This window comes from Pan paniscus, chromosome 5, assembly GCF_029289425.2.
Source record: "Pan paniscus chromosome 5, NHGRI_mPanPan1-v2.0_pri, whole genome shotgun sequence".
In the NCBI taxonomy this organism is placed as follows: domain Eukaryota; kingdom Metazoa; phylum Chordata; class Mammalia; order Primates; family Hominidae; genus Pan; species Pan paniscus.
In genome coordinates this window covers 184,512,402-184,584,490 of record NC_073254.2, presented here as the reverse complement: position 1 = coordinate 184,584,490, position 72,089 = coordinate 184,512,402, and the positions used below count along the sequence as shown (strand labels likewise).

At 37.8% G+C, this 72,089-nt stretch overlaps 1 protein-coding gene across 1 annotated transcript; it reads right to left on the bottom strand.

Annotated features, from left to right (window-relative positions):
• Positions 1-25,165: 25,165 nt before the first annotated feature.
• On the bottom strand, positions 25,166-65,489 carry LOC129398073 (uncharacterized). The gene is made up of 3 exons (XM_055114306.1): positions 65,000-65,489; positions 64,633-64,870; positions 25,166-25,247 (listed from the first exon to the last, which is right to left on the bottom strand). The coding sequence occupies exons 1-2, from the start codon at positions 65,433-65,435 to the stop codon at positions 64,665-64,667; spliced, it is 642 nt and encodes a 213-aa protein (XP_054970281.1). The 5' UTR covers positions 65,436-65,489; the 3' UTR covers positions 25,166-25,247; positions 64,633-64,664.
• Between the last annotated feature and the right edge of the window lie 6,600 nt (positions 65,490-72,089).

The following is a 72,089-nucleotide window of genomic DNA, read 5'->3' as shown; positions in this document are numbered from 1 at the left end:
GACAAAAAGAAAGAAGACCAGTAGAGAAGTTAAGAGAACAGATTTAAAAATCAAAAATTCCAGGTATGTAATAAATCAAACTAAACGAAGTTTTAAAAAGTTGGTCATATTCAACTCAAAAGAAATTTAACTTGAGGTGCGTCGCAGAGAACAATTCTTTTGCCTGATTTATTCTGAAGAGACAAAAAATGTGGAACTGTGTCAAAGCCGTCACTTTTAATGTAAATCAGTTTCCTTAGAATAGTGCTATTTAGGCATTCTTGTGCTTATACATTCTAAAAGTGAGATTGCATGGTTTCAGTTTCACTTTGGATGTAGAAAACTGCAGTAGAACTTTGCTCCCACTCTAACAATGAGTAGCAGCCAGAAAAACTATAAAATTATAACTATTTCAGCCCATCAGAGAGCCAAAGCAATCAAGTGAACTGGATTCCAATATGTGACAAGCCCCTCAGAGGGCAGAGGGGCACATACATTGTTTCCTCTTTTGGAGCAGCAGAGGAAGTGGTAGCAGCAAGCATGATACCAGGCAAGAAAAATGTCTTCAGCAAATGGTTAAAGGAAGAGTGTGCTCCTAAAGGAGTCAGCAACCATTCGCCAGCTCCTTTGTGCCTGCAGCTACCACTGGATGCTTATGGGGAAGACTGAAGCCCAGAGCCATCCCAGACACACAGATGGTGAGCAGCTACTGCAGGAGACAGACACCGAACTGTCAACACCGTGGACTCTTATAGGAAGCAAATGCCATGTGCTGCTTGGGGACAGCCAGGAAATGCTGCTGCCATCTAGTCTTAGGCCAAGGCCAGGAGCTTCAGGGGAGGGTGGAAAACCTGCACGTCTCCATCTGTCATCCACAATGTAATGCTGATCTGCTAATAGGAGAGGTGTGGGGAAAACACGCTCATGGACACAGCCCTGCTCTGAAACAAAGGAGAGCTCAGCTGACACTAGACAAGAACAAAAAGACACTTGTGCTCAAGCACCCCCACTGACATGCCGCAGAGACTGGCACCTTGTCGGGGAGGCAGGATGGCGAGAAAGCCCCACCTCTGAAGTTCAGATGCACAAGGCCTGACGATGACTAAGGATGGACCGGACAATGGCACCTTCCCCCTCCCCCAAAAGACTTCCCCCCAGAAGCCTCTCATTGAGTAACAAACAACAGCAGTCTACTGTGGAGAAATAATTAGGAACAAATAGGCACTCTGAGCATTGAGAGAAGGGCGATTAAAATGTGTCCATTGAATATGCTAAGAAAGAAAAGACAATGTCAGAGATAAAGAATTCCTTTGACAGGCACGCCAGAAAGCTAGACACAAAATTGATGTGCCTAGAGGAAGAAAATGGAGGAAGCTGAAGACAGGTCAATAGAAATTTTTCAAATTGAAACTCAGAGAGAAAGAAGGAATAAAATGGAACAAAAATCCAAGAGCCCTGTCAAAAGGTCTTATATACATGTAACTGGAATTCAAAAGGAGAAGAGAAAGTGGGACAAAAGAAACATTGAAGATATAGTGACCAAGAAATAGACAAATGTAATGAAAGGAAACCAACCACAGATCCAAAAATCTCAAGTAACCACTAGCAGGATTAAAGAAAAACTCTAAATTTATCATTATCAGACTATTAGAAATCAAAGAGAAGAAACATTTTGAAGGCATCCAGGGATCAAAGAAGAACAAAAAAGTACCAACAGAAAGAGACAAAGATGAGAAGACATCAGGCTGTCATCAGAACCGATGCAAATCACAAGAGAATAGAGTCACGTGTTTAAAGTACCAAATGAGAAACCCGAAAATCTACAAATTTATACAACATGTGAAAATATCCTCTAAAAGTTAAAGCAAAGAGTTTTGTTTTTTTTTTCTTTTTCCAGAAAATCAAATCATGAGTGATACTGTGGCCAGCATATCTAAATTAAAAAATATTTTAATGAAGTCCATAAGAGGATAATATAAGATGGAAATTTGGAAATACAGAAAGAAATAAAGAGAAACAGAAATACGAAAAATGTGAGCAAATATGAATGACCTTTTTTTTATTTATAATACCTTTTAAAGAAAAATGTCTAAAGATTAATAATAATGTTTTGCAGGATTTACAATATGTAGAGTTCAAATGTATGACAAAAACAAGGAAGTGGGGAGGAAATGAAACCATATATTGGGAAGTTTCTTAGAAATTATGTGAAGAGGTTTTTTTTATATGTGACTGTGATCATTTAAAAATGTATATAAGCCCCACCGGGCGCGGTGGCTCACGCCTGTAATCCCAGCACTTTGGGAGGCCGAGGCGGGCGAATCACGAGGTCAGGAGATCGACACCATCCTGGCTAACATGGTGAAACCCCGTCTCTACGAAAAACACAAAAAATTAGCCAGCCGTGGTGGCGGGCATCTGTAGTCCCAGCTACTTGGGAGGCTGAGGCAGGAGAATGGCGTGAACCCGGGAGGCGGCGCTTGCAGTGAGTCGAGATCGCGTGACTGCACTCCAGCCTGGGCGACAGAGTGAGACTCCGTCTCAAAAAAAAAAAAAAGTATATAAGCCCTAGAGATAAACAATTGAAAAATAATACAACAAAAAGTTCTATCAATAAGCCAATAAAATAAATAAAAATGAATCATAAAATATATTTAATTATTTCAAAATGAGGCAGGATAAAGGGCAAAAGGAATAAATTACATTTAGAGAAAATAGAAAATGAATAGCAAGATGGAGGGTCAATTCTCAACCATCATGAAGAATTAGATTAATACAAAAGGTCTAAATGCCCCATCTAGAAGACAAGATAGTTATATTGGATATAGAAGCAATATCCAACTATATTTTTCTATAAGAAATATACTTTAAATAGAAAGGTATACATGAGTTACAAGTTAAAGGATAGAAAAAGTTACATTGTGCAAATCCTAAGCAAAAGAAATTCGCAGAGGCTCTATTAGTATCAGACAAGCTAAATATCAGAATGAGAAATATTACCAGGGATGAAGAGGGAAATTCTACATGTCCAGACATCAATTTCCCAACCAGACGTAACAATTCTAAATATGAATGCAGCAAAAATTCAAAATTCGAAATATACAATGTAAAAGCTGGTAGAACTAAAAAGAGAAACAGAAAAATCTACAATTACAGATGAGAACATCAATCTCCCCTCTCAGTAATTGTGAGAGGAATGAAGGAGGTGGCTAACTGCATGTGCTACAGACATTACAAGGATAAGAGAATGTTATGATGAACTCTTTGACAGTAAACTTGATAATTTTGATGAAGTGAACAAATACTTGAAAAACACAAATCATCAAACCTTACTCAAAAAAGAATATAAAACTTTATATCCTGTACAGAAATTAATTTCTTAGTTAAAATCCTCTGACAAGTATCTTGGCCAAGGTTACTTCACTGATTAGTTCTACCAAATATTTAAGGAAGGAATAATACCAACCCTATACAAACTCTTCCAAAAAATAAAAAAGGAGGAAAAAATCTTCCTTATAAATTTTAGGCGTCCTTCAATTATCCTAATACCGAAGCAAAACAAAATGTTTGCAAAAAAAAGTATTGACTAATATGTCTCATGCACATAAAAATTACCATATTAGGAAATAAAAAGCCATATGTAAACAGGATAATTTACCATGACCATACTGGATATATGCCATGAATGAAAGTTAATTTCAATATCCAAATGTCAATTAGTATAATAAACCATAACATACAACAAGTTAATCAAGAATTTTTAAAAATCTTCTTAATGGGGGCAGAAAAAGCATTTTGCAAAATTCAACACCAATTCATGATAATCAGTTTTTGCAAACTAGGAATGGAGACAACCTCTCCATCCTGATGAAAGTCTTCTATAAGGAACCAATATCTAACATTATACTTCATGATAAAAGACTGAATATTTTCTACCTAAGAGTGTGAACAAGGCAAGAATGCTGTCCTCATTACACCAATTTAACCTTGTACTAGACTTAGCCAGTTGCTGTAAGGTAAGAAATATTAAATTATAAGAAATAATGGGTATGCAATTTGGAAATAAAATAAAAATCTATATATTCTCAGGAAACATGATAATTTATGAAGAACTCCCAAAGGAATTTCTAGAAATAACCTGCTAAAACTTTTAAGTATGTTTAGCAAGGTCACAAAAAACAAATTTAATAAACAAAGTTTCACTATATTCCTATATATTAGTAAAGCGATTCTGAAAATAGAAATGTAAAACATACCAATTATAATAGCATCAAACCCAGAAAATATTTAAGAATATATTTAACAAAATATGCACAAGACTTCTAAACATTATAAAATATTGCTGAGAGAAATTAAAGTACTAGATAAATTATGAACTATCCTGTGTTCCAGGGATCAGAAGAATCAAATTTGTTAAGATGTCAACTTACCTCAAATATACCAATAGATTTAACATAATACTGATCAAAATCACAGCATGCTTTCTTAAAATAGCAAGTAAATGAGGTGACTTCAAAATTTTATATGAAAGATTAAGGAATATATAGCCAAAAGCATTTTGAAAAAGAAGAATGAAGGCTGGGCACGATGGCTGACGCCTGCAATCCTGACGCTTTGGAAAGTGAGTCTGGTGGATCACTTAAGGTCAGGAGTTTGAGACCAGCCTGGCCAACATGGTGAAACCCCGTCTCTAATCAAAATACAAAAATTAGACAGGCGTGGTGGCGCATGCCTGTAATCCCAGGTACTAGGGAGGCTGAGGCACAAGAATCACTTGAACCCAGGAGGCAGAGGTTGCAGTGAGCCGAGATTGTGCCATTGCACTCCAGCCTGAGCAACAGAGCAAGACTCTGTCTCAAAAAAAGAGAAGAATGAGGTTTGAGGACTTACATTACATGATTTTGAGAATTACTAGAAAGCTACAGTATTAAAAAGAATGTTGACTAAGAATAGACATATGGAAAAATGGAATAGAACAGAAGTACCGGGAACAGGCACATCTATACACGGCCAATTGATTTTTTATAACCATGCCAACTGAATTCAAAGGGAAAATGATAACCTTTTCCACAAATGTTGCAATATGCAAACATTTGCATTTAGTTGGAAAATTAGAAGGCTATATGCAAAAACAAAACACTCTGACCTTTATCTCATACCATACTAAAATTATCTTAAAATGGGTTAGATATTTGAAGTTACCAGATAAAACTACAAATTGTCTAAAAGTAAACATGGGAGGAAATATCTGTGACAATATGGTAAGCAAAGGTTTGTCATGTCATTCATAAGTTGGCTGGCTTCAGAATTAAAAAGTAGTACTTATCTAAAAACAGTTAAGAAAATGAAACAAACCAGAGACTGGGAGTAAATATTTTCAAAACACATACCTGGCACAGAAGTTTTATCTATTATACATTTAAAAACTCTTATAAGTCAACAATAAGACACATAATCTGATAAAGAGATGGCAAAATATTTGAATTGCTACTTCACCAAAGAAGATATATGAATGGGAATTTGCACATGAAAATAGCTCAACATCTTCAGTTACAAGTGAAATGCCATTAGGATCAAAGGAAGATACCACTACACAGACACTAGAAAGGCTAAAATTAAAATTCTGAGAGTACCACATGCTGGCAGGGATGTGTAGGAATTGGGGATGCAAAATGGTGCAGCTGTTTTTTTAAAAAACAGATTGGCAGATTTTTGTGAAAATCAACATACACTTACCATATGACCCACCAATTTTATTCCTTGATATAGGATTTCCCAGGGGAAATAAAAACATATTTTCCTACAAAATAATCTGTGCACAAATATTTGTAGTAGCTTTGTTAACACTGTCCCAAATCTAGAAACAACACAAATGTTCAATAGGTGAACAGATAAGCAAATTGAGTAAATCCGTACAATGAAATACTATCCAGACACTTAAAGTGCTGAACCATTGATACAGTCAACAATATTAATGAGTCTCAAGATCACATGAAAGATGCTGGACACAGAAGACAACATGATAAATATAAATATGATCTCTATGTATATGATATTGGAAAAGGCAAAATTATAAGGGCAGAAAACATCCATGTTGGAAGTGACTACTAGTGGTAAGAAGGGATTGACTTCATTAAGGCACAAGATAACTTTTTATAGTGATGGAAATGTTCTATTTCTTGATTGTGGGGATGGTCCCATGACTGCATATGTTTGTCAGAGTGATTCCATGACACACTCAAAATTGCTGACCTTTATTGAGTTTAAAGTATATCCCAATAAACATGACTTTAAAATGATGGGACTATGAAAATGTATAAATGTTTGAGTATATTTGGAAATTGTTATTTAATGTCCTAAACATATTGTAAAGCTTGATTTTTAAGTTTACCATTAGTCCCCATTAATATATCCACTCAACTTAGTAATGGAATGAAAAACAAATGATTTTCCATTTAAAGTGATTATCTTTAACAATTTCTAAAAGTCTTCTTAGGCACTTTTGAAAATAATTATTTAAATTGAGACTAAAACAACTGCATGAAATCAGACATTGAAGAAAAATTAAAATATTGTTAGAATAATATTTTGCCGTGTACACTTAAAAACTAATATAGGAACACTGATAACCCAGCATTAGAATAATGCCTAATCCATTTTCTATTTATGTCGGTCATGTTTTCTATTTATGCAGAAATGAATATAGATATTAGCCTGACACTTTAACAAATTGTTTTAAATCTGAAAACTCTATTGTAAAAAGTTTACTTAACAAAAGTCACAAATATGAAATAACCATAAGTAGCAATATTGTGCAATGAGTATTCTTAGTATGGTGACTTAGCTAGAAATGAACAGTGGTAGAATTTGAAGTCCAGTCTGATTCCAGTCCTTTTCAATAAGTGACATTGCCTGATACAACCAGCTGTTGTTAGAAGATCTGGGCTTGAACTCATGAACTGTTTCATTCAGCCAGTTCCTTAATTTCTTTTGACTCACGTTTACAAAACTTCTAACTGGAGATGTTAAGAACCTACCATGTGGCCAGGCGCGGTGGCTCACACCTGTAATCCCAGCACTTTGGGAGGAGGAGGCGGGCGGATCACGAGGTCAGGAGATCCAGACCATCCTGGCTAACACGGTGAAACCCCGTCTCTACTAAAAATACAAAAAAATTAGCCGGGCGTGGTGGCAGGTGCCTGTAGTCCCAGCTACTCAGGAGGCTGAGACAGGAGAATGGCATGAACCCAGGAGGCGGAGCTTGCAGTGAGCCAAGATCGCGCCACTGCACTCCAGCCTGGGCGACAGAGTGAGACTCCGTCTCAAAAAAAAAAAAAAAAAGAACCTACCATGTGCAAGGTTCTTGTGAGTGTTACAGAAATCAACTGTGTAGCATAAGTACTGGCACAAAATAAAACTCCATAAATGGTTCCTGTTATGAATTAGGACATGCCCCGTGAGTATAGAATCAAATTGTTCAACAAATTATATGGATTAAAAACAGCATTTAGAAATAGTTGACAACCAATCTTTGTTTTCAGTGAATATAAATAATTTTAATCTTTATAAAGAAGTGAATGTTTAATTTGCAGCTGAATATTTAATTTATAACAGTTTTAAAGACTGAAAACATTAGTATCATTTTGATGAAGATGATGTAAGGTGACTACCTCTATCACTCACTTATTCTTATAAAAAGGACTTAAAGGGCAAGTGGGAGGATATTTACCTGGTATTAAACTGTATGGCTTAAAGTTGTTTAAGGCCTGCTTCTATTCTGATTGGTCTGTGCTGGTTTTTAAATGTTATCAGTTTTATTCCTGAAATAATGTTGATAATTCTAAAGTTTCACAATGGCCTTCCACTCACAACAATATAACAAACCTCAGATTCACGCATTTTTCCTCTCCAACCTACTGAAAATTTTGTATATAATTCAATAAAACTCATGTATATCAGTGCTCACAAGAAAGAAAATGAATTCCAGGGGCTACAAACAAAAGCACTGGAAACTGGAATCCACAGTGACAAGCTGGCAATGACACCCTCGTTTGTTATCTGAAGACCTTTGGCTAAAGAGAGGACCATGATCAGAATACTTGACGCCAATGAGACAAGATGCTGGGCTCACTCCAAACAGTGAAATAAAAGAGGTTCTGCTGACCAAAGCCAGGAGCCTTCAATGAAAAAGTGAGCTAGCAAATGTCTTCCCACCGGAAAAGGACTCTACAGTGTAACTTAAAAGCCACAGGCATTACAGTCAAGTAAGAAGAAAAGAAATAGGATGTTTTCTTGAGAAATTGTAGCCCTAAACCTGACATCATTGGGTCATAGGGTTCAAATTTACACAAAAATTCAATAAAATCATTTAAAGTGATCACATATTCCTGGCATCTTAAGCACATGGTAGAAGCAAAAGCAAATCTTTTCTAGAGAAAGGTTTCCTCAAGAAAGTCAAAGTACACATTCTTCAAGTGTACCACAAACCTGGGTAATCTGGAAGATGTATTCAAAATTTTTTAAAATTATAAATACATAACAAACAATTCGCCACGAATAAGGGTCAGATGAAACAATGAATAGCCACAGATCTGGATATAAACTAAATTGGGTTTTAAAATATGAAGAAATACATGAGAACATTAACAAGATAAACAAGTAATAAGGTTCAATAAAAATTAAAAAGCAGACTGATTTGAAAAATGACTGCTTAGAAAATCTTGTAATACCTAATTCTATTGAAATAAAATGTCTTTAAGTTGAACATAAAATTAGAATTGAAAGAATATTAGAGAAACAGAAACAAGACTTGAAAAAGAGACATAAAAAATCCTAGCAATATAAATTAAAAAAAATTCTATACTAAACCACAGTGTAATGAAACTGCAAGACATCAAAGTCAAAAATCTTGAGAGTAGAAGAAAAATTGAGCCACAGAGAGAAGGAGAGTGATAAGCCACAAAGAGAATAGTTGGCCTAACAGCAGATTTACCAGCAGAAGAGAAGAAGTCAGAAGATAAGAAATAACACACCCCAATTACTTAAAGAAAATAACTATAAACATAAAATTGTACACAATGCCAAGTAATCATTTAAAACCAAGTAAAAATAAATAAATTTTTGAATAAAAACTTCGGGCTTACCCCTAACAGATGGACATTAAGGAAACTTAAAAGATATGCTTCAAAACGAAGGAAAATGATACTAGAATGATGATCTGAAATGGGAGAAATAATGAACAGAAACAAATTGGCAAATAGATTTTGAATAAAAAATAATTGACTCTTTATAGCAATCATAATATCTGAATTCTGGAATTAAAAGATATATTGGCCTGAACTGTCAGAAAACTTGTAAGATAGACGAGCGTAGAGTTCCAGTGGTCTAAGGTATTTAGATTGCTTGGGAGGAGAAAGAAACAATGATTAATGTTTGATTTTATGCACACATAACAAAAACTTAAGAACAAACACTGACGAAATTGAATTAGCAATGTAGTTCTCAAAGATTAGGAGAGAAAACGAAATAAATGAAGAATAAAATAAAATTCAGGCCAAAAAAACACAAAAAGAAACACAGGAAAAGTAAGAAAAACACCATGCATAAAATAAAATAATAGAAGTTATTTTAAAAATCTTATTAATGACAATAAATGTAAAAGGAGCAAACCACATTTTCTCAACATAGTAAATTTAATATTGAATTTAGGAAAACCTCCATATATGGGAAATACTTTTTAGAAAGCTAAATAGCTCATAGATTGAGATGTAACATTAATAGAAATTTTGAAAATAGAGAGAGAAAGTAATAATGAGAAAAATGACACTAAAGTCAAGGTTGGTAAAAGAAAATTTTAGCAGTACCTAAAAAATCCTTAAAATTATAGATATATATGTAATATAGACAGATAGCTGTTTTCCTAAATGTTTATATTAGAACATAAAGAAATAATATATGAGCTAAACATCCAACAAAAATATTTTTAAAAGAACAACATAACAAAATTTAGTAAATACGCAATATCCGGCATGATTAATTTTTTAAAAAAGACAAAAGTAATGTCTTTAAAATTTAAGGTGACAGAAGTAACCAATAACATGAGTTATTTTTTAAGAGCAAGTAAATATTAAAATATTTGTGATAAATTTGAAATTTGATCAATACAGACATATTTCTGAAAAAGATAACAAAGAAACTGATATATAAGAAAAATACCGCTGACTGTTCCCGTAATCATTAAAGAAATTTATTATCCAAAAGCTCAATCATTGAAAGTGCAAATCAACACTAAATTTAGATGGTTTTACAGGTTCTACTCAACTCCCATGAGAAATAAAATATCAATAGTTCTACTCAACTCCCATGAGAAATAAAATATCAATAGTTCTACTCAAGTCCCATGAGAAATAAAATATCAATATTACAAAAATTCCCCTGGAAAACAGGGGAAAAAGAATACTTTCTAAATAACTTAAAAAATCAAAACTAGTTTTAGTACCATAATTGGACAATGGCAGTTAAAAATAATATTCCACAAAATTTTATTTTCACATAGATATAAATATTTAAAACAATAATTTCTGGAAAAAATCCAGTAAAGTGTTAAAAAATATTACTACCAAATTGAATTCCTGCTCATGTTTAACAAAATGTTGGCAGTGTTAGCAACTACAGAGAAACAAAAGAATGAAACGAAAAGTATTGGTATTGCAGAGGTCAAAAGAAAATGCCATTAGGAGTAGACAATATGATTGCCTATTGTTCACATACCAAATCCAAACACTTTTGAATTGATTATTTTAGGTTTAAGATTTAAACGCCCAGGAACAGGCTCATGCATGGATGGAAACTCTATATACGACAAAATAGTACTGCAGATCAGTGGGGAGAGGATGGACTATCCAACAAATTGAATTGGGATGACTTGTATCAATATTGAAAGAAAGAAAATATATTGACATATTCAAGATATAAAAATCAATTCAAGATATAAAAATCCTTACCAACATAAGCACAAAATTAACTTTTAAGCAAAAATATAGAATTACATCTATACGTCTTCAGAATAGGGAAAATTCTCTTCAACAAGATAAAAAAAGTGCAAAACATAACCAATAAGAATGATTATTTTGACCACACAAAAACTAATAGTATACATTCACCAAGAAATGCACTCCTCAAGAAAATATAAAACTAAGAAAGAAACCAGAAAATGTTTGCCACACATAAAATAGACAATAGCTACTATCTAAAATAGGTAAAGAATTTTTTTAAAAAGAACATTCATAATAGTATTGACTGTAATAATGACTGTAAACTACACAAATATTGATCATGAATTGAGCGTAGGACTATATTGTGTTGTATTCATACCTTAAAATAGTATGTTGCATTAAAAAGTAATGAACTAGTGCAACACTACATTTTTTTCAACAAAGATGGATCTCATAATCCTAGTATAATAAAAAAATCTAGATTCCAAAGAATGCACACAGTTTATTTGCATATAATTGAAACATTAAAAATAATACTATATATTCATCAAAGAAACCCACATACGTAGTAAGTACAGACAGAACTATGTGGAAATAATAAAGTCTAAATTTAAGTTACTGTTTAACCCAGAACAAACAGAAAGATTTTTGGTAAAGTGCTTCAGTGTTTTCAATTGTATTGGTAATGTTTCATTACTTAGTATGGATAGGGACTATATAATACTTACTATATTGTTTGTACGTTAGTATTTTCATACATTAAGATTTTAATTATGTTATAATAAATTATAAACACAAAACTCATTTATTTACTCACAGCTACTACTTATTTTGGAGAAATTCTGTCAAAGGGAAAACAAACTACCAGGTTCCAAAAGGCTGGACATTTCTGGTGATATGGAAATCTACATGATGAGCTTGGTCAATGTGGTAACTGCTTTTCTTGTCAGAAGCTTCTTATTTAAACAGTAAAATATTTAAATATTTATATTTGTCATTTTAATTTCCTAATTGTAATATCACCATGTAGAAATTTATGCAGTTATATTTTATTATGCAAACTGGATTTAAAAAAAAAACTACAAAGCAATTAAAGTTCAAAAAACCAGAAAATTTAAATGTTATTTCTCCATGGTTCCCAGCATAGATTCTGATTCCTTCAGAATTTATCCATGTTGATTATAATTGGTGTTTTAAAATTTTTTTTGTTATTTTAAAAAAACCAAGAGGAGAATGCAAATTTATCAACATTAAGGTTGCATACACTAATTAAAATTCTTTATTTCTTTGTTTTGTCTATTACTATATCAATTCAATGAGAGTAACTCATGATGTTCATGCTAATTAGGAACTTTAATTGAAAATTTATAAATGTCTCTTTGACAATGAATGATTATTTCATAAATGTAGTCTGTTTAGTAATCAGCATATTTTATATCAAAAGGTCCAGAAAAGAATATTAACTAAAATTTTGCTTGCTAATATCAGTTTTGAGAATCACCGAACCATCAATCATCATATGCAACTCCATTCTGAATTTTGTAATGATCAAAACAATTTAAAAAATATTACCAACTTCCAGCAAGATCAACTTATAAGTTATTTAAGAATTTTTCTGCCTTTTCACAGGGAAACCATGTATGATAATGAGGGAAAACCACACAGTGAATAGTAAACCACAAACTGCTTGATTGGCCAAATTACAGAACAGAAAAAAACAAAAAATACAAACTATATGAAAATGCTGTATAAAGCTATTAAGACCATCAGGGCTGGGTAAGAACTCATAAAGCAATAAACCAAAGCAGTGATATTGAGTCAGAAAAGAATTTGAAGAAGAGAAAGGGTCTAGTAGAGGAAGATGTCGTAAGTTTCCAGAAAACGTACACTCTAAAATAAGAGCGCTCCACTTTATTTAGAACTGCTATGAGTTGGGCTGAGATTGAAAAAAGGGAAAATACTTAGAGACATGAGAGGAAAAGTAATACAACGTTCAGCATCTCACAGGTGACAGATCTCAAAAAGCGAACAAAAACAGTTTCTGAAGCAAATGGATCACTTTGGAAGACAGGAACCACTCTGCTTGGTAACAGTGGCCAGTGAAAGAATGAGCACACAGGGCTGATTGAGAAGGCTCTGAAATGTGTAAAGGTCTGAAATATGAAATACACAATTATGCACAGAGGTTTCACATTTTTAAAAACAATAGTTTATCTTCATAGCAACTGAGAAGAGAGCACTTGAACTAAAAAATCAACAAAGCTAACCTGCCTCTTCCAACATTGGAATTGCCTACTAATTTCTATAGATCATTTATTCTAAAATAAATAAAAAGGGTTGTGTGGCATCCATTCACGGAAAATATATGAGAAAAGAGCAATGAAATTTTCCTACAGGTGAGGGTCAGCAAATTTCTCTGTAAAAGACCTAAATAAAGTAAAAACTAAACAGAAATAAAAAGAGATAAAAAGGATCAGTGAGCAAAGCTGAGGAACACATGCAAGCCATAGAAAAAAAAAACCTCAATAGTTGGACAATAAAGAAATACACATGTTAAACGAGCACATCAACATACCACAAAAAATACAACAAATGCACCAGCAGAATAGACTGCAGTATAGTATAGTATATTGTATATTATTTACATATATTATTGTGTATTATATGCTACATGTATATATGTTTTATATAGTACACTATATTATATAATAGTATACTAGCATATACTCCCACACAAACCAAAATAAAAAGCTGTATAATCTACAGAATGATAACTTTTCTTCAACGTATCAGAAAGCTGATGTAATAGGGTAGCCACCCACATCTAAGGAAAGATATGCACCTCCAGGGAGAAACAGAACTTCAGTAATCACCTATGGAAGAAGGTGGAACACCAGGTCTCAATACATGTGGGTAGGAATAATTCAGCTAAAAATTGTATTCGATTGCTTAAGGAGTGAGAGTCAGATAAAGCGATTGTATGGAACACCAATGAGCTATAGACCCAAGGAAAGTTGATATTCCACTGTAGGTTTTCCTCCAACAACCTACTGTGTGCCCATGAGAAGGAGCAGCATCAAAGAGAGGAGAATACTTGTTGTTGCAGTCCTGGAGGATGGTGAAGCTGCTGCTGGAGAGAATGAAACAGCACCCAGTTACTTCTCCCATAAGTAACAAAAGCTTCTGCCTCTGAAGAAAGGCAACAAGCACCATCAACCAGAGAGTAGATGAAGACTCACAATGATTGGTGGGAGGGTAAAAGTAAATGTTCTCTACTCCTCAGAGAGTTGCAGAAAACCATCCTGGACCCAGGAAATTAAAGCTCCCCTACTGCTGGGATGAGCAGGGTCACTTGGAAACTCTACCTCTGAAACCATGACACAGAGCCTAAGAAAGTGACTAAACAAGGAAAACAGAATCCCCCCACCTTTGTCGCCCAGGCTACCAAACACCAAGTAACAAGGAATTTCTACTTTGGTGGAAAGAAAAGGAACCTGAAACTAGATCCTCTCTTAGGTCTAAATATGAAGGCCAACTTGGAGCTGTGGTTGGGGAGGAACATTGAGAAAAATGCTCAGGAAAGTTATCCAGAATCCAAGCACAAGTTAACGCTGGAGGAATTTGAAGACAGCAGTACACTGAAGGCAGACATGGAAACAGCTAATTGCAAACCCAGACTGACTTTAACTAGATTGACTTAATCCTCCCTACCTCATCACTAATAGCATAACAGAGAATAAGCATGCCCATTTCCAGGCATAAATGCTACTTACTACAATGTCTAATATATTGTCATGTACACTATGAACATCAATCAAAAATTATAAAATTTAAAAAGACAGAAAGTACTTCCAATAGAAAAAGCAATCAACAGAATTAGACACAGAGATGATACAGATATTGAAACTATCCCTAAGAGAATACAAAATAACTATGAACAACATGTAACTGTAATAAATTACCACCAAATTGGTAAAAACACAAATGTGTTCTCTTATAGTTCTGCATGTCAGACCCAAAGTGTGTCTTTCTGGGCTAAAATCAAGGTATTGGCAGGATAATAGTACTTTCTAGGGGCTCTCGGCGAAGAATAACTGTTCCTGCCTTTTCCGACTTCTAGAAGTTGACTTCATTCTTTTGCTCCATGCCTTCTTTTATCATGGAAGCCAGGAATGATTTGGCTTATAGTGCTCCGACTCTTCTACCTCCCTCTTTTGCACTGAAGAACCCTTATATTGGGCCCACCCAGATAATCCAGGATAATCTTCCTATTTTTAATTCATTGGTTTAGCTGCCTTAATTCCATCTGCAAACTTAATTCCTATTAACTGTATAACACATTTGAAGGCTCCAGAGATTAGGATATGGATTTCTTCAGGGGTCATTGTTTTGCTTACCGCATAGGTAATAAAAAATACGCTAAGAGAGATGAAGAATGCCTCTAACAACTTCATCAGTCAACATGACACAACTGAGGAATGAATCAGTGAACTTTAAAACTGTTTAATAGAAATTACCCAAACTGAGTGATATAATAGACTTTGGAGACTCAGAAGCACGGGTGTAGGAGGGAGGTAAAGAATAAAAAACTACATATTGGGTACAATGTATAATAGTCAGGTGATGAGTGCACTAAAATCTCAGAATTCAGCACTGTAGAATTCATGCATATAACCAAAAACCACTTGTACCCCCAAAGCTACTGAAATAAAAACAAGAAATTACCCAAATTGAAATACAATGGAAAAAATAAAAAGAGTGGTTGGGGGTGGGGACACAGAGTGTCCACAAGCTGTGAAACATCACCCAAAGGTGTAACTTACATGTAATAACAATTCTAGAAGGCAAAGAGAGAGAACATGGGCCAAAACAAATATGTGAAGAGATAGTAGCTGAGAATTTTTCAAATAAAATGAAAATATCAAAGCATGAATTCAAGAAGTTTAGCAAACATCAAGCCAGACAAATACAAAAAAAAGGAAAGAACAACACTGGGATAATTGATATTCAAATTGCTACGTTTGCCAAAGCAGAAAGCATTACAAAAGAATAAAGGTAAGAATTAGAGGAAACTCCTCATAAGAAATTATGCAACCTAGAAGACAATGGTGTGGCATCTTTAAATTGTGAAAAGAAAAAATAATTGTTATTCCAAAATTCTACAGTCACAAATTGTATTTTAAAAATTAAGAATAAGGAAAATATTTTTCAGACAAGCAAAATCAAAGAAAATCCATCAATTAAACATTCATTACAAGACAAATAAATTTCTTGAAGCAGAAGGATAATACCAAAGTTTGATCTACAAAGATATTATTCCCACAAATGATAAAGTAAAGGTATATATATTTTTTTCCTTCTTTTAAATAGCAATAAAAAATTATTGGCTGTCAGGCCAGGCACAGTGACCCACAACTATAATCCCAGCACTTTAGGAAGCCAAGGCAGGAGGCTCCCTTGAGACAAGGAGTTCAAAACCTGTAATCCCTGCACTTTGGGAGACAGAGGCGGGCAGATCACTTGAGGTCAGGAGTTCGAGATCAGCCTGGCCAACATGGTGAAACCCCATCTCTACTAAAAACAAAAATTATCTGGGCCTAGTGGCACATGCCTGTAATCGTAGCTACTCGGGAGGCTGAGGTGGGAGAATCACTTGAACCCAGGAGGCGGAGGTGGCAGTGAGCTGAGATTATGCTACTACACACCAGCCTGGGCAACAGAGCGAGAATCTGTCTCAAAAAAATAAATAAATAAAATCAGCGAGGCATGGTGGTTCATGCTTGTCATCTTAGCTACCCAGGAGGCTGAGGTGAGAGGATTACTTTATCCAGAAATCTGAGGCTGCAATGAGCTACAAGAGAGGCTTTTAAGTCTGCGCTCTGTTTTTGAGACTTCTTGCCTAGGCTATGAGCTCTTCCGCTGTTAATATTTGTATCTCAGCACCTAGTATAGTGTCTGGCTCATAGAACACATCTGATGAATTAATGAGCTGTGAAACTCCAAAATTTAACATCTTCAAGCTTTTCTCCTCATCTTACCATATGATATGTTCCTTCCAGAGTCCCTCACATTTTACTATATGCTTGTAGATTTTCTCCGTATTGAAGAACCATCATTTAGGGCTTGGTTCATTGAGTCATACTCTGTCATTACTCATTATTAAATATTTCCAAGAAGGAGATTACTAATGCAGAAAAAATTTGATTTATCTTTCCAGGAATAAAAGGGCATAAGCCATGGTGGAACAATCAATAAAACATTCTTTCAGATAATTCATAACACTAAAAGAAGGCATAAAAAGTAAAGTGTTTACATTTTGCATTGTAAAATATAACACTAGTGTTGAAAATATCCATCCACGAAGATGATTTATTGAATAAAGGTTTACATGTAAATTCCATATCATTATTTAAAGAAGCAGTTAGTTGTATAAAAAAAAATTGTTGGGAATCTCATTATAGGAAAAAATATCCTGGCACTGCTGCATCTAAGAACCATAACTCTTGCTGGGAATGTATGTTAATCAGAATTCCCATAAGTTTTAAACTATTTAAAAAATATTTCTCAGACTGTTTGTCTCAAAAATGTTTGAGAAGCATCGCGTAGCCATGGAAGGTGACTTCAAAAGAATGGACCAGAGAACAAGTGAGCAGATTGCAGATCTGTGCTAAGGACCTCGCAGATATTCGAGTTAATCCAAGAGTTTATTAGTGGGGACATTTTGAACATTGATTAGTATATCCCTTAGAAAGCTTCCGCTGAAACAAATAAAAACCACTTAAAGATCATTTACACCCACATGGGGATTTTATTGTCAGGTTACCCTGTGTCTCTCCGAAACCAAGGCAAGAATGCCTTGAGAGTTCAGGAAAGTAGAAAATGGATGGACTCAGCTGTTCTTTCTCCATCTCTCAATTCTACTTCTCTTTGCACCTGCTCCTTTGTCTCTCACTGTTCCCCAGTCTGCACGGCCATTCGTAGCCCGGAGTATACCACAGACAGCCCAAGTCCCATAAAAAGACTCCTTTAGGTGTGATTTCAGATGTCTGAATGTGGGGTGCAATTTGCCTCAGTCTTAATGGGCTTCCCCCTCTTGGCAGAAGGCCTGCTAGTGAAAAGGGAGTGATGAGAGGGCAGCCACATTTTACAAAGTGGCCCCGGGATAAGTGAGAGGGAGTGCTAACTGTCTCTATCAACAAACTCTTAGCATACGGCGGCACTACTTCCTAGCAGATGTGGAGTAACTTGTTCTGCAGTGTAGTGGATCAGGTTGACCATTCTCCGTGGAAGGGGTGAGTGAGAAGAGGCGGCGAAGCCCACAGAGGTGGTAGAAAGAGCATCCAGGACGCAGGGGTCTTTCCCTCAACTTCCTGTTCTCTTTTCATTTTCCCCCAAGAACATATCCAAATAAATAATCCCAAAAAGGATGGCCCTGGAACTCCAAACGATTTATTTCTTTTCAAAAGTTTAATCTAGGAGTAGGTACTATGGCACAGTGATCAAAATTAGACAGACCCAACTACAAAGGTTTAATTTACCACTTACCGCTTACGTGAACAAAGGGCTCAACCTCTGTCAGCTTCAGTTTCTGATGTGTTTAATGGGGACTGTCCAGGACTGAATGATATGATCTGTTTAAAGCCCCTGCCTAGGGCCTGGTGCATGGCAAATGCTCCCACACAGCTTACTCTAATGAGCACTAGACTAGCAATTTAGGAAAATTGTGGCTTTTATTTCTCTGTGTATTGTTGTGCCCTATTAATTATGGTTTGGAAAATTGCTCACATTTACATTACCCCTAATTATATTAACAACTGAACCTGGATAATTATGCCAATAACTGAATGACCCATTTTGGATGAACTGTTTTGTGAATTAGTAAATTGTGTGAACAAGCATAGGAGAATGAAGGCATCTACAATTGCTTTGTGTATCTATTCTAAGGAATGGAGATGTTTAAACATTTGCAAGGAGCGCTTATAGCCTCAAAACTAAATATACTCTGCTAGTGTTGATGTGTTTTTTTTTTTCTGGGGACAATAGCTGTAGAGGCTTAGTTATTACATTTTAATGACTTGTAAGGTGAGACATAGCAGCTTTGTAGTCATAGTGTGTTCACAGTTGCAAGGGCAAAGGAGAGAAGCTGGAGAGTGTTTTATTTCATTTAATGTGCAAATAATATTTTTTAAAGATTTGATTAAAACAGGAGTCTTCTCCAAACACAGAGGGCATCACCGTGGTTGCCAGCATGGAAAGCAAACTTTTCATGTATGGAGAAAAAACTCAAATGATATCTGTATCTGTAGCTGACGTTACCCCTCTCAAAGTGGAGAAAATGCATTGCCCTAGAAACTGCATTTCATGGATAAGAAGAAAGTGATGTTAAGGTTTTATGCAAGGAATGAAAGAGCAGTTTGGATTAGCCCAGGGCTGTGAGGCCATGTAGACAGGAAATATTTTCATGTCAATGATGGGCACATGACCTTCCAGAAGAAAGTTAATGGCTTAGAATCTGAATTAGAACAGCTTTCTTCAGTTTGGAGGCTTGACGGTTACTTGAAACAGAGCTTCTGTTTGGACAATTATCTCCCAGATTTCAAAACAGATGTGGAAGGGGTTTCCATTATCAGTGCAGCAAATGCTTTCACAGATGTCTTAGTTTCGACAACCTTTCCCCTAAACCATAGTCATAAAATAATGCCACTTTGAAGTTTCTGTTGGCATCTCAGGAGCTTCCCACACTAATCCCTTAAAATACAGGCAGAGTGACTTATTTGTGAGCATCTCACTCAGGAGATAATGAGCAGAGAAACTGCTGACTTTTAAGTGAGCCTCTTTGAAAGGTCTTGATTAACCCTTGCTTTATATCAGTTTCTAAAAGGAGGAAAAACAAAGCAGTATTCATCAACTCCTGCCTTGTTTCTTTCAAATTTTGGGTGAATCTATTTTGTATCGACAAACTCAAAGAAAGATCAAATAGAATAGGGCCTTTCATTTTGTTCCCAAACTAAATCCAACTTTTGCTTGCTTTTAGAATAGTGTTATATATCAGGGACTGTTGGTGACGCTTCACATGCCCCTGTCAAAATAAAATGCAAATCAATAAAGGTAACCAGAATATATTGCCCCAAAATATGCCTCTTTGGCATAAGAATTATTTTGAGCTGAAGGCAATTAAGAAGCAGCAACCTCAGGAAAAGCTCTCTGCTCTCCTCCTATCTGGCAAAAACAGGACATAAATTTACAAAGTTATCCCTCTCTACCAGGAAGGACAAGAGTCAATCAGCAGAGATCATTCTTAGCCTGGAATCTGCACCAGAAGACTCTATATAACAAGCTTTACTAGCTAGCCCTTATCTTTCATTCCTTTCTCATATATTTGCCTTCTGAAAATTTAATACCCCTGGAGACTCAAGGCCTTTTTCCTTTGTCTGGTCCCTTCTCTTTCCTGTTCCTTTGCTAAAATATTATATAAGTCCAAGATATAACCAAACATTCAAGTTACTCATCCCATGTTAACAAACGTTTGTTCTCTTGTCAGTTTGTCTTTTGCCAGTCTAATTTATGGGGCCCCAGCTGGACAACCTAAGATGGGTAGAGAAATAGATTATTCTACCCTTAGACCTGCTTTTCACTTCTGACATGTTTTCTTCTAAGAATGAATGCAGTTTATAACAATCGCTAGGTTAGAGGTTACTTCTCGAGGACACGCTGTTGCGTGAACTGTGACTGCTGGTTGTCTACCTGTTGCAGTGAGTAAAGTTTTACTGGCATCTTGTGTGGCTCTTTTCACATCACCTTGGTGAAGTTGAATAGTTGCAACATAAACTACATAGCTCTTTAACGAAATGTTTGCCAACTTCTGCACAGCTGAGATAATTTTTTTTAATTTCACATCCTTATAATATTATTAGAATTTTCAATTAACATTTGAATACTCATTGGGTCTATAGCTTTGTCTTTGGAACCCTAAGTCAGATGAGTATCTATTGCGATAAATGACATCGAAACATCTCCTTAATAGCGTTTCAGTCAACAGTGCCTCAGCAGTTGCTATCATACTACTTGATGAGTGACCACAGTAACAACATCGCTTTACTTCTTAATTACTCAATTAATTGCAATGATGTCTAATCTAGTACTAAAAAAGCTCAAACCACTATCAAGTAGTGAAAAATATAGTTTTCCTTTACTCTTTTTTTTCTTAGCACCTTCTGTGTGTTATAAGTTTAATTGGTTTAATTATATCAAACAAAATCTATAAGGAATATGGTAAACACAATTAAAATGTAATCAGTTTATGTAGAACAGATACAATCCAGGTTTCTTCCAGCCAAATAAGCTCATAATAATACACTTGACTTATTCAGGACATAAAAGAGTTTCTAAATAATGTGAGTGATTATATTCTCAGTTTGATATACATAACTGTGAAAATAGGAAATAGTGTGCTGATTAAATCATTCAATTCAACTTGCCTTTGTAGCTCAGGGAAATCATTAAAAATGGAGCTGGCTGTTGAATAATGGCATATATTTGGCACTCTTAGGGGACTTAAAATTTTTTTCACATTATTGCATGATTTGGTGAAGCTTATTAACTTATCTGTGCAGCAAGCAATTTTAAATATATTTCTTTCTAACAGATTAAATTAAGATTTCACCTGCCTATTTATTTACATACTGATGATCATAGAGTCAAACTATATTTTTGATTTTGCCTGAGTTGAATGTGGTTATTTGTTAAACTTTAGATTATATCAATCAATGAAACATTTATCCGAAGTACAAAATATATAATTGGAAAGCACAATTATAGATTCCTTAGCATTTTTCTAAGCATCAGTTGAATGAGTATTAGACATCTATTTTAAAAATAGAGGTCACATTAAGGCAGATATCAGAATAGTTGAGATAAAATTATGTTTTGACCTGGGCTAAATTGCTTTTGCTGATTATGATGGTAATTTTTAAAATTATTTCTCCTGAGTTTTACAAAATAATTTATAAAAGTAACATATGAGTGGAAACAATTAAAAATACAAAGAGAGAGGTGAATAGATTGATTCTTTCTTACTACTAATTCCACCACCATGAGGGGATAGCAGTTTCTTCCATAGCTTTTGCTAAACTTAGTAAGTAAAAGGATCCATAGATTCCTGAGGTTCCCTGAGACCATCTCCAAAGTACATAAAGTCAAAACTGTTTGTACAACAATATTGAGATATTAGTTGTTGTGCTGACATTTGCAAATGATGATGCAAAAGCAATGAGTAAAACAGCTGAGGGCTTAGCACAAATCAAGGCAATGTCATCAATCTCAACTAACAGTCATTGTACTCTTCATAGCAATTCAGTGGGGAAAGATGCCAGTTTCACTTAAGAATATCCTCACTGAAGCAATACAAAGTGTTAACTTTATTAAAATCAACCCTTGGGTACATGTCTTTTTTAATATCCTGTTTGATGAAATGTGAAGTACATAAACGATTTCTGGTACCTACCAAAGTGGGATGGTTGTCTCCAGGAAAATCACGCGTCATTGTTACATTTGCAAACGACTGCTTCTTTCATTTAACGTCATTTTTACTTGAGAAACTGACAAACTGGTTATTTTGACTTGAGAGTCTGGCAGATATTTTGTCAAAAAAAAATAAGGGAAGTGAACCTGTCACATACAGGAAAACAACTGACATTTGTCGCTAATGATAAAATTCAAGCGTTCATGCGAAAAATTCAAATTTTGGAAAAATCATATCCACTATTCTGAGACCAACAACTTCCCATCATTTAAAGACTTTCTTGATAAGGCTGTGGTGATATTAATGAATGTGATCTCTTTGATACTGGATTATGAAATTTGGCAACTTTTAGAAGATCTGCATAACTCAGTAAACCAATAATTTCCAAATTACCATTGCATGATGTTGCAAAATTATCCTCGGGTAAAGTATCCTTTGAAAATGTGAGAGCAATGGGTTTTAATGTAACAGAGCATAATAAAAAACATTGATGTGAGAAGTTGATTTAACAGAAGTTTGAAGAACATATATCATGAAAAGAATTAACAGAGAATTGAGTAAATAGATTTATTTTAAATAAATTATTTTAAAATGTGATGTTCATCATTAAAAAATGACTTCAAGAAAGTAAGATAATGGTATGAGAATGAAAAGTAAACCAGCAGAAATGAGAAAATAATAGAGGCAAGATACATTAAATTATTACAGAAGTAAGAGCTGCTGTAGAAGAAAAAATATATAATGAATGTGTCAAGAATACGGTAAAGTGAGAAGTAGTTGATTTGAAATGGAAATGAACATAAATACAATTTTCAATAAGGTGATTGAACATTAAGAAGACAAGTTTACAAGTAATACATAGAAGTATCGTGAATGTAAAAGTAGGGAACTTTTCTGGTATAAAAAGAGAAAAATCTGTACAAATTTGTATAGTCAGTACTGGGGAGGGAATGACACAAAAAAAGTTAGTACCAATATAATCTAGAAAAGTTCTGAACTCCCTTAATCAAGAATTATATGAATCACTGTACAAAAATGTCTCATAAACAAAGAGATTTGAGAAATTTATACCAACAAAATTATACTTAAAAATAAAAGGCAACATTTAAAAATTCAGGGTATACTATACCCATGAGCAATTTTGGAGAAAATAATCTTGAATATGATATTCAGCCAAAGAAAACATGAAATACAAGAATTCTTTTTTAAGAAATATCATAAAAGGGACTGATACTGAAAACTGAATGCATTAAAAAACAAAACAAAACAAAGACTAAACAAAAGCCAGACAGCCTTCAGGACTGGTGATGAGAGGAAAATGCAGTGTGCACATTTCCTCTGCTTACCCCATTTTATATCAATACATATTGAACAAATTGGATTCATATGGCTACAATAACATGATAATGTCGAGCTTTTAATTTATCACCTTAGCTTCTGAGAGCTCTCTCAGAGGCTAATAATCTCTTTTATTTCAGTAATATGTAAGTTCTTTTAGTCAGTGCCTATTTAGTCTATAATCCACTTTAAATTCAAGTAGAATTACATTTAAAATGTTATTTTAAGAATCATGTATATTATGTGTAATTTTTGTAAAAGTATTTCATCTATCAAGCCTTCAACTGCATGTAAGCTTAGAGCTATATCTGAAATCAAGTTCACCAGATATTGGCAATTTCATTTTCTGAGTGAAATGATTTAGAAAGATATTTCCTTTTCCTTTCTTTTTCTATTTTTAACTTAACTCTTCTATGTTGGCTGAGTTATTTTCATAATTGTTTTATTAAAAGTTAATACTCTTTTCAAAAAGAAATTTATTTCCTGGGAAGAAAGCTCTTATAAACTTCTTTATTATTTAGCGTGCCTCTATAGAGAAGAAAAAGATATGTGTCTTTACCCATTTCTAGGTTCATGACCTAGACCCCTATAGCAAAATACAGATTAACAAGAGAAAAGCATAACAAATCTACTTAATAAAAGTTTTATGTCGCAAGGGATCTTTCGGAAATGAAGACCAGGGAAACACCTTATGTCTGTGAACAGTCATGCAGAAGTTTGGTTGACTGCCAGAGAGTAAGATCTGATAGCAACAAACTTGGGGGGTGGACTTAGAGGGCCAGTTTGTTCAGATTCTTCTTGCCATGTCTTCTCTGCGTCTTCATTCCTTTCCTCCATGTATAGAGAACATAAGGGTCTTAGGACCTACCTTCGTGGAAGGTAGATCAGATCACTCTTTTATGGCCTGCTTCAGAGGAGAAAGGCCAGAAGGTAACCTCTGTGTTTACATGATGTTGTCTATTTCCTTTTTAAAATACTCAGTATGCCAACATGCCATATGGTGGCATTTCCTGCACCTCATCACCCCACTCATAGCACATTCTTTTATTGAATTGTAGTGAAGTTTCAAGATATCATTTCCCCATTTATAACCTCAGTGAAGAAGGGGACTAAGTAGTCAGCATCATCTGGAAGATTCTTTGTGGGCAGCTTTGCCATTCCAGATTGCTTAATGTTTTAATAATGGCTTTGATAACAACTAACATTTATCAGTATCATATGGTATGACATTATATTTCACTGGATATGACTTATATGACAGACGTTGCCCTTAATTTTTCAAATAGAGAAACTCATTTAAACTTCACAGAATCCACATGATGTAGGTACTTCCTCCGTTTCCACAATATGGATGAAGACAGGATAATACTAGAAGGCAATGCAGATGGAGTACCAATACAGGTCACATCGTATGGCTGAAAAAATAACAAATCAGGCATTTGAACCAAGACCACTGATGACAGAAGCCAAGATGTAACCACTTTGTTATTCTGCATTATCTTATGAGGTATCTTTCCAGTTGTTTTGGAATTTGTTTTATAATGAACTATCTTGTTCCAGATGTCAGCATCTTTAGGTCAAGATGGATTTACCTCTGGGAACTTACACTTAGATCCAGAGAGACAGACTGAGTTTCGCCTCCGTGGACTGGCACATGACAGTGAGCTGCTCTCAAGGCCAGTATTTCTCCAATAGAGCTGCCATGACTCCTGTGAATATGACGCGAGCCTCCGGAATCAATTAATATTTAGCCAGTTTGAAATAAGCCACCCCAATGCATGGGAAATATATGTGCTGGCATCTGTGTGATGATCCTTTATATCCTTGAAGATGCCAGATACACCCTTGATTCAGACATTCATCAGCTCTCAAAAAGTATTCATTAATTACCTACTTTTCCTGGAGTGTTTCTAGAATCTAGGAAAAAAGTGCTGAATGACACAAGAATGGCTACTCATGAACTCACATTCTACCTGCATTATTTCTTGTAGACACCACTTTTCTCTCACATTAAACTATGTGATCTTAACAAACAAATGGTGACTAGATTATAAGATCCATCACTGTGGAGCATGGACCTGAAATAGTGGGCATGGAATATGTCTAAACATGTGCAGATATGCATGGAGTATGCATGTCTAACATGTGCAGACATACATGGGAAAACTAGGACACCTGGTCATCCCAGCAAGCTTTGTACCCCTGTATTAGTCAGCTGCTGTCTATAGGCAGCCACCCCCCCACCCCAAGGATGGGGCTTATCACTTCCTGGGAGAAGCAGATCCCATCAGTTAAGAGTACAGGACAGGGGTTACAGCTGTGAGTCATTAGCAGCCAACACCCACAGCAGCTGGAAGATGGGTGCCTTGGCCCCATGAGTGGAATTTGGGCAGGGCAAATTCCCAAGAGAGAAAGTAATTTCAGCATCATTGTTTTCTTTGTTTCTTAGATGAGAAAGTTGAGATGTAAACAAAAAGATTGTCATTTGCTGGAAAGCACAGCTTTGGCCTTCTATGGTTTTCAACATCAGCCCAATTTTCCTTGGGGAGTCTGTTAAAAAGCAATCTCAGTATTTCCAGTGGTAAATGATGGAGATCTAGACAAGTGTAGAGACTGCAGGGATGGAGAGAAGTGAACTGCTAGGAGTTATCTTTTGTTGGGAAAATTAATTGTTTAGGGAAAAAAAAATGCAATTCACTGCCAGCACTCATCTAATTTTACATAAACACACTCACTGAGGATGAAGCAAATCTGATTGATTGATTTTTTTTTTTTTTAAGACAGAGTCTCATTCTGTTGCCCAGGCTGGAGCACAATGGCATGATCTCACTCACTGCAACCTCTGCCTCCTGGTTTCAAGCTGTTCTCCAGCCTCAGCCTCCCAAGTAGCTGGGACTACAGGCACCCACCCCCATGCCCGGATAATTTTGTATTTTTAGTAGAAACAGGGTTTTGCCATGCTTGTCAGGCTGGTCTTGAGCTCCTGACCTCAAGTGATCCACCCACCTCAGCTTCCCAAAGTGCTGGGATTGCAGGCGTGAACCACTGCACCTGGCCCTGACTGATTTTCAATGTGAAAATAAAATATAAAAACTATTCTTGGAGTTATTTCTAAACAGAACTAACATCAGAATCATCTGAATCATCAGAATTGTCTATTTCAGAAAAATTAAATTCATCAAATGAATCTTTGGCCAACAACTAAGAACCATGTTAACATCTTGCATAGGAATGCTACGTTTTCTAGGATTTGTCATTTTCGGCAATCAAGAATGACCATGTTTTGTAAATGGAAGTACTGCTACTAAAACCAGAATGGTTTAAATAGAATGATGTCTTTTGTTTCCAAAGTCAATACACTAAAGCAATATGAAAATAATAATAAAAGCGAGATATGTCATGGCAAAGTTATCTTGGGGTAAACGTGGCAGCCACAAGGACTGCGAGCCGCAAGCATTGCCAGCAAACAGGAAAAGGGTTAACATTACCATTGATTGCTGTAGATGCTACATCGGTGCCCTGCCTGAATTTCACTCACAGGGCCAAGACCCATCTTCCAGCTGCTGTCGGGGTTGGCTGCTAATGACTCACAGCTGTAAACCCTATCCTGCGAATTGCCCTTAAATGATGGGATCTGCTTCTCCCAGGAAGTGATATGCCCCATCCTTGGATAGATGGTTGCCCACAGTCAATAGCTGAGTGATACAGGGGTGCAAATGTGTGCTGGGGTGACCAACTATCCCAGCTTTCCCAGGACTAGAAAGTTTTCCACAACATGGAAATTTCAGGGTTAGTACCCAGAAAGGCCTGGGAAAACCGGGATGGTTGACCACTCTACCTTTGGCTGCACAGAGTACAACTCTGCACTGAGATTTATATTCGTAGCTCACCCCTAAATCAGACCAATGATAAGCTTGACCTGAGAGCACAACCTTACTCAGCTCTTTCCCTCTTTCCTATCCTGCTTCACCCCCACCCTTAAAGATTCCTTCAGTAAAGCATGTGCACTTGAATGCCCTGTCTCTGGTTCTGTTTCTAGGTAACTCAACCTAAGACATTGAATAATTAGATATGGAGGGAGAAGAAAAAGGAAACATACTGATGAATTTGTTTTTCTGTCCTGGCAAACTGGATTATGGGAGCACCTTTGAACAGGATGGAGGGGAGCCATGTTTGGAGGTACCGTTGACTCATTAAAGAAGAATAAAACTGTGAGAATGCTATTGGGCAGTTCACAGAGTCCCTAGGAGGACTGGAAAATCAGGTTTATGGCCATCCAGCCAGACATAATGCCCAGACACACCAAAGGGTTGGTCTGATGAGGACATATTGCCAATATTGGCAAGCAGCTTTTACCACTCATATATTTAGATGTTCATGGATGCTGCACGTAGCACCACCAACATTACCTTCCAAGACAAATAATATTGATTCATCATCCACTCCTTTTAGGGAAAGTTGGTCAGAGTTATACCAACTCTGTCTTTAAAGTTTGAGGTAAGTTCATCCACTTGACAGACCCTAAGCTATGTAGTCATACCTTAGTTGCAAGGGAAGCTGAAAGAACAGGGTCACAATAAAGAAGCTGAAAGAACAGGGTCACAATAAAGAAGCTGAAAGAACAGGGTCACAATAAAGAAGGTGGGAAATTCTTCAAACAGGAAAGTGATTATAGCAACACAATAAGATAGCAAATAGCAGTTACAAAAGAGGAGGTACAGTTTGGGCTGAGAATAAATAAAAAATACCACCACGGTCGTGGAGTAGTAAGGTGAAGTAGAAAATAGGTGTTCTATTTGGATCGTGTCGATGAAGGGTTAGGAATGGATGGTCTCCAGAGAAGGCTGATTCCTCCCATTCTTGTACAGGCCTGCTACTTCCATCAATGAAGTCCACTTCCTGTCTTAGACTAACCTGTTGAGTAGTTTTGATCAATGTAAAGTGGTAAAAGTAATCCTGTGCCAGTTTCAGGATTAGTCCATAAGAGTCCTGGAAACATATTTGTTTTTTTGGAAACCAGCCACCATGGTGTGAAGCTGAGGCTAGACAACTGAAAAGTGAGACCACTTGGAAAGAGAAAAGCAACATGGAAGAGAACCAGGGTTCCCCAGCCAACAGTCCATGCCACAACCCAGACACCTAGGGAGGTTCTCTTTAATGCTCCAGCCCAAAACAAGCTTCCAGCCACTAGAGCGGTCTCAAACAACCAGTATACTGATAGATTCACCCACAGAATCATGAGAAATAATAAAATATTATTGTTTTAAGCCACTAAGCTTTGAGACAGTTTATTTTATGCTGATAGATAACTGAAACAAAAATTGCTACCAGAAATGGGGTATTTCCATAACAAAATTTTAAGACAAGTGACATTGGCCTTGGGACAGGGCACAAGATAGGTCAGATAGTTTGCATCTTCCAACTTTATACTTGTTTATTTGTGTTTTCAAAGTTGTTTTTGTTATTCTAGTTTCTTGGTATTTCTACAACAACTTTAGAATCTGCTTGTGCATTTCTACAAAATTTTCTGTGGATATTTGATTGAAAGTGCCTAGCATCTACATTTCAAATTGGAAAAAAAAATGGCATCCTAACAATATTGTCTCCTGGCATAAGGAAAAAAAAACACAAACACACACACACATACACACACCGTCCTTTTAGTGTGTTTTGTAATTTCTTCCAATAATATTTTATAGTTTCCAGTATATATGCTCTTTTAAAACTTTTGTCAGATTATTCCTAAAGTAGTTCATACTTTTTCAAGGTCTTATAAATGGCATTTTAAACATTTTACCAAGCTTTTATTGCTAGTATAAAGAAATATAGTTTCAGTATATTAATCTTGTTTCTTACAAGTTTGCTAAAATCTCTTATTAGTTCTAGATTTTTATAGGTTTTTTCAGTTTTTCTAGATGTCACATAAATAAAATTGTACATAAATAAATAGGATTTTACTTCTTTCTCATTTCTGGTAACACTGGATAGAATTGGTCACACTATTTTTCTCTTTTTGTTATTGTTTTTTGTTTTTTTTTTTTTTAATTTTTCTTGCATGGTCACGTTGGATAGAACTGCCAGTCTGGGTTGGCTAGAAAAGGCAAGAACAGACATTTTTATCTTGTTCCTGTCTTAAGGGGTTTATACCTGGTTTGCTAGGACCGCCATAACAAAATACCACAAACTGGGTAGCATAAACAACAGAAACTTATTTCTCACAGTTTTGGAGGCCAAAATCCAAGACAGAGGTTTGGTTTCCCCTGAGGCCTCTTGCCTCAGCATGCAGACAGTCACCTTCTCATTGTGTTCTCAGATGGCCTTTTGTCTGCACGCATCCCTTGTGTCTCTTCTATGTCCTAATCTCCTCGTCTTATAAGGACACCAGTCCAGCTGGATTAGGGCACATCTTAACAGCCTCATTTTAACTTGATTACCTCTTTAAAGGCCCTACATCAAAATACAGCCACATTTTGAGCTACTGGGGGTTAGAGCTGGAGAACACAATGCAGTCCATAACAGAAGAAAAACTTTAGTTCTTCTACTATTAAATGGGATGCTATAGATGCCTTCTTTTCATTCTAGTAAATTCTCTTTTATTTTTAATCTATGAGAATTCTTATCGGCAATGGATGTTTGATTTGGAAAAATGTGTTTTCTCTATCTATTGTGGTAATGATGATTTTTCTGTTTTAGTTTGTCAATATGGTGATAATGGCAGGATTTGAATATGTTCCCCAAGACTCCCCCTGCCTCCTCAGGATATAGGCCCTGCATAATCTGTAGAACTGGGACTACGGTGAATGTGATGGATTTTACTGCCCTCATTAGGACATTTTACATGGCACATTTGGCTTTAAGAAAGAGAGGGCCGGGCACGGTGGCTCATGCCTGTAATCCCAGCACTTTGGGAGGCCAAGGCGGGCCGATCAAGAGGTCAGGCGATCAAGACCATCCTGGCCAACATGGTGAAACTCCGTCTCTACTAAAAATACAAAAATTAGCTGGGCATGGTGGTGCATTACTGTAATCCAAGCTACTCAGGAGGCTGAGGCAGGAGAATCTCTTGAACCCGGGAAGGGGAGTTTGCAGTGAGATGAGATCACACCACTGCATTCCAGCCTGGTGACAGAGCGAGACTCCATCTCAAAAAAACTAAAAGAGAGATCATCACATTAAAAGCAGAGAGTTTCTTCCAACTAATTGCAGAAGAGCAAATCAGAGATTTGAAGCATGAGAAGGATTTGATGTACTGTTGCTGGGTTGAAGATAGAAGGAGCCACATATTAAGGAATATGAATCACCTCTAGAAGCTGATGGCAGCCCTCCAGCTGATAGCCAGAGTAAAATGGGGACCTCCGACCTACAACCACAATGCACTGAATTCTGCTAATGAAAATGAACATGAAAGCAGATTTTTCCCCAGGCCCTCCAGAAAAACACTCAAACCACCCAACATCTTTATTTCATCCTTGTAATATGCTGACCAAAGGACTCAGCTACATCACACTGAACTTCTGACCTACAGAATATATATTAATAAATGGATGTTGCTTTAAATGGCTAAATGTGTGGTAATTCGTTATGAAACATTAGAAAACTGATATATATGGTGAAATTAAGTTGGTTGATTTTGGAATTGGTAAATCAACCTTGCATTCTAGAATGAATCCCACTTGGTGATAGTATGTCATTCTTTCTAAATATTGTATGATTCAATTTGCTAAAATGCTGTTCAAATGTTTACATCCTATGTTCATGAGAAAGATGGATCTGTATTTTTCTTCTTTTGTAATATTTTTATCCAGTTTTCATATTAGGACAATGCAGGTTGCACAGAATAAGTTGGAAATATTCCTTCCTCACCAATTTTCTGGAAAAATTTATGCAGATTTAGTATTATTTCTTCTTTAAATATTTGATTGAATTTACCCATGAAGCCATCTGTGCCTGTAAGTTTCCTTGTGAAAATGGTTTTAACTACAAATTTAATTTCTTCAATATATATAGCTATCTGAACAATTTATTTCTTAAGGGGTGAAATTGGGTAATGTATGTACTTTAAGGAATTTATTACATCCAAATTTTCAAATATATTGAAATAAATGTGTTTATGATATTTTATTATCCATTTGGTATCTTTAGAATCTCTCTTATTTCTAGTATTGGCAATTTGTGTCTCCTTTTTTTTTTTTTTTTTTTTTCTCATGACCACTCTGGCTAGAGGTTTATCAATTGTATTGATTTTCTCAAAGAACCACCTTTAGGTTTCATTGATTTCCTCTATTGTTTTTCTGTTTGGTATTTCATTTATCATTGCTGTTATCTTTATTATTTCCTTTCCTCTGCTTATGTTGTATTTAATCTGCCTTTTTTTCAGTTTGTGAAGGTGGAAGCTGAAGTTATCGATCTGACACTCCTTTTTCTCTAGTATAAGTATCTCATGCTATAACTTTTAGCATAAACCCAGCTTTACAGGAATGCCACAAATTTTTATATACCATGTTTATATTTTCATTCAACATAAACTACTTTTCAATTTCCTTTTTGATTTCTTCTTAGATCATAGGTCATTTAAAAGTGTATTTTTTTAGTTTCCAAATATTTGATCATTTTCCAGAGATTCCTCTGTGATTTATTTCTAATTTAATTCCATTGTGGTCAGAGAAAATAACCTGTATCACTTGAATTCTTTTAAATTTATTGTAATCTGATTTATGGCCAAGACTATTATCTATCTTGTTGAACAAGCCCTTGAAAAAAATGTGTATTCTACTGTTTTTGAATTGTTTATAAATATTAATTATCAACTCTTAGGTCGACAGTATTGTTCAGTTCTTCTGTATTCTTTCTGATGTTCTGTCTACATGTTCTATCAATTATTGAGAGATATATTGAAGCCCCTAAATAGAATCATAAATTTGAATATTTCCCTTACAGTTTTACCATATTTTTCTTCATGTGTTTTGAAGATGCAAAAGTACAAGATTCAACAGAGGCTAACAAGTTTTGGATTGTTATATATTCTTAATGAACTGATCCTTGCATCATTTTGAAATACTTCTTTATCATTGGTAATTTTTTGTTACTAAATCTTTCTCAGGTGTTAATGTCATCTCTCAAGCTTTATTTTGCTTAGTGATAGTGTTACCACGATATATATTTTTTTCATCTTTTATGTGTAACTTATTTGTGGCTCAAATTTTGAAATTTTACCACTATTAATTCTTTAAATAATTTTTCTGTCTCCGTTTCCTTTGAAGAGTCAAATTTCACCTACATATTTTCTTCAAAATTGTCCTACAGCTCACTGATGCTTTGTATACATTTTGAAAATTATTTTTCATCTAATCTCCAGTTAATCTTATCGAGTGTATTTTTCACCTTACACATAGTAGTTTTTATTTCTGGAGCTTCAATTTTGATCTTTGTCATATATACTATGTCTCTAACTTTTTGAACATATGAAATATAACTCCAAGAATTGTTTTCTTCTTTTTGATCTTGCCTTTAAGATTTGTTTAGTAAGATCAGAGCGAAGTTCAGTCTAGGGCTAGCCACATCCCTCTTCTAACACAAGACCTTAGTACTTTACTCAAGCCATGTAAATGATGAATTTTCCATGGCAGGTGGAAAAAGGCACTATTCCCAGCCTTGTGTGAGCACCAATTACTATTCTCTCTAATCCTTTTACAGATTTTTACTGGGCCTTGAGCAGTTTTATCCCACACGTATGCTGATTCCTTCTCTGTACAACACTTTTCTTTCCTGTATTCTTGTTCTGAAAACTCTAGCCTTCTAGGTCTTTCTGGATCTTGGTTCCCTCTCCTTGATGTAGGAAGTTTACTGGGCTCTGCCTGGGCTCTGCCTGGGCTCCCCTCTCTGCATCATGCCATAGAAGCCTTCTGTAATCTGGGGCAAGTATAGAGCTTTCTCTAGTGAACTTTAAATAATGTCATTAGCTCCACAGACTGCCAAGTCCACATCTAAATGGAAGAGAGAATTTCAGAAAAAGTTTCAAGTCAATTTCCTCCACTCTTTCCACAGTAATCCCATTCCAAGTTCATAACAACTCACATGAAAAATGTAAGGAGACAGCAGTAAGTGAACAAGTAGATTTCAGTTGAGATACTTTTAACAAGAAAGATTTGAGCCCTAGTTCTTTGTCTGAATTCCTTATTCTGCCATTTTAATACCAAGTGTCTCATAGAGAACTCTGCATTCTCCATATCAAACCTTTAAAATCCTAAATTTATGCAGCAGATGGGAAAACAGGAATTCTTCATCAATTCCACCTGCGTCTTGTTTACAGAGAAGCCATACTTATGACTAAGGGACCATTTCTTAGGGATTTAACAGAGATGTTCTAAGTGAATTTCCAGGAAATGTAAGTAAAGTAAAAACAGCACAGAGCAGATGTCTGGCCATTCAAAGCCATTCTGCCTTAATTGTCAACAGAGAGAGAGAGAAAGGCTGTCTGTGTTTTTAGATTTTCTATAATGACTATCAAGTATAACTGTTCTTCAAATAATGCCTAAGAGAAATGCATAGAAACAATCAATATTTATTCTGCATTTGTTGCTTAACTGAGTAAATAACTTTGGGAGCAGTTCAAGTCATATTTGTATTATAAAAACCATGATATTGACCAGTTTTCTAGATACAATTTGTATAGAGTAAGAAAAAAAATGTTGCCTTTAACTAAATATGTAGAAAAAACTAAACTTTCCCTAGTTGCAGGGATTATAAAATCATGGGAGACATTATCAAGGTTGGTGGTGCAATTGCTTTTCCTAGAGAGCACTTTGAAAATAGACTAGTCACCCAAGTACTCTGAACAATTAAGGTGCAGGTGCAGCCACACCTGCAGAGAAGAGTGAATACAGGGATCCTAAAGAGAGTGGCCTTAAAGGGGCAGCAGTAGGTCTTTGATGTTGAATTGAACTTTCCTACCATTGGTGTGCTTTATACAAAAAAGAAAACCCATTTGAATAATTCAAGAGGAACCAATACGTCTACAGCTAATCAACAAAGGAAGAGCTGAATGACTAAGCCAACTTTTGGTTACAAACAAGAGAGAAAATAAGGCACAGCCAGTCTATTGGAAAGTATAATCTACAGTAGAAAGACCGCTTGCTGAACCAAAAAAGACCCTGATAATCGCTTATACAAGCATATTTTCAACAAGGGTCCTTAAGTAAAGCAAAGGAACAACTTGCAGGTGACAATGTATTAAAGGATGACTCAACACTGTCCTTTAAAATGTAGCAGCAGTAGTTTACTACATTTAAACTCCACAGGTAGCCTGGTACAACTTGAATGCCCAATGAAACTGTGCATTTTCACTGAGGAAAAAATCATTTACAATGCAAAGGAGACTTCTCTCTGGTGACCCAGAGGAGCTGCCAGTGTTCCTTGGATTAGGGCAATTAACCAAAATAGCATTGCTAAATTTGCTACAGATTTTAACTAATTTAGAAAGTAAAATACAAACTTTGGCTTAATGGAGTTAGGGAACAGACTGTGTATATGAACAAGTTCAATTGTATCACTTACCATCTACGAAAAGCATTATCAGTGAGGGAAGTATAAAATAATTGAGGGGCAAGCTTATGAGGCTCTGGTATAATAAGCTATGTTGGGTTTCAGGCTGGTGGGCTTTCCCAGAGACTAATGTTTCATGCCGAAGTGCTCCAGGCGGTTTGGAATGAAAGGGGTATTTTAGAAATAAAACAAAATTATCACAGTATGAGATGCTTAACTGAGACAAAATTAATCCTTTTCTATCAAATGTTTCCAACTTGAACTCAACAACTGGTTTGAAATTTTAAATTTTAAAAGTTGTTTTTCATTGTCAGTACAATCATAAAATTGGGATATTGGAACAAGAAAAAAACACAGACACCATTTATTTCAAGACTTCATTTTATGGATGGAGAAACCAAAGCACTGAAGGTTTAATAAGCTATCACAAGAAGACACAACTGTTAGGTGCTGAATACACTTTAAAGCTGGTGCTGGCTGCTGAGCCACAACCACCTACCTGACAAGGTTAAGGGGAGAGGTGCAGTGGTGTGTGAGTACATTACAGTAGAGGTACTTCTATCAGGAGAATTTGGAGGTCTAGATCTGTGTGCAAACACAATCTCTAGTTGGCCCATTAGGGAGCTCTTGGTTCTACATGCCAAACCTTTAGTGTCCTAAGGGACTTGCCTGAAATAATATAATGTCCCCACATTCTGTGTTCTGGTAATATTCTAGGACAGAGTTTGGCAAACTTTTTCTGAAAGGGCCTGATAGGAAGGATGTTAGGTACTATGGGCCACATCATCTCATTGATAATTACTCAACCACCATTGCAACAGGTAAGGAGCCACAAACAAAACCTAAACAGATGAGCATGGCTGTGCTTCCACAGAATTTTGTGGATGGACTGTGAAATTTGAATTTTATATCATTTTCATGTGTGATACATTATTTAGCATTAATTTTTCTTGAACCATTAAAAAATGCAAAAATCACGCTTAGATTGTGGGCTACACAAAGATAGACAGAAGTCAGAATTTGGGCCAAAGGCTGTAGTTTGCTGATCCCTACTCCAGGACTTAGTGACAGGCACGTTGTAAAAAAACAAGAAGGGTCATGATTCAAAATCAGATTAGAAAAGAGTCTAAAAAGAACACTCTCAGGCACTGGACATGGCCTTGAGTGTCTTCCAGGAAGCTAGGGTCTGGAGGAGAGATGAAGCAAAAGTAGTCCCATATTCCCTTGGAAGGATTTTTATGTTCTACAAGTAGAGTGGCAAATACTGAGCAGAACACTCACTGTGGCTCTTTCCCAGGAACAGACCCTAGAAGGGCATTCCTGGAAGCATCCAAACAACTGTTTCTGATACAGAACAGCTGAGAACAGATACAGAACAGCTAAACCCCACCCTTCAGCCTGGAACCATAGCCCTAAGTGAAAAGAACTTACCTCATTTTTCCATCCAAATGTGGCCTTTTTGGCCTGCCACGCCCCTATGCTGTGCCCATAAAAAGACTTCAGCTGGCAAAATAACACAAGCAGCTGAGCATTGGGGATACAAGCATCTGAGTGTCAGGAATACAAGCAGCTGAGTGGTGGAAATAGAAGCGGCTGAGCATCAGAGACAATGGATAGATGCAACCAACTTCAGATGGTGCAGCTTTGGGGAAAGATCGCCTTCTTCCCACACCATCCCCTTTCCAACTCCCATCTCACTGAGAGCCACTTCCACCGCCCAATAAAATCCTCTGCATACACTACTCTTCAATCCATTCATGTGACCTGATTCTTCCTGGATGCTAGACAAGAACCCAGGTGCCGAGAGGGCAGGGGCTTGGACACTGCTGCAGGGCCCACAAAGAGCCTGCTTCTACCAGAGAGGAGTGACCAGCTGGTTCCAGCATTCATTTGCTTTGGTTCCCACACTTGCTTACTCGCATGCTCCCTCTTGCAAGGAGAGGCTGGCAGTGGGCTGAGTGAAATGAGCCACTCCAGTTCCCGCCCACAAAGGGGGTTAAGGTCAAGGAAACAATCCTGTCTCATCTTCAAAAGACTTGTGGCATTACCAAGTGGGAACCAGAAGCAGGGAAATAACTGGTTGATTAGGTTTTCTTGCCTTTTCCATATCAAGATGGAGAAAGGGTGCAAGGTGAAATTTACAACTACACTGATGGGAATAGAGACTGAGTGAAGAAGGAAACAATTTTGAATCGGCAAAACATCCAGCTCTGGGAGGCAGAGGGATGTCCACATTGATTTTCAGGCTAGGAGCTTGGAGAGATGTTAGAAGAACATTCAGAGTGGAATTGATACAATCTTGCAATTATACCTCGGGAGATAAAATACATTTATATGCAATTAAAAAGAAGAGATTAATTAGTGCAAGCTCTTAATATTTAAGAGTTCTGACTCCTTTTGAGTTAGAAATTTTATGATTCACCATATGAGAGATTGTGAGGAGTGAACGGGGAGGCAGGTGTTACAAAATGCTAAATTAAATGTTCTCAATTCAATTTCCTTCCTAACTCGAAAATTTCTGAAGCGCTACACAATCTAATAGGACTTTTAACCATCTTTGGTTTTGTCAGAAAATGCTCTTCTTTTCTCCTTTTTAACTAGATGACAGGGACCAATTAAATTAATGAGGCTCACAAAAGTATTTCCCTTGGCAAATGGCAGGCTGTATTAATGTTTGCACAGTGCAGTTTTTGAGCTGTAACCCTCTATGTTAAATGCCTGTGTTGCACAAGATACCTCCAAATGCTATCGGCTTCTGCCAAATTATATATAATAAGAATCAGGTTTATTTTTTGTTGGTATAAATAATTTAGACATATATGGAGAATATAGATTATCAACAATATGAGAAACATGAGTAGCTTCTTCATGTAACTTACATTATTTAGGCAAATTGGTTATTTAATAGTGACAAATAAAATTTCTCAAATGATCATAGAAATCTAAAAGATGGTTAAGCAAGTCTGTTAACATTGTTCTAATACTTCCATACTTTGTGATCTAATTAAATGTTTATTATAATTATCTCTAATATTGTATTTAAGCATACAATAGATTAGAGTATATATATATATGTATATATATTTCAGTGAAATAGAAAAGACTCAAAGATGTGAAAGAAGCCTTCATTGTTTTGCTGGAGAAGCCTTCATTGTTTTGCTGGAGAAAAAGGATAATAAATATATGCCCCATTTTCCCCATTTTGTAATCTCTTCAAAATAGTACAATATTCTTGCCATATATAAGCACAACATATGAACAATATATTTTTAAAGGACTGGTCAAAAGGTTGTAGTCCTTTTTAGCTAAGCTATTTAATAATATTATTTAAACTGTAGATTTTTCTTAAACCAGGCTGCAATGTCTTTAAATGTTCATGTGACTTGGAAAATAAAAAGTCAACATATAAATCCCTTGGCTTGTTTCAATACATCCTGTTTTTACACATATCTACTTTTTAAAACAATGAATTTTACATCAGCATTCACACATGAAATTAGCTAGAGCTCATACAATTAAGGAAATTTTTCTCATGGGGAAATCTGTTTTAGAAATAATCTATTCAAAGTTGCTAATCTACATATTAACTACTATACTCATTGATTAAACTCACAAAATAAGTAAAATAAAGGTTTTTAAAAGTCTAATAGTGAGACTTTGAATTTATGGACATATAGAAAAAGGCTAATCGATTGCTGTAACAATTATTCCATATCAAAAGGTAGTTGATTTTTTAACTCACTACAAATGCAAACATTCACTAGGTACATGCATGAAAAACACAGATTCAATTTTAATATCTTAGTAAAATTTCGAATTTAGGTGAACTGATTATTTAACATGGGATATGCGTTGTAGAATTATGTTGTGTTTCTATAAGATATTTGGGTTTAATTTCTAATATAAATACTTTACAGACTTTATGGTTACAACAATCTACCCAATTTACTATTCTGCATTGAAGGATACAGGTTCATTTAGAAATTTATTTAGAAAAAGGAAAATTCTCTTTCACCTAAAGGGGAATTAAGAATTGATACATTAATTGTTGTCAAATGTGCTATCACCAAGATGGACTTAATTCATATTGGTGTTTCGAATTGTAAACATTGCACTTCTGCCTTTTACACTTTAAACTTACCATGATCTGGAACAAATTTACTAAAACCACAAAAGAATGTAATTCTCTGTTGACTGTTAGTGCACTTCTAAAAACATGAATCACATAAGACAACAGATAATAAGTATGTGTTGTGCAAACTTAATATAAATACATTTACAATTCTACTTTTGGCTCAGAGGTAATGAGCTGGTCCAGAATTAATCTCTCATCATTAACATCTAGAAATAGGTGAAATATAAAAACAACTATTTTCAGACATTAGAAAACAGGCAGCTCTGACTGTGGTCCTTGTGAGAAAGGAAACACATAATGTAAGCTGTGCCATTGCTTAGGCTTTGGGCCAAGAATCAATTTTCAAGATGCATCAGACAGAGAAGGATCCCAAACAGGACTTGGCAATCCACTGAAGTAAGGAAATAGAAGAAAGAGTTTGAGGAGACTGGAGAGTCTAGAATTTGTGAGGGAAATTTCAGAGGTTACACAGAGGAAGACATCCAGTGATTTCTATGTTGGCCCAACTGAGTCTTTGGCTGAATATCGGTCTGTACATATATAGGATAAAATCCCACACAGCTTGAGAAGAATTACTTCTGAGGGGAAAAAATTACCAGGAAGCTCTAATAACAATTCTCAAAGCTCACACCAGGTTAGCAATCATAAAAATTCTCTCTTACTGATTCAAATGTTTACATGAAATTCAAAGTGCCAATAACATATAAGATAACCATGAAAAAGGAAAACAAAGCTGGTAATGAGATACAAAACATGATATCTTGTATTAATTATTAAGGCAATAACTAAGAGAGTGCTCTATTGATGCAATGACAGATAAATAAACTAATATGATATGAGGAAATCCAGAAACAGCTCATACTTTTGAATTTAATCAAAGGTGAAACTAAATTATGGACAGTATGGCTTTTTAATAATAAGCTATTCTGGATCACTGATATGCAAACATTCACTAGGTACATGCATGAAAAACACAGATTCAATTTTAATATCTTAGTAAAATTTCAGAGCATGGTAAGTTTAAAGTGCAAAAGGCGGAAGTGCAATGTTTACACTGAACTGATATAATTATATGACTGAAAAATGAGTCTAATCCCTACCTCACACTATGCGCCAAAACCATTCCCAGCATATTTGTACATCTAAACATGAAAAGGATAGCATTAAAGCTCCTAAAATGTTCTTCTAGAGTGGTAATATATTTATATGAATGTGAAATAGGCAAAAACTTCTTAAACAGAATACAAGTATACCTAGCACAAAAGGAGTAATGGACAATGTAGACTATATTAAAATGAAAAATTATTATTTATCAAAAGATACTCTTAAGAGGCTTACTAGATGCAATCAGGAAGAAGTTCTCCCACCAACAGAAACCAGAATATCTAGTAGATTGGCATATTCCTAACAGATCTTTTGAGAAAATGCATTGAGAGAGGACACAGAGATGACAGAGACACCAGGGCTGAAGTGGGAGGAAGCTGAGAATGCTGCACAGGTTGCTAAGTGCCCGGAGTTGTTCCTGGCACTAAATGGTTCCTAGGAAAAGTGTGTGTGAAGTAAGTGTGGAACAGCCCTTTCTTGTCACAAGCCTCCAGGATCCTTGTCACAGGCCTTCAGGAAACCTCACTATCTCCATGGACCTTTCGTTTGGCAGGGGGAGCTGCCTGGAAGGTCGACAGAGTCAGAGCTTGAGTCTGCCTACAGGATTTAATGTGATGATGGCTATAGTGGAACACAGTCATGGGTTCCCATATCCCAAGACTCTCCATACTCCTCTAGGTGACTCTGACTTTTGCCAAATGCTGGACCTGGAGAGAGCAAGGCTGTCTATCCCAGAGGACTGAGGCAAGTCTGATCTGTGTACCTCCCTTTCTGCCAGCCCCTTCCAGGGTCCCTGCCCAGCTCTGCCTGCTCACAGTGCAGCCCAAGCTGCCCTGCCAGAGTGCCTTTGCCAACAGCCACCACCAAAGTGCTTTTGCTGGTGACCCCACTACTCCACCAGAGCACTATCAATGATGACCCCTGCTGGAGCTCTTTCACCTGTAGCACCACTGCCACCCTGCTGGAGCACTGCTGCCCTACCAGAGTGCTGTTGCCAGTGGCTCCTAATGGAATGCTATTGCCAGTGGCTTGGAAGCATCTGAGTCTCCCCAGCACAGCTGGTGCCCAACCTTGAGAGGCCAAAGGACAAAGCTAGGACCCAGTACTAACCTCTCAGGGTTAGAACATCCGGCCCAGGAGAGTCAAGATGAGTCTTGTCACTCTGAAAACATCTAGAAACAAAGCCAATAGACTAAATCCAACTTACACCACAGTCAAATTCTCAAAGATAATAAAGAAAATAAAACAAAAAGCTCCAATCAAAATACAAGAACCTCAAAGGTTTATAGAACCATCAGCCCTCACAAATAAGAAAGAATCAGTGTAAGAATTCTGGCAAAACTAAGAGGCAGAATGTCTTCTTACCTCCACATGATTGCACTAGCTCTACAACAATGGTCTTAACCAGATTGAAATAGCTGAAATTATAGATATAGAATTCAGAATCTGGATGGCAAGGAAACTCAATGAAATGCGGAAAATATTGAAACCCAATCCAAGGGAAACAGTAAAACAATTCCAGAGTTGGAAGATGACACAACAGTTTTAAGAAAGAACAAAACTGACATTCTAGAATTGAAAAATTTACTCCAGGAATTTCATAATACAATTGGAAGCATTAACAACAAAATAGACCAACCTGAGGAAAGAATCTCAGAACTTAAAGACCACTTCTTCAAGTAAACACAGGCAGACAAAAATAAAAAATAATTTTAAGAAAGAACAAAACCTGCAAAAATATGACATTATGTAAAGAGACAAAACCTACAAGTCATTAGCATTCATGAAAGAAAAAGTGAGTGAACAGCTTGGAAAACACATTTGAGAGCTTAGTCTGAAAATTTCCCCAATCTTGCTAGAGAGGTCAACATGCAAATTAAAGAAATTCATAGAACCCCTGCAAGATACTATTAAAGATGACTATTCCCAAGACACATAATAATTAGATTCTTCAAGGTCAATATGAAAGAAAAAATCTGAGGGCAGCTACAGGGAAGGGGCAGGTAACTTAAAAAGGGAACCCCAGCAGGCTAATAGCAGACCTTTAAGCAGAAACCTTAAAAGCCAGAAGAGATTGAGAGGCCTATTTTCAGTATCATTAAACAAAAAAAATTTTCAACCAAGTTTTTTTTTTTATCTTGCCAAAGTAAGCTTCGTAAGTAAAGGAGAAACAAAATCCTTCTTAGAGCAGCAAACACTAAAGGAATTTGTTATCACTAGACCTGACTTACAAAAGGTCTATAGGCTGTGCTAAACATGGAAATAAAAGAACAGTACCTGTCAATGCAAAAACACACTTAAGTACACAGCCATTGACACTAGAAAGCAACTGTACAATCAAGTCTACACAACAATCAGTTAACAATATGACAGGATCAAGTCCTTGCAAATTAATATTGACCTTGAATGCAAATGGGCTAAACACCCCACTTAAAAGGCATAGAGAGGCAAGTTATATTAAAAAAAAAAAAAGTAACACTCAACTGTCTACTGTCTTCAAGAGACACATCTCACGCATTAACAACAACCACAGGCTCAAAATAAAGGAATGGAGAATGATCTACCAGGCAAATGGAAAAAGAGAGCAGGCTTGCTATTTATATCAGATAAAACAGACTTTAAACCAACAATAATCAAAGAGGTCATTACAAAATGATAAAGTGTTCAATTCAACGAAAGACTTAACTACCCCAAATATATTTTCACCCAACAAGTTCTTACAGACCTATTAAGAGACTTAGATAACCATATGATAATAACGACTTCAACACCCAACTGACAGCAGTAGACAGATCATTGAGGCAGAAAAAGACATTCAGGACCTAAATCCAACACTTAAACAATTGGACCTAATTGGCAGTCAAGGAAACTCCACTCAACAACAATGGAATATGCAGTGTTCTCATCTGCACACAACATATACTCTAAGACTGACCACACTCTGAGATTGAACATAAAGCCAGTCTCAACAAATTCAAAAAAATAACATTATACCAACCACACTCTTGAACTACAGTGCAATAAAAATAGAAATCAACACCAAAAAGATCTCTCAAAACCATACAGTTACATTGACATTGAACAGCCTGCCTCTGAATGATTTTTGGGTAAAGAAAACAATTAAGGCAGAAGTCAAAAAATTATTTGAAACTAATTAAAACAAAGACATCAATGTACCAGAATTTTGGGGGCACAGTGAAAGCAGTGTTAAGAGACAGTTTATAGTGTGAAATGCTTACACCAAGAAGTCATAAAAATCTCAAATTAACAACCTAACATTGCACTTAGAGGAAGTAGAAATACAAGAGAGAACCAACCCCAAGGATAGCAGAAGGAAATAAATATCCAAAATCAGAGCTGAACTGAAGAAAATTGAGACCCACAAAAATTCATGCAAAAGACCAACAAAATCAAAATTTGTTTTTTCAAAAGAATAAACATCACTGATAGACTGCTATCCAGATTAATAATGAAAAAAGAGAGAAGATCCAAAGAAGCAAAATCAGAAATGACAAAGGTGGCATTATAACCAACCCCATAGATATCCAAAAATTTCTCAGAGACTATCGCAAATATTTCTAGGCACACAAACTAGAAAACCGAGAAAAAATGGATAAATTCCTGGAAATACACAATATTCTAATATTAAGTCAGAAAGAAATGAAAATTTGAACAGATGACTAACAAGTTCCAATGTTGAATCAGTAATAAGACCTTTCCAATCAAAAAATGCCCTGGGCTAGACAGATTTACAGCCAAATTCTACCAGACATACAAAGAAGAGCTAATACCAATCCTACTGAAATTATTCCAAAAAATTGAGGAGTAGGGATTCCTCCCTAACTCTTTCTATGAAGCCAATGTCACTCTGATACTCAAACCTGGCAGAGAAGCAACTAGAAAAGAAAATAGCAGACCAATGTCCCTGATGAACATAGATGCAAAAATCCTCACAAACCAAATCCAGCAACACATCAGAAATATAATTCACCATGATCAAGTAAATGTTATTTCTGGGATACAAGGTTGGCTCAACATATGCAAATCAGTAAATACGTTTTATTACATAAACAGAATTAAAAACAACAACCACATGGTCATCTTAATAGATGCAGAAAAGGCTTTCTAATAAAATTCAACATTGCTTCATGTTAACAACCCTCAATGAACTAGGCATAAAAAAAAACATACTTCAAAATAATAAGAGCCATCTAGGACAAACCCATAGCCTACATCATGCTGAATGGGCAAGAGCTAGAAGCATTCCCTTTGAGAACTGGAACAAGACAAAGATGCCCACTCTCACCATTCCTATTAAACATAGTACTAGAAGTCCTAGGCAGAGCAATCGGGCAAGAGAAAAAAATAAAAACCATCCAAATAGGAAGAGAGAAAGTCAAACTATCTCTCTTTGCAGATGATATAATTCTATACCTAACCCCACGGTCTCTACCCAAAGGCTCCTAGAATTGATAAACAACATCAGTGAAGTTTCAGATTACAAATTCAATGTACAGAAATCTAGCATTTCCATACACCAATAACATCCAAGTAGAGAGCCAAATCAAGAATGTAATCCCATTTAAAATAATCACAAAAAAAATAAAATACCTAGAAATACAGCTAACAAAGGAGGTGAAAAGACTTTACAATAACAATTACAGGCTGGGCTCAGTGGCTCACACCTGTAATCCCAGTACTTTGGGACGCCAAGACAGTTGGATCACTTGAGGTCAGGAGTTCGAGGCCAGCCTGGCCAACATGATGAAACCCCATCTCTATTAAAAACACAAAAAATAGCTGGACATGGTGGCAAGCACCTCTAGTCCCAGCTACTTGGGAGGCTGAGGCAGGAGAATTGCTTGAACCCAGAAGGCAGAGGTTGCAGTTAGCCAAAATCACACCACTGCACACCAGCCTGGGCGACAGTGATCCATCTGCCTTGGTGTCCCAAAGTACTGGGATTACAGGTGCGAGCCACTGAGCTCAGCCTGTAATTTTTATTGTAAAGTCTTTTCACCTCCTTTGTTAGCTGTATTTCTAGGTATTTTTTTGTGATTATTTTAAATAGGATTGCATTCTTGATTTGTCTGTCTCAAAAAAAAAGCATGAAACACTGCTGAAAGAAATCAGAGATAACACAAACAAATGGAAAATTATTCTATGCTCATGGATAGGAGGAATCAATATGGTTAAAATGGCCATACTGCCCAAAGCAATCTACAGATTCAGTGCATTCCTATCAAATTAGTAAAATGTTATTCACAGAATTAGAAAAAAAACTACTCTAAAGTCCACATGGAACAAAAAATAGCCTGAATCACCAAAGTAATCCCAAGCAAAAAGAATAAAACCAGAGGCACTAACCTATCTGATTTCAAGCTACACTACGAGGCTACAGTACCTATAACAGCATGGTACTGTACAAAAACAGACATAGACCAATGGAACAGGATAGAGAATTCAGATATAAAGCCACATACCTACAACCATCTGATCTTCAACAAAGTTGACAATAACCAGCAATGGAGAAAGGACTCCCTATTCAATAAATGGTGCTGAGATAAGTGGCTAGCCATATGCAAAGGATTGAAACTGAACCCCTTCCTTATACCATATACAAAAATTCGGCCAAGATAGACTAAAAATTTGAATGTAAAACCTGAAACTATAAAAATCCTTGAATAAAACCTAGGAAATACCATTCTGGACATCAGCGTTGGCAAGAAATTTATGACCAAATCCCCAACAGCAATTGCAACAAAACCAAAAATTGACAAGTGGGACCAAAGTAACTAAAGAGCTTCTGCAGAGCAAAATAAACTATCGAAAGATGAAACAAACAACCTACAGAATGGGAGAAATTGTTCACAATCATGCATCCAACAAAGGTTTAATAATCTATAAGCAACTTAAACAATTCAACAAACAAAAACAAATTAAAAATGGGTAAAGAACCTGAATACACACTTCTCAAAAAAAGATATACATGTGGCCAACAAATATATTTTTAAAATGCTCAACATCACTAATGATTAGAGAAATGCAAATGAAAACCACAATTACATACCATCTCACACCCGTCAGAATGGCTATTATTAAAAAGTCAAAAATAAGTACTGATGAAAATGTAAATTACTTCAGGCACTGTGGAAAGCAGTGTGGAGAGTTCTTGAAGAACTTCAAACAGAACTACCATTAGACCCAGCAATCCTACTATTGGGTATATACTCAGAAAAAAAATGAATCATTCTGCTAAAAAAGACACATGCACTCGTGTTTATCACAGCACTATTCACAATAACAAAAACATGGAATCAACCTAAATGTTCATCAACAGTGGACTGAATGAAGAAAACGTGATACATATACACCATGAAATACTACACAGCCATAAAAAGGAAAGAAGTCATGTCTTTTTCAGCAACATGGATGGAGCTGGAGGCTATTATCCTAAGTGAATTAACTCAGGAAAATAAATCCAAATACCTGTTCTTACTTATAAGCAGAAGCTAAACTTTAGGTAAACATGACCATAAAACTGGCAACAATAAGACACCAGGGACTACTAGAGGGATGAAGGTGGGATGGGGGTGTAGGTTGAAAAACTACCTATCAGGTATTATGGGTATTATGCTCACTACTGGATGATGGGATCATCTGTACACCGAACCTCAGCAACATGAAATTTACCCATGTAACAAACCTGCAAGTGACCCTCTGAACCTAAAATAAAAGTAAAAAAAAAAACCAAACAAAAAAACCCTTGGTAATGATAGTAAGCAACAACAAAAACAAAGAAAAGCTAAGCTTTGTGCATAAATAATACCAAAGGCTCCTGATATTAACCTCTATTCATGGTCTCCAAAATAGTAACTGATATAAATATTCCTTTGCTCAGAATTTTAAAAATTACACTGTTGATTTTAGGAGTCTACAATTGTTTTTCCTTCATATATACCTCATTTAAAATTTACTGAGCACCTATTCTTCATACAATTATAGTAATTGAATGCAACAACAACGACAAAAAGACACTCATGAAAGAGTGATAAGACACTCTTAATACTTCATACCACAGAAGAAGTTATCTCTTGTGAGAAGATATCTGCAATACATTTATTCATGAAAGAACATGCACCCAGAATATATATATGAATCCTACCATTAATTTAAAAAGAGGATAACAAATTAATAATAATAAATGTGAATAATATTAAACAGACACTTCATTAAAAAGAATATTAAATGACCAATAAGTTATTGACCTTATTTGTCATGACAGTAATGAAAGTTAAAACTGTGTAAGAATTAAATGAAAAAGACCCAGGATTGTTAAATAGAAAAAAGACAAAAACATCAAACATTCTCTAGGATGTGGAGCAACTGGAACCCTCATGCTCTGATAGAGGGAGTGTAATACTTTAGCTGCTTTGCATAAATGTTTGGCAATATCTACTAAAGTGAATATTTATTTTCTTTATTACTCACCAATTCCACTTCTGTGTTATGGTCCCCCCTAAATTAGTGTATATGTTTGCTATGTTCCTAGCAACACATTATAATAACAAAAAAGTAGAAATAACTCAAATGCCCATGAACCATAGCTTTATGAATAAATATGATACAATCATACAATAAAATGTTAAGTTAGAGTCTTGGTTCTCATACTTAACAATCCTTTGAATTTGGGCAACTTATTTAAATTCTCTAGATTTTAATACTATGTCTGTAAAATGGCTACCGTATCTGTTTGGCTGGACTGAGATTTATATAGAAATGAGTGCATGTAAGATACCTGAAAAATAGCCAGCAGAATAATCATTTCCCCGCTCCCAACACAACGAGTAACATTTACATTTATAATTGTATTTATTAGACCAAATTTATCTCTTTACTTTGGTTTCCTTCTAGTTAATCTAGTACAAGAAATCATAGTTTATACTTTAAATTATAATATTTAGAATCTTCTGTTAATTTGCACGATTTGTTTGTGTTTATTTTCATTGTGTTTCATTCTGTTTCTGTCTTGCTAGCCCATCCACACTTTTGAAACCTACTGCTCAAATTTTTCTGTAAAGTTTTCCTAACGCTTGACACTCTTTCTTCTGTTCAGATATAACAGTGAATTGCAACTGCAGCACCTACTTTCTTATTCTTGAACATTTTATTAATAACTTTGATGCTGGTGAGGAGGAGGGAAAGATGTTCAATTAATATTTCACAAAATTGAAATCTATTCTTTTCTTCAAAATGTGCATCATAAAAGAAATATGAGGGGAGAAGATTCCCCACATTAACCCTCCCACTCCTCCTTCTTAAGTGTTGCTCATGTTAATTTGTTAATAATAGCAGTGTCTGGAGAAACCTATTAGTGCTTTAACAGCTTAGTGGAGGACTCTCACTAGAGAAAATGGAATATAAAGATGGAACTAACATCTTGCCACAGAATCCTACAATTTATGGACAAAATTTGTAATAAATATTTGAAAAGACTGTAGGATTACCAGAAGTAGCCAGATATCGGATCTCCTATAGCATTTTTTCTCATTATTTTTTGTACCTAGAGAGTGTACCACTGTGTTGGCCATTGGTTATTCCACAATCTTCTCTTTATAAATAATTTTTAAATTTGTTCTCAGTGTTTGCAATAACAACAAAAATGCTGAAGTGAATAGCCTTGTCATTTGGTACATTTTGCCAGAAAATTTTTGAGAGGAATTATTTAATGAGTCACCAAAAAGTACAATGTTAACTATAGGTTTTTCAAATATGGCATTTATTAAGTGGAGAAAGTTCCCTTCTGTTCCAAATTTGTTGAGAGGTTTTATCAAGGGTAGGTGTTGAATTTTATCAAGTGCTCTTTTTTATGCATCCAATGAGAGAAATAGCTCTAAAAGAATATTATTGAAATTTTAATGTGAGCTCAAAACTAGATACAGAACTGATCTAAAAAGTTGGTAACTGAATTGCGGTTACATAAAAATGTTTTTGTTCTGATAAAATACACACTGAGGGACACCAGGTATGTAAATCTGAAATTGCATTCGGTAGTCTTTTATTTTTTCAGGAATAGTACTATTGTGATCTTGAAATGACTATTATAAGAGAAAACAAATACATAATTTACTAATACTGGTAGAAATAAAGATTTACCAGACAATAGAAAATAGATAAAATACAAAATCAATGAATTAATAATCTTAAAAATGAATTGGAAGAACTAGTATGAGCTCATGAAGTTTTTGCTATTAAAATGTACTAAAAAGAGATAGAATAAATGACAACCCAACAACTTCTAGCACTTAGATCATGGTGTCTAAATAACATTTTCCATTAAAAGGGATGAGAGGTATTTGAAGCAATGTCTAATCTCTTGTCTAAGGCAAATAAAAGATGATCCTGAACATCATAGTTTTTCAAAGCAAGGAAACAATGAATGATCAATGGAATAATGTCAAAGAACAAAGACAGCAAAATATAGAAACTCTGACTACAAGTGACTGAAGTTAAGACAATGTGACCATTAAAATGGTCAATGTTGCAGGTTGTTAGAGCAACAAGTCATTATTCACAAAACTGATAAAGACTTGAGTATTTAATCTGTCTTTCTGATACAAGCTATTTTTAGTATAATCGGCTTTCATATAAGGACAAGTTTTTCTTATAGAAAAATTATACCTAATAAACATAGAAGGATTGATAGTATCAGGAAATCATTTTTGCCACCTCTAATGACAATCTGGCTCTGGGCAGCAATTTCACTGGATATAAAATCTATCAGCTAAATTTTGATGAGAAACTTTTAAAAGAATAGATCAAATGGATACCACCTGAGCTCAATAATCTCAAAAAGTGGATCAACCAAATATTATGAGCTGGATGATGAGATGCAATGGGAAATGCTTCAGAATCATTTTTGCCTAAACATTTGAAATAGGTTTTTAAAAGTATCATAAGGAAGCAAGTGATCAAGTCTATCAGAAAAATAATTTGGTTTTTCTAAAAAACAAAATATAAAAAAGAAAGTTGAAATATACAATAAAAGAAACAAGGGATTTTAGCAACTAGATGCACCAGTTTGGATCCTGATTTGAGCAAACCAGCAATAAGCATACATTCAAAGCAGTCAGAGGACATTAACTAGGGACTAGGCATTCCATATTTTGTTAACTTTGTTAGGAAGTGATGTCACAATAGAGATTATAGATGTTTCTTAGAAACGTATCATGTATAATGAAGTTCTAGAGGAGAAGGGACAGGAATTGATGTAATATGTTTTAAAGGAGTCACACAAAATGAAGTAGGGGCACAGACAGATCAAAATCAGCAACAAGTTGACGACTGCTCTCACTAGCAGCTGGTAAAAGGGACTTAAATCCATCACTTTTTCTACTTTGTTATGTTCTCCAACAAAAAAATAAGGAAAAACTACAATTTAGGAAGAGCACTGTGAAGGAAAGGAAAATGACCTAGGCTGGGAAGGAGAGAGCCAGAGTTGAGCTTTGAATGGAGAGGAAACACTAGGAGGGTTTAAGCTAAATTGGATTGGCTGGACTGTTCCAAAAACCAGGACCAGAACACATAAAGATCCTGTGGAGGTGGAAGCAGGGCTCTATGAAAGAATGAAGAGATCTGAATGCTCGACTAGCCTTTACATGTTAATATTTCACCAGAGGAGTCGACCTAGTGGGTACCATAGTATTTCCAGCTGTAAGCAGTCAGTGCTACTAGATAATTATTTTAGGATGCAGAGCTACAGGTGAAATATGTTAAGTCTCCAGGGTCATGTGAAACCTGTAGCTGCACCATATGTAATTCCAGCACTCCGGCCTCTCTCCACGCACTCTCCAAGGAATCTTGCTGTGATGAGTTTTAAATGCCTCCTATACTGAATGTTCTCCAACCTCTGTCTCCAGCTCCAATCTCTGGATTTAGAGATCTCTGGATAGAGTTCACTCTATCTAGCTCCACATTCCTAGAAGGATGAGAAAACCTGGAGGCCTCTAAGCACTTTATGCTGAATTGGTTTGCATCCAAAACATCATAGTCCTGTAGAATTTCATGAGAACTATGTGAGCATAGTTCTAGTTTCTTTGAATGGCACATCACTCCAGCTGCTTAAACCAGGGCCCAGAAGAGTCTTAAATGCCTTCTTTACCCTTTTACTCCATGTCCATGCAGTCTACCTGCTTTCAGGTATGTTGATTCTACTCACTAAATTTATCTGGAAATGTGACACCCCCTCACCATGCCCCACAGGCCTCACCACCTTTGAATGTTTGTGTGTGTGTGTGTGTGTGTGGTTACTGCAATGTCTACTGTATCCTTCTTTTAGTTCCTGCAACAAGGTGATTTTTTCCAAAACACACATCCATTGTGTCAATCGTCTGAATTAAACCTTTCCTAGCTACACCACTCCTGAGCTGCAATAAACAATGAAAACCCCTGAGAACATCAGGCAAGGCCCCTCACGATGAGGACTTTGTCTACTGCCTTCATCTTCTCTTCTCTGCACTCCTCCGTATGCACCCTATGACCTGAAAATTTGTCTTACTACTCACAGTTCCCTATGAAACTCAAGTGTCCCATGAATTTGTGCTGTTCCCTGTGGAAATCTGGTGAATACCTACTCCTCTTTAAGGGATGGGGCACTAGTCCCTGGGGCAGGCAAGCATCTGACATGTATTTGGCCAAAGGTAACCTTGAAAATATTATCCACCTGTGCCATCTGATCTCCTTGTATTTCTCTGGCCCATAACAGCTAGCATCCTGTAGGGGTGGCTGTTTCTATGAATGGCTAATAGAGGCAGCTCCAGTTAACACTGGCCCCTGGTGGACAGCCCTGGCCTGTTGACCATGTGAACCCCAGGCATTTGTCTATTGCCAGGAGCACAATCTTCCCTACTGGGACCCCTGTCCTCTCTGCCAGGCAAAGGTCGAAATGCAGGGTCTAGGGCTGGCATGCTGGGACCTCCACAGATGTTCCCCAGAAGTTCCCTATGGCCTAGGGACATGGGGAAAGAAGTAAGAATGTGGGTGAGGGGGACTCTCTGGCTGTTCTCTGTTGGGTTAACTGGAACCAGCAGTGACTAGGGATGACAATATGGCCAATATTCCACAATCAGAATAGACTCAGGTGCTCCAGAAAGAAAACACAAGGTGTGGAGAAAGAGGCAAAAAGCCTGGGCATTGTTGCAGAATCATCTAGAAGAAGGTTGGCAGGAAGTCCTTCCTCAACAGACTGAGGTAGAAATGTAGAAGAAGAAGGTGTCCGTAAACCCTCTCTGCAGTCAGGAGTGAATTGAAGTGCAAGGTTCTTAGTAGCCTTACAGATCATCAGACCCTAGAAGCCCCTGCCTTACTTGGCATTAATTAACCCCTTAGTTTCTGGGTCATGGGGAAACCTGGGGGCAACAGACCTTAATAAACCACTCTAGAAATATTTTAGCATTTTAACAACTGCCATGACAGTACTGTTTCTTAGCGGGTTCAGAATCTCTGGTCTCTTGATATATGCTCTGGAATGTTGAGCTATGGGTCTGTTACTTCTGAAATAAGCACAATCATGCAGCTCCAGCCCCTTTAAGCAACCTTCCATCTGTCTTATTCAGGGATGCAGCCCTGTGCTCCCCCACCTGGCCAGATAAATTGACTGTGACTCTGCATTGCAGACACAGCTGTCCCCAAAGGCAGGTCCCAACAGCTAACTTGAAGTAGGAGTAGGAGGCCTGAGTAGACTTCAGACCTGAGTAGCTAAATTATCTTACTGGAAGCCCTAAAGGTTTCAATAAATTTGAATTTGCTCCAGGCAATGATGAAGCAACTGCTGTGACTCTGTTTATCTCTAACTTACGAATTTCTTAGAACCCAGAGGAAAAGGATGTCCTCATCCCCAATTTACAGCAAAAGCCATGAATTTACAGATGACAGCTTCAGAATTCATGTCAGGATATGTGTTCTAATCTGAATAAAGCATTATTTCCAATATTTGGATAAGCCTATTTTGTGAGGAATGTGTTCAGACAGGATAGAAGGAAGGGGCAAGAGTTGTGTTGCATCTCTGTTCCTGAGTGTTTTTACGTTGCACTGGCCCAGATATTCTTGACACAAGATAAAGAGTTGATCGACATAAATTCCAGGCTACTGACAAGTCCTGCTGCTGACATTCTGTGCAACCTTGAGACCTTGAGATAGGAGGTTGGCACAAGATACAGGTCACAAAGACCTTGCTGATAAAACAGCATGCGGTAAAGGAGCTGGCCAAATCCCACCAAAACCAAGAAGGCCAGGAAAGAGACCTCTGGTCATCCTCACTGCTTATTACACACTAATTATAATAAATTAGCATGTTAAAAGACATTCCCACCAGTGCCACGACTGTTTACAAATGCCAAGGCAACATCAGAAAGTTACCCTACATGCTCTACAACGGGGAGGAACCCTCAATTCCGGGAATTGCCCCCACCCCTTTCCCAGAAAACTCATGAATAATCCACCCCTCGTTTAGCATATAATCAAGAAATAACCATAAAATAGCCAAAGAGCAGCCCGTGCTGCTGCTCTGCCTATGGAGTAGCCATTCTTTCTCTCCTTTACTTTTTTAATAAACTTGCTTTCACTTTACTCTATGGATTTGCCTTTAATTCTTTCTTGTGTGAGATCCAAGAACACTCTCTTGTGGTCTGGATCAGGACCCCTTTCTGGTAACAGTATTTGTTTACTGAAGTCAAATCTGTTTCTGTGAGGATAAAGGAGGAAATATCAGTATAAGTGAATAAAAAATGGGCCATGAAGATAGTCATACAAAAGCCTACAGCCATCACAATTTCCAGGGCAGGAGCAAGAAAGAAGTAGAAAGCTAATGAAAACTGATTCTGAGGAGGAATCTTCCCAGGCCAATTTCAGAGAGCCTACTGTGAAAGAAACGGCCAGGGAGTAGCTGCTCAAAGTGACTGCAACCTTCAGGAGACCTGCAGAGGTTTGGCAACACATCTGCAGTTTGAGTCTCACTAGTAAAACTGATCCTTAATATTATAAAATTGTGTTGAATTACAAGACAATAACTAAACAGCAGCAACAATAACAAAAAAGTCTTCTTTTGACTGTCTAAGTAGGGGATTAGGAAAAGAACCATGAGAAAGCAATCTTCCTGCGTCTCCCAAACTGAGATAAACAGAACACTAGTGTCCTGAAAAATGTTAATAAGTATTAATCAGTAAAGAAGGTTCTGTGATCAAATAGGTTTGACAAGTTCTGGCTACACAAAATAATGGAATCATTCACTAAAGAATGTCTCAGGTTCTTAATGTGCTAATATGCATGATAATCTCCGGGTACGGGGAGTTTTCCAAACTCATTTAACTTCAGAATACGTTTTTTTTTTTCTTTTCAGAACTCCCATTAGCATCCCATTGGATATTTGTGTTCTGTGACACTCAATTTGGAAAACATGAGGGTAGTACCATTTACATTTCAATGGATGCCAAGAAAAAAGCCCCAGGAGAAGGATTCCATTCTGTTTGGCAATAAACCCGCTCTGAAGCAGACTTCTGAACCGGCCAGAGCAGAAGCACAGGAAAGCCAGTGTGTAGACTCATCCAACGACGCCTTAGCCAGAAAACCTCCAAACTGACTCAGATTGCTCCAAAAGGAATAGAAAATTTTAGGAACATTTATACTAAATGTTCAGATAGATGCTGTCAGGCCTCTGAGCCCAAACTAAGCCATCATATCCGCTGTGACCTGCACTTACACATCCAGATGGCCGGATCCTGCCTTAACTGATGACATTGTCTTGTGAAATTCCTTCTCCTGGCTCATCCCGGCTCAAAAGCTCCCCTACTGAGCACCTTGTGACCCCCACTCTGCCCGCCAGAGAACAACCCCCCTTTGACTGTAATTTTCCTTTACCCACTCAAATCCTATAAAACGGCCCCACCCCATCTCCCTTTGCTGACTCTCTTTTCGGACTCATCCCACCTGCACCCAGGTGATCAAAAGCTTTATTGCTCACACAAAGCCTGTTTGGTGGTCTCTTCACACGGATGCACATGAAATTTGGTGCCATGACTCGGATCGGGGGACCTCCCTTGGGAGATCAATCCCCTGTCCTCCTGCTCTTTGCTCCGTGAGAAAGATCCACCTATGACCTCAGGTCCTCAGACCCACCAGCCCAAGAAACATCTCACCAATTTCAAATCTGGTAAGCGGCCTCTTTTTACTCTCTTCTCCAACCTCCCTCACTATCCCTCAACCTCTTTCTCCTTTCAATCTTGGTGCCACACTTCAATCTCTCCCTTCTTATAATTTCAATTCCTTTCATTTTCTGGTAGAGACAAAGGAGACACATTTTATCCGTGGGCCCAAATCCGTGGCACTGGTCATGGCCTAGGGAAGGCAGCCTTCCCTTGGTGTTTAATCATTGCAGGGGCGCCCCTCTGATTATTCACCCAGGTTTCAGAGGTGTCAGACCACGCAGGGACGCCTGCCTTGGTCCTTCACCCTTAGCGGCAAGTCCTGCTTTTCTGGGGAAGGGCCAAGTACCCCAACCCCTTCTCTTCGTGTCTCTACCCCTTCTCTGCCTTTCTGGGGGGCAAGAAACCACCAACCCCTTCTCCTTCACCCTTAGCGGCAAGTCCCGCTTTTCTGGGGGAGGGGCAAGTACCCCTTATATCTCTGCACCCCATCCCTTATTTCTGCACCCGAACCTCTTATATCTCTGCACCTCGATCCCTTATTTCCGTACCCCAACCTCTTATATCTCGGCGCCCCATCCCTTATTTCCACACCCCAACCTCTATCTCTGCACCCCATCCCTTATTTCCGCACCCCAACCTCTTATATCTCTGCACCTCGATCCATTTCTGTACCCCAACCTCTTATATCTTGGCGCCCCATCCCTTATTTCCACACCCCAACCTCTGTCTCTGCACCCCATCCCTTATTTCCACACCCCAACCTCTTATATCTCTGCGTCCCATCCCTTATTTCCGCACCCCAACCTCATATCTCTGCACCTCGATCCCTTATTTCTGCACCCCAACCTCTCATATCTCTGCGCCTCATCCCTTATTTCCGCACCCCAACCTCTTATACCTCTGCGCCCCATCCCTTATTTCCGCACCCCAACCTCTTATATCTCTGCGCCTCGATCCCTTATTTCCGCACCCCAACCTCTTATATCTCTGCGCCCCGATCCCTTATTTCCGCACCCCAACCTCTTATATCTCTGCGCCCCGATCCCTTATTTCTGCACCCCAACCTCTTATATCTCTGCGCCCTGATCCCTTATTTCCGCACCCCAACCTCTTATATCTCTGCGCCCCATCCCTTATTTCCGCGCCCCAACCTCTTATATCTCTGTGCCTTGATCCCTTATTTCTGCACTCCAACCTCTATCTCTGCACCCCATCCCTTATTTCCGCACCGCAACCTCTTATATCTCTGCATCTCGATCCCTTATTTCCGCACCCCAACCTCTTATATCTCTACACCCCATCCCTTATTTCCGCACCCCAACCTCTTATATCTCTGCACCTCTATCCCTTATTTCCGCACCCCAACCTCTTATATCTCTGCGCCCCATCCCTTATTTCCGCGCCCCAACCTCTTATATCTCTGTGCCTTGATCCCTTATTTCCACACCCCAACCTCTTATATCTCTGTGCCTTGATCCCTTATTTCTGCACTCCAACCTCTATCTCTGCACCCCATCCCTTATTTCCGCACCGCAACCTCTTATATCTCTGCGCCCCATCCCTTATTTCCGCACCCCAACCTCTTATATCTCTGCGCCTCGATCCCTTATTTCCGCACCCCAACCTCTTATATCTCTGTGCCCCGATCCCTTATTTCCGCGCCCCAACCTCTTATATCTCTGTGCCTTGATCCCTTATTTCCACACCCCAACCTCTTATATCTCTGTGCCTTGATCCCTTATTTCTGCACTCCAACCTCTATCTCTGCACCCCATCCCTTATTTCCGCACCGCAACCTCTTATATCTCTGCGCCCCATCCCTTATTTCCGCACCCCAACCTCTTATATCTCTGCGCCTCGATCCCTTATTTCCGCACCCCAACCTCTTATATCTCTGTGCCCCGATCCCTTATTTCCGCGCCCCAACCTCTTATATCTCTGTGCCTTGATCCCTTATTTCTGCACTCCAACCTCTATCTCTGCACCCCATCCCTTATTTCCGCACCCCAACCTCTTATATCTCTGTGCCCCATCCCTTATTTCCGCACCCCAACCTCTTATATCTCTGCACCTCGATCCCTTATTTCCATGCCCCAACCTCTTATATCTCTGCGCCCCGATCCCTTATTTCCGCGCCCCAACCTCTTATATCTCTGCGCCCCGATCCCTTATTTCCGCGCCCCAACCTCTTATATCTCTGCGCCCCATCCCTTATTTCCGCGCCCCAACCTCTTATATCTCTGCGCCCCGATCCCTTATTTCCGCGCACCAACCTCTTATATCTCTGCGCCCCGATCCCTTATTTCCGCGCCCCAACCTCTTATATCTCTGCGCCCCGATCCCTTATTTCCGCGCCCCAACCTCTTATATCTCTGCGCCCCGATCCCTTATTTCCGTGCCCCAACCTCTTATATCTCTGCACCTCGATCCCTTATTTCTGCGCCCCAACCTCTTATATCTCTGTGCCTTGATCCCTTATTTCTGCACTCCAACCTCTATCTCTGCACCCCATCCCTTATTTCCGCACCCCAACCTCTTATATCTCTGTGCCCCATCCCTTATTTCCGCACCCCAACCTCTTATATCTCTGCACCTCAATCCCTTATTTCCATGCCCCAACCTCTTATATCTCTGCGCCCCGATCCCTTATTTCCGCACCCCAACCTCTTATATCTCTGCGCCCCGATCCCTTATTTCCGCACCCCAACCTCTTATATCTCTGCGCCCCGATCCCTTATTTCCGTGCCCCAACCTCTTATATCTCTGCACCTCGATCCCTTATTTCCGCGCCCCAACCTCTTATATCTCTGTGCCTTGATCCCTTATTTCTGCACTCCAACCTCTATCTCTGCACCCCATCCCTTATTTCCGCACCCCAACCTCTTATATCTCTGTGCCCCATCCCTTATTTCCGCACCCCAACCTCTTATATCTCTGCACCTCGATCCCTTATTTCCATGCCCCAACCTCTTATATCTCTGCGCCCCGATCCCTTATTTCCGCGCCCCAACCTCTTATATCTCTGCACCCCGATCCCTTATGTCCGCGCCCCAACCTCTTATATCTCTGTGCCTTGATCCCTTATTACTGCACTCCAACCTCTATCTCTGCGCCCCATCCCTTATTTCCGCAACGCAACCTCTTATATCACTGCGCCCCATGCCTTATTTCTGCACCCCAACCTCTTATATCACTGCACCCCATGCCTTATTTCTGCACCCCAACCTCTTATATCTCTGCGCCCGGATCCCTTATTTCCGTGCCCCAACCTCTTATATCTCTGCGCCCCAGTCCCTTATTTCCATGCCCCGACCTCCTATCTCTGTGCCCCGACCCCTTTCCCGCTTTTCTGGAGGGTAAGAACCCCCGAAGCCCTTCCCTCCATGTCTCTACTCTCTCTTTTCTCTGGGCTTGCCTCCTTCACTATGGGCAACCTTCCACCCTCCATTCCTCCTTCTTCTCCCTTAGCCTGTGTTCTTAAGAACTTAAAACCTCTTCAACTCACACCTGACCTAAAACGTAAATGCCTTATTTTCTTCTGCAATGCTGCTTGACCCCAATACAAACTCCACAGTAGTTCCAAATGGCCAGAAAACGGCACTTTCGATTTCTCCATCCTACAAGACCTGAATAATTCTTGTGGTAAAATAGGCAAATGGTCTGAGGTGCCTGACGTCCAGGAATTCTTTTACACATCAGTCCCTCCCTAGTCTCTGTGCCCAGTGCAACTCGTCCCAAATCTTCCTTCTTTCCCTCCCACCTGTCCCCTCAGTCCCAACCCCAAACATCACTGAGTCTTTCTAATCTTCCTTTTCTACAGACCCATCTGACCTCTCCCCTCCTCCCCAGGCTGCTCCTTGCCAGGCCGAGCTAGGTCCCAATTCTTCCTCAGCCTCCGCTCCTCCACCCTATAATCTTTTCATCACCTCCCCTCCTCACACCCAGTCCAGTTTACAGTTTCATTCTGTGAGTAGCCCTCTCCCACCTGCCCAGCAATTTCCTCTTAAAAAGGTGGCTGAAGCTAAAGGCATAGTCACGGTTAATGCTCCTTTTTCTTTATCCCAAATCAGATAGCGTTTAGGCTATTTTTCATCAAATATAAAAATCTAGCCCAGTTTATGACTCCTTTGGCAGCAACCATGAGACACTTTACAGCCCTAGACCCTAAAAGGTCAAAAGGTCATCTTATTCTCAAAACACATTTTATTACCCAATCTGCTCCCGACATTAAATAAAACTCCAAAAATTAAATTCCGGCCCTCAAACCCCACAACAGGACTTAATGAACCTCGTCTTCAAGGCGTACAATAATAGAAAAAAGTTGCAATTCCTTACCTCCACTGTGAGACAAACCCAAGCCACATCTCCAGCACACAACTTCCAAACGCCTGAACCGCAGCGGCCAGGTGTTCCTCCAGAACCTCCTCCACCAGGAGCTTGCTACAAGTGCCAGAAATCTGGCCACCAGGCCAAGGAATGCCTGCAGCCCAGGATTCCTCCAAAACCGCATCCCATCTGTGCGGGACACCACTGGAAATCAGACTGTCAACTCACCTGGCAGCCACTCCCAGAGCCCCTGGAACTCTGGCCCAAGGCTCTCTGACTCCTTCCCAGATCTTCTTGCCTTAGCGGCTGAAGACTGACACTGCCCGATTGCCTCGGAAGCCCCCTAGACCATCATGGACGCCGAGCTTCGGGTAACTCTCACAGCGGAAGGTAAGTCCATCCCCTTAGTCAATGCAGAGGCTACCCACTCCACATTACCTTCTTTTCAAGGGCCTGTTTCCCTTGCCTCCATAACTGTTGTGGGTATTGACGGCCAGGCTTCTAAACCCCTGAAAACTCCCCCACTCTGGTGCCAACTTGGACAACACTCTTTTAAGCACTCCTTTTTAGTTATCCCCACCTGCCCAGTTCCCTTATTAGGCCAAGACGCTTTAACTAAATTATCTGCTTCCCTGACTATTCCTGGACTACAGCTGTATCTCATTGCCACCTTTTCCCCAGTTCAAAGCCTCCTTCACATCCTCCTCTCATATCCCCCCACCTTAACCCACAAGTATACGATACCTCTACTCCCTCCTTGGCGACCGATCATGCACCCCTTACCATCTCACTAAAACCTAATCACCCTTACCCCACTCAATGCCAATATCCCATCCCACAGCATGCTTTAAAAAGATTAAAGCCTGTTATCACTTCCCTGCTACAGCATGGCCTTTTAAAGCCTATAAATTCTCCTTACAATTCCCCCATTTTACCTGTCCTAAAACCAGACAAGACTTACAGGTTAGTTCAGCATCTGCGCCTTATCAACCAAATTGTTTTGCCTATCCACCCTGTGGTGCCAAACCCGTATACTCTCCTATCCTCAATACCTCCCTCTACAACCCATTATTCTGTTCTGGATCTCAAACATGCTTTCTTTACTATTCCTTTGCACCCTTCATCCCAGACTCTCTTCGCTTTCACTTAGACTGACCCTGACACCCATCAGGCTCAGCAAATTACCTGGGCTGTACTGCCGTAAGCCTTCACAGACAGACCCCATTACTTCAGTCAAGCCCAAATTTCATCCTCATCTGTTACCTATCTCAGCATAATTCTCATAAAAACACATGTGCTCTCCCTGCTGATCGTGTCCGATTAATCTCCCAAACCTCAATCCCTTACAAAACAACAACTCCTTTCCTTCCTAGGCATAGTTAGTGCGGTCAGAATTCTTACACAAGAGCCAGGATCGCACCCTGTAGCCTTTCTGTCCAAACAACTTGACCTTACTGTTCTAGCCTAGCCCTCATGTCTGCGTGCAGCGGCTGCCACTGCTTTAATACTTTTAGAGGCCCTAAAAATCACAAACTATGCTCAACTCACTCTCTACAGCTCTCATAATTTCCAAAATCTATTTTCTTCCTCACACCTGACGCATATACTTTCTGCTCTCCGGCTCCTTCAGCTGTACTCACTCTTTGTTAAGTCCCACAATTAGCATTGTTCCTGGCCTGGACTTCAATCCGGCCTCCCACGTTATTCCTGATACCACACCTGACCCTCATGACTGTATCTCTCTGATCCACCTGACATTCACCCCATTTCCCCATATTTCCTTCTTTCCTGTTCCTCACCCTGATCACACTTGATTTATTGATGGCACTTCCACCAGGCCTAATCGCCACATACCAGCAAAGGCAGGCTATGCTATAATACAAGCCACTAGCCCGCCTCTTAGAACCTCTCATTTTCTTTCCACCGTGGAAATCTGTCCTCAAGGAAATAAGTTCTCAGTGTTCCATCTGCTATTCTACTACTCCTCAGGGATTATTCAGGCCCCCTCCCTTCCCTACACATCAAGCTCAAGGATTTGCCCCCACCCAGGACTGGCAAATTAGCTTTACTCAACATGCCCTGAGTCAGATAACTAAAATACCTCTTAGTCTAGGTAGACACTTTCACTGGATAGGTACAGGCCTTTCCTACAGGGTCTGAGAAGGCCACCGCAGTCATTTCTTCCCTTCTGTAGACATAATTCCTCAGTTTAGCCTTCCCACCTCTATACAGTCTGATAACAGACCGGCCTTTATTAGTCAAATCAGCCAAGCAGTTTTTCAGGCTCTTAGTATTCAGTGAAACCTTTGTATCCCTTACGGTCCTCCGTCTTCAGGAAAAGTAGAACGGACTAAAGGTCTTTTAAAAACACACCTCACCAAGCTCAGCCACCAACTTAAAAAGGACTGGACAACACTTTTACCACTTTCCCTTCTCAGAAGTCAGACCTGTTCTCAGAATGCTACAAGGTTCAGCCCATTTGAGCTCCTGTATAGACACTCCTTTTTATTAGGCCCCAGTCTCATTCCAGACACCTGACCAACTTAGACTGTGACCCAAAAAAACTTGTCATCCCTACTATCTTCTGTCTAGTCATACTCCTATTCACCGTTTTCAACTACTCATACATGCCCTGCTCTTGTTTACACTGCCGGTTTACACTGTTTCTCCAAGCCATCACAGCTGATATCTCCTGATGCTATCCCCAAACTGCCACTCTTAACTCTTGAAGTAAATAAATAATCTTTGCTGGCAGGACTATGCTGAATCTCCTTAGGCACTCTCTAATCAGATATCCTGAGTCATCCCAATTCTTAGACCTTTTATACCTGTTTTTCTCCTTCTGTTATTCCATTTAGTTTTTCAATTCATACAAAACCGTATCCAGGCCATCACCAATAATTCTAAATGACAAATGTTTCTTCTAACAACCCCACAATATCACCCCTTACCACAAAATCTTCCTTCAGCTTAATCTCTCCCATTCTAGGTTCCCACGCCGCCCCTAATCCCGCTCGAAGCAGCCCTGAGAAACATCGCCCATTATCTCTCCATACCATCCCCCAAAATTTTCGCCGCCCCAACACTTTACCACTATTTCGTTTTATTTTTCTTATTAATATAAGAAGACAGGAATGTCAGGCCTCTGAGCCCAAGCTAAGCCATCATATCCCCTGTGACCTGCACTTACACATCCAGATGGCCGGATCCTGCCTTAACTGATGACATTCCACCACAAAAGAAGTGAAAATGGCCTGTTTCTGCCTTAACTGATGACATTGTCTTGTGAAATCCCCTCTCCTGTCTCATCCTGGCTCAAAAGCTCCCCTACTGAGCACCTTGTGACCCCCACTCTGCCCGCCAGAGAACAACCCCCCTTTGACTGTAACTTTCCTTTACCTACCCAAATCCTATAAAATGGCCCCACCCCTATTCTCCCTTCGCTGACTCTCTTTTCGGACTCAGCCCACCTGCACCCAGGTGATTAAAAGCTTTATTGCTCACACAAAGCCTGTTTGGTGGTCTCTTCACATGGACGCACATGAAAGATGCTGATGTACAAGGAGCCAAAAAGGCCTGTGGGTAAGCTCCTGCTTCCTGTTTGACAGACTAGGATGCGAACCGGGAGTAAAGAAGGTAGGAAGGAGAAAGATGAGCAGGGGACCTGAAGGAGCAGAGGCAGACCCTACTGCCAAAGGAGGAGGAAGGGCTTCCTCCCGGCGATGTGGGGCTCCTGGACTGCTCCCTCATCCTGCCTTCTGAAATCCTGCTCCCTCTTAGCTGTGGGATAACTGTGGGGAGGGAGGAAACCAACTTCCTGTCTCTAGAGACACTAAGAACTTTGTTCTCAAATCCCTCATTGAAAGAGTTTCTTAGTCCAGATGTTACCCAAAAGGGGTCCCGATCCAGACCCCAAGAGAGAGTTCTTGGATCTGGAAAAAGAAAGAATTCAAGGCAAATCCATAAAGTGAAAGCAAATTTCTTAAGAAAGTAGAGGAATAACAAATCCCTACTCCATAGGCAGAGCAGATGCATGGGCTGTTGATTGCCTACTTTTACGACTATTTCTTGATAATGTGCTAAAGGAGGGGTGGATTATTCATGAGTTTTCTGGGAAAGGGGTGGGAAATTCCCTGGAACTGAGGGTTCCTCCCCTTTTCAGACCATATAGGGTAACTTCCTGATGTTTTCATGGCATTTGTAAACTCTCCTGGTGCTGCTGAAAGTGTCTTTTAGCATGCTAATGTATTACAATTAACATATAATGAGCAGTGAGGAGACCAGAGGTTGCCATCTTGGTTTTGGTGGGGTTTGGCCAGCTTCTTTACCTCGGACTATTATATCAGCAAGGTCTTTGTGACCTATACCTTACACCAACCTCCTGTTTCATCCTGTGACTTAGAATGCCATAACCTCCTGGGAATGCAGCCCAATAGGTCTCAGCCTCATTTACCCCAGCCCCTATTCAAGATGGAGTCGCTCTGGTTCAAATACCTCTAATACAGAGAGGGAAGAAACACCAACCCTCAGCGTGGATGCTGGCAGCTGCGACCTCTAATGAAAGGGTGCGGATGGCCTCTGGTGAACTGGATGAGGTCTCTGGTGAGTGGGGTGAGGCCTCTGGTGAGCGGCTCGCGGCTTCTCCTGAGTAGGGTGAGGTCTCTCGTAATGGAGGTATGTTCTCTGGTGAGCAGGGCGCGGTGGCGGCCTGGTGCACAGCAGCCCTGGGCAGCTGTTGAGCAGAGTGGGGAAGCCCATGGTTAGCCCAGGACAAGCCTGCGAAACCAGTAATGGCAGCAAAGACAGCGAGGGTTGGGCTGCTTCTGGTGCCGCACTCCCTGGTAGCCGCGGGGACAGGCACCTGAAGAGCTGAGGCCTCCACCAGGCGCTGAAGCCGAGGAAACCCCGTGGGCTCCCTGGGGAGATACAGGGAGGAAAGGTTTCAGGAGTGAGCAGGGAGTGAACTGCGGGATGCGGAGGTGTTTCCATGATGGGAGCTCGTGGAGAGCGCGGCGTGGGGTGCTGCAGCCCGGGAGGAGAAAACACCGGCGCCCACGGAGCAGTGGGAGAGAGGCCGTGGTGGGAGAGAGGCCCTTCCACCTAGTCTCGCGGGAAGCGGCTTGTTCACGTCCCCATTTGGGTAGGAGCCCTGGGTCTGTGTTCACTGTTGGGGAAGCTCCCGGGCCGCTCCTGGATGCAGCCGGAATGGCTGAGATCTTCAGCCCGGAAGAGGGAGGCTCCGTTCCGCACTGTGGCATCATTGTCTCGGCTTCCTCTCCTGAGTCTCCGTCCGGCATCTGCGGATCATGGTGGGCAGGCGTCCGTTCCAACAGGATGGTGACAGGAACTGAGCAAAGGAAGGAATAATTCACTGAGAATTCGGGGGAAACCTCAAACAGTTCTCAGGAACGGGAGATTTTTGTATTCTGTAAAAATTCCATTTGCATGGAGACTCAGATTTTAAATCTCTAATTAAAAAAAAATTAGCTGAATCCATGTTGGGTTATTTCAATGAACTCATTCCAGGCCCTGCTTGAATCACAATCTTGTACTTTAGCTCTTCCCACAGATGAGCCCCTGAATAAATCCTCACCCCACCTGAAGCTGAAATGGTCCCAAGATGGAGCCTTAATGCAAGTTGAGGAACCGCCATGAAGTTATCCTGGCTTTGGGCCAGCCCTGGCTTGTTCTGCCCGGCTCTTCTTGGGTCCAAAATATTATTATTTCAGCATGCATTCAATATTCAAATTATCAATGAAGCAGTTTCCATTTTTTCACACTAAGTCTTTGAAATTCATTGTGTTTTTTGCACTTAGAGTACATCTCAATTTGGTCAGAGCACACACAGTTGGTCCAAACCTGTGGCTGCCCTATAGGTTTATAATCAATCACCTCTTAAGTGACCCGCCTCCTAATATTATCACTATGGGAATTAGAAATTCAACATATAAATAGTTAAAAAGAAACCTCCTCATAAAAACTTACAGAAATTTTAAGAATTAGTAAATGAATTGAGTAATATTGCCAGCTATAAGTAATATGTATATAATCTTTCTACAGACCAACAATGAATAGAAAAATTAATAATTAGAATGATGCCATTTACAATAGCTATAAACATTTTTAAATATCCTGAAATAATTTTATTAAGTGCAAGTCTTTTTTTAATGAAAATTATGATACTTCATTGAAATTCATTTAAAAATACCGAATTAAATAGAGACATACAATGTTATTGAATATGAAGCCTATCATAAAAAAACTTCAGATCTCCTCAACTTGATCCATCACTCCAATAAAAATTTCAACAGGGGTTTCTGTGTAAGGCAATAAGCTGAACAAATGGTTGAAATTAGCAAGGCTTTCCTGAAGAAGAGAGAGGAAAATGAAGCGTGGAGAGGGCCTGCCAATATGGTAAGTGCAAAACGTTATCTTCTTAGAGTTTTAATTTGCATTTCTGTGATTACTAAAAAGGTTGAACAATTATCCATATTTTTAATTCAGTTTTTCCCTCATGAGATGCCTACAAATTATTTGCCCGTTTCTCAACTTTTTCTTTCTGATCCATAGAAATCCCCATTTAATAGTCTGGATATTAATTTTTCAGTTATAGATAGGTAAATATTTTCTACTGGCTTGTGGCTTATTTTCTAACTCTTCATGGTGTCCTTTGGTGCACAGATATCTCTTGATGTAGTAGAATTTATCTTTTCTTTTATGGTTGATGCTTTCTGTGTCTTGTTTCAAAATGTGGTTTTTTTTTTTTTAGCACATAATCTTAAAGACATTCTTGTTTTAGTCTATCCAGGCTGATATAACAAAATGCCATAAACTGGGTAGCTTATAAACAACAGAAATTTATTTCTTCCACAGTCCTGGAGTGTGGAAGTATACGATCAAGGCAAATTCAGTGACTCACAAGAGGCCAGACGCAGATGATACCTTCTTTCTGTGTCCTCACAGGGTGGAACAGGCCAGGATTCCGGTTAGGGCCTTATTATAAAGATGCTAATCCCATTTCGGAGGGGTCTGCCATCATTATAAACTCACCTCTTAAATGACCCGCTTCCTAATACCATCACCTTGGGGATTCAAAATTTAATATAAGAATTTTGGAAGGACCCAAACTCAAATCACCGCAATTCTCCTTTGCTGTATTTTACATTTTGAAAAGTTTGCCTTTTACATTTTAAGTTGCTGATACATAATAAACTGACTTTTGTTTATGGTGTAAAGTAAGAATATAATTTTATTTTCCCCATATAGATAACAAATTTTTCCAGCATTATTTATTGAATAACTCTCCTTTCTGCACTGAAGTGCAAAGAACCTCTAACATTCAGAGAATTTTCCACATATGTATGGATCTGTTTCTAAACCATTCCTGATCTGTTTCTGCCTTATGTTCTCTATCATTACATAAGTAGCACAATGTATTAATTTGTATACTTTAATTTTTTTATAAATATAGCAACTAGAAAAATTACCTTCCTGGCTCACATTATATTTCTGTCTCTCCATGCTGATATGAATAATCATAGTAACTACCTCTTTCTTTCCAAACCTTACACTATTCGTTTCTTTTTCTTATTTATTGTGTTGACTGGGTGCTGAAGAACAATGTTGAATAGATGTGGTAACAGCAGAAAATCAATTATATCCCTGACTATATGGTAATGTGCATAATATTTCATAATTAAATAAGATGTTGATGAAATATATTTTTGTGTGTGTTTTATTAGAGCATAAAACTTCCCCACTATTCCTAAGTTACTAGGAGTTTTTGTTTTGTTCTGTTTTAAACATTAATGGTATATTAATATCCATTGTTAATCCAATTAACCAAATAATTAAAATATATCTAATGTTTTTTCTGCATGAACATGATACAGTTTATAAATTTGTTTTCTAATATTGAGTCAACCTGATCTTCCTGGAATGCTCTAAACTTGGTCAGAATGCATTATCTTATCAATACATTTTTGGATTTTATCTGCTAAGACATTTTGAAGTTTTGGTATTCATGCTCATAAATGAGTGAGTTTAGCCTGAAATTTTAAATGGTGTTCTCAGGATGGTGTACACACACACACACGCACGCACACACACACACAACACAGCATTCTTATGTTTTATAAAATAGTTGTTTGTTTACACTTATTTCTATATTTACCTTTTCTTTTGCTTACATTTTTTATTATATCTTGCAGCTTCCTTCTGCGAACATTGTTTTCTTTGTAAACCATATCCTTCAGAATTCTATCAATGAGGGACTAGTATAATTCTTTTGTAAGATTTTGGGGGCCATCTTTGTTTTGTTTTCACTCTTAAAAGATGGACTTCCTACATTTAGAATTCTAAGTTAAGATCTATTTACTGTCATCATGTTGAAGATACGTAAACCCACTCTTTTGTTGGCTTCTCTTATGATGCCAACTTTGGGTCTTATGGCCACTTTTCAGTAGGCGATTTTATCTTTTCTCTCTGACTACCTTTAATATTCTTTTCGGTTTTGTTTTTGTGTTCAGCTGTTTGCTTATGATATGTTTAAGTATATACCTTATTGAATGTTTATCTTTCATCATATTCAAATGGATCTATTTCTCATTCTTTTGCTCAATCTATCTCTCTATTTTTTTCTTTCTAGATCTTCAATAAGACATATACTTCATGTTATTTTTCTATAATCTATGTCACTCAAAACTTTATGGTTCCTCTTTTTGGTCACCTTGGGCTTATGCTGGTTTATTTTTTCAGTTCAGTACACTAAGACTTTTTTCTGCTTTGATTAATATGTTCTTTAGTCCATTCATTGAATTTCTGATGTAAAGTAGCAGGCAAGTATACATAATTTATTCTGAAAGGTTTATTTAGTTCTTTATTAAATATTAAATATGTCTGGCCATTTATACCTTTTCCCTTTTTATTTCATTTGTTATTCCTTATATATTTAGGTATTTATCATATATGCTGTATTGGATAATCCCATATCTGCAGTATAAGTTTTATACTGAGCTTTGTTGCTTGTGCTTATCCTCAGCTCAGGTCAGTATTTGAAAATTAGCTTTTTCATTTTATCTAGTAGGTTTAGATACGATAAACCGCATGTTTTCTCTGCCATATTGGTAGAAATAAAAGTCTTCCAGTTACTTAAAAAATTAGTTTAATAAAATACTGACTTCATAGTAGAAAGTAGAAACTTTGCAAAATACTTTAATATAGTCTAGCCCATAAGAGATATGTTTTACATCCTTTCTTCAATTTTTTTTTTTCTTAAAATATTTACATTCTTGACCACAAAGTATTATTAAATGACATGGGAAAATACTAATGATACAATGACAAATGAAAATAACAAAACTGCTTTTCAATATTCTTGAAACTACAAATAAAAAATGTCCCATGTAAGTTTTAGGAAATAATCCCTTTCGTTTTTTGCTCACCTGTTTATTTCAACCTCCCTCTTTCCCCCCACTTTTTTTTGAATTCAGCTTTGATTCCGGCAAGCCTGGGCCTAATCCTAGAGATACTGATTAAATAAATCTAGATAGCTTTGGAATATGCTTTCAAGAAAAAATATTCTCAGGATTCCAGTGTGAAGTGGGGTTTGGAAACCCCTGGAAACATTAAGTTACATTTCTTATAAAGAAATCCCACAATTACATGCAGGGATTATAATGTTTTAATGAAGTATAAAATACATATCTGAGCTCACAGAAAAGTATATCTGAACTAGCCCTCAGTAGCATTTTTAAGTATTAGGAAATTTTGATTTTAGTTCAAGTTATATATAAAATAGTCAAGTCTTATATCCTGTTTTATTTCAAATTGTAAAGAAAAACTTGATCCTATTTGCATTTCAGAAAATAAAAACAGAGGTCGGAAACACAGTATAGGCACTCCCAGGGAGGAGGACAGCCTCGTCTTCCGAAAGCCAGATTGCCAAGCACCCTGGTCTGCCCTGACAAATCACAAATCCTCCCTTGAAAAGCTAATAACATTTCCCAGAAAGTGAGATACTTACTTTCCTTTGTAAATTCATATTTCTTGGCCAGAAGCCCTGGCCAGTTCGGGAATTTTTATTACAAAATTTAAGTATCGTACCAATACTTTTTAACCACCATGAGTTCTGTTAAGTTTTTCACTAATCATATAGGAAAAAAATATGTGTACATTTTAGATCAAATACGTCCAGTGTTATGGTTTTCTTGAGCCAACCAAATGTAAACAAAATGGAAATTAAGTATGACTTTCATTATGAGTTTCTATCACATAGATCTTTCTATGGATAAGAATATCTTAAGAGTTATGGTTTTTACATTTAAATTCTTCATTCGGTGTCAGTTTTAATATATCTTCTCTGTGCTGACACACCATATGCTTTCTAGTAGTTCGTGGGTAGTTGTTGTAGTCTAATCAATAAAGGGCTTCTAACAAGTTGCAGGAATTATGCAGAGTGAGGACAAAGCATCCATCTGAACATAGTCTTGGCTTTTCAAGACAGTAACTATTTCACTTTCTTTTAGTCCCCATAAGTGTAGAAAAGATGTCCCATTTTGTTCCAGAATATATTTAAGCAAATCTATGTCTTTTAGAAAAGTGTTCTCTAAAATGGCATCTACCATAGAGATGTGGGTTGGAAATCCAGGTAGCAAAGGTGCTTTTCCTGTCTGTACAACTTTGGGGAAAGGGAGAGGAGGGTCCCAAGAGAAAGGGTAGAACACAAGTTTTATGGGAGTTGGCCTGCCCTTTCCACTAGGGACACCACTTTGAGCCGGGGAATGTTAAATGGAACTTCTTTCAATGTTAGAAGACCATCTTAGCAAAAGAAAAGGGAGGTTGTCTCAGGTTATTTTTTACTCTTCCTGAAATCTTCTTTATAAAAGAAAATATTAAAAAGTAACTATTTGAGAAATACACAAACTACCCATATCTGTGCATAAAAATCAATGAACTTGGTGGTTATGTAACAAATATGAGCAAGGAATTTTTTTACAAATCCACATAAAGTCAAAAAGTTCATGGATTTCACCACAGCAGCTGCTGTTGAGAGATCACTGATAACATCACACAGGAAACAAGCATACAAGTCTTTTGAGTAAGGGCAAGAGGGAGTGTTTTTCAAGGAAGGAAGTAATCTATAGTTCTTTTTTCGTTTCCCAAAGAAGAGATTTCTACATCCCCCACACAGCCACCTGCAAAAAGCATTCATAGACATCTGAGAGAAACACATTTTTAAAGGGCACTGCCAGGCGCTTTAAGAGAACTGTATTTCTAGCTGCTTAGCATTATGTAAACACAATGGGCAATAGAATGAGCAAATCAAATGCTTAAAGCAATTGAAATAGTTCGAGTTATATAATCTTCTAACTTTTATTTTTAAATAATACATGCTAACTGGAAAAGAAATTGGAACATACAGATAAGTGAAATATGAAAAAAAATCAAAATCACTTACTATCCTACCACTTATATACAACTACTGTCGGTATTTTGATACGTCTTCTAGAATTTTATATTCATCTACCAAGATATTTAAATATCTAGATATCTATTTATATCCATCTGTAACAAAAACAGAAATGGCTGATCCTGCCTTATAGCCTTTTTAACTTAAAATTAATTTAAAATTATGCACCACATAACCACTATTTTTTGAAAATACATAATTTTATCATTTTAAATCACTATACATTGTTTCTTTTCTTTTCTTTTCTTTTTTTTTTTTTTTTTTTTTGAGATGGAGTCTTGTTCTGTCACTCAGGCTAGAGTGCAGTGGGAAGATCTTGGCTCGCTGCAACCTCTACCTCCCAGGTTTAAGCAATTCTCCCACCTCAGCCTCCCAAATAGCTGGGATTACAGGCACGTGCCACCATGCCCGGCTAATTTTTTTTTTTGTATTTTTAGTAGAGACGGGGTTTTGCCATGCTGGCCAGGCTGGTCTCGAACTC

Bases quoted from the DNA above. Each gene is read 5' to 3' on its own strand.
- LOC129398073 (XM_055114306.1), bottom strand. From the start codon at position 65,435: ATGCCGGACGGAGACTCAGGAGAGGAAGCCGAGACAATGATGCCACAG. The intron at 64,871-64,999 runs GTGCCTGTCCCC...TCTGCTCAACAG, and splicing joins TGGAGGCCTCAGCTCTTCAG to CTGCCCAGGGCTGCTGTGCA.